The sequence below is a fragment of the Alosa pseudoharengus genome, unplaced genomic scaffold (assembly GCF_046254945.1).
Source record: "Alosa pseudoharengus isolate Yale_2024_CS ecotype anadromous, Long Island Sound unplaced genomic scaffold, YU_APseudo_1.1 YU_APseudo_1.1_scf_3, whole genome shotgun sequence".
NCBI lineage: Eukaryota > Metazoa > Chordata > Actinopteri > Clupeiformes > Clupeidae > Alosa > Alosa pseudoharengus.
In genome coordinates this window covers 23,594,165-23,655,112 of record NW_027468718.1, presented here as the reverse complement: position 1 = coordinate 23,655,112, position 60,948 = coordinate 23,594,165, and the positions used below count along the sequence as shown (strand labels likewise).

General features: G+C 43.2%; 3 protein-coding genes across 4 annotated transcripts in view; 1 reads left to right on the top strand and 2 right to left on the bottom strand.

The window, feature by feature from the left end:
• Positions 1–586: 586 nt before the first annotated feature.
• Positions 587–24,275, top strand: LOC143099885 (polyprenol dehydrogenase). Its single transcript, XM_076262795.1, has 7 exons — positions 587–773; positions 2,308–2,415; positions 3,241–3,309; positions 14,985–15,086; positions 17,592–17,799; positions 19,685–19,892; positions 24,078–24,275. Exons 1-7 carry the CDS (start codon positions 638–640, stop codon positions 24,273–24,275), a joined length of 1,029 nt encoding a protein of 342 aa, XP_076118910.1. The 5' UTR covers positions 587–637.
• Positions 24,276–43,421: 19,146 nt separating this feature from the next.
• asmt (acetylserotonin O-methyltransferase) lies at positions 43,422–55,533 on the bottom strand. The gene is made up of 8 exons (XM_076262599.1): positions 55,060–55,533; positions 54,606–54,780; positions 53,310–53,439; positions 53,112–53,180; positions 51,090–51,208; positions 47,929–48,069; positions 46,505–46,627; positions 43,422–43,717 (listed from the first exon to the last, which is right to left on the bottom strand). The coding sequence occupies exons 1-8, from the start codon at positions 55,132–55,134 to the stop codon at positions 43,506–43,508; spliced, it is 1,044 nt and encodes a 347-aa protein (XP_076118714.1). The 5' UTR covers positions 55,135–55,533; the 3' UTR covers positions 43,422–43,505.
• A 481-nt stretch (positions 55,534–56,014) lies between these two features.
• akap17a (A kinase (PRKA) anchor protein 17A) overlaps positions 56,015–60,948 on the bottom strand; it is a 5,602-nt gene continuing 668 nt past the window's right edge. Inside the window, exons 2-5 of one of the 2 annotated variants that reach the window (XM_076263625.1) lie at positions 60,089–60,853; positions 59,088–59,236; positions 58,669–58,975; positions 56,015–58,065 (exon numbers count right to left, since the gene is read on the bottom strand). In XM_076263625.1, coding sequence (XP_076119740.1) covers positions 57,166–58,065; positions 58,669–58,975; positions 59,088–59,236; positions 60,089–60,844 — 2,112 coding nt within the window. In that variant the 5' untranslated portion in view covers positions 60,845–60,853 and the 3' untranslated portion in view covers positions 56,015–57,165. The remainder of the gene's footprint in view (positions 58,066–58,668; positions 58,976–59,087; positions 59,237–60,088; positions 60,854–60,948) is intronic. The other variant, XM_076263627.1, reaches the window with a different exon arrangement.

Here is a 60,948-nt window from a genome sequence, read left to right as displayed (position 1 = left end):
GGATCAAAAGAGTATTATTTATTATTTTATTAAGGCTATATTTCCCCAACCAGCTAATATGGCAACATATAACCTTCTAATGTCTACCCCAGTCCTTTCATGACTAGGACAATGTGACCCTTCTGGCCATGCATGAATATGCTTGCCCCCTTATGTGCACAACCTGATCAGGTGTTATCTTGGAAATGCTGGTTTGCATTTACAGTATTATATGGCTAGGCCTATTTTAAGGCAATATGTATGTTTTATAAACTCAGTAACTCTTAGTTTGTCTATCCAATACATTGAAGGTCACAAGTCTTTGCCATTAATTTCTGAGGAATTATATTTTAGTCTTCAGAAATATATTTACTACTTTAACGTTTTTGGTGAGTTAGTAAGTTTGTATGGCTTATTTCTGTTTTATGAAAAATTTTGCTCCCTCGGGCTCGACGCACGCACTCACCCACATAAACATCAATCACACACACAGTGTAAACAAATCACTTTTACACGTTTTGAAAATGACGTTGCTCAAATTTAAAGATTAGGCTACAGTGAGAGTCATAGAATTGGAAGGCGAGGGCTACTCCGGAACTTTCAAAAGAGTCGGTGTTTCTTTCCAGTTGTACAATCCTGCCACACTCACCAATGGTCTATGGGTCCAATCAACTCGTCTAACGTGAACGAGATGTGGTGGTTTCTTCAGTGTATTTTGCCGGCCCTGAAACTCTACTTAATTGGCGTGAAAGCTCTTCTTTACCAGCTCTTCAATAATCCCTTGGCCTTGCCAGGTTAGAGTGTTACCTTTTCGAACTGAAACGAAACTTGCGCGCTAGCTAACAGTGCTGGTGCCGTCAGCTAGTCAACTAGCAGTGCCATCACAATGCCTCTTAAAACACTGCCTCCTTTGTAAACTCAAACAGCTGTTTTGCGAGTCCATCGGCTACTTTGTTTTGATTACTTATTTAAGAGCACACTAGTAGGCTAGAGTGAGGACGATGGGAATAATGTATGGGCTACAAAATTACAAGAAGTAGCCTAGGCTATTCATGTGTTGCCCACAACTGATATGACTGATCATGTTTTACAATGAGTAATTTAGCCAACAATGTTGGCTAAATTAAAGTAAGTTGTCACCGGCAGCATATAGGCTAATTGATCTCGACACGTGTGTGTAGCCTACTTCTCGCTCATTTTCCTTTCAGTTTAAATTGTGTTTTTTACTTGTTATTTCAAGTTTGAGGTTCTTTAAACATCGGCAAGCAAAATGTCCGTTTGATTAAAAGGACTTGGGTCTAGCCGTAATCTCAAATGTTAAATCTTTGAATTCATTGAGCATTCCTGCTGCTCTTTGGACTTAATTGTTGTAGTCCTATTTGTTTAGTTGAAATACGAGCTATGGTCAAATGACCATCCCCTTTCTCCAAACATGATCAGTTCAACAAGGCTCTAGTTACCTGTTAATGAAAGGAGAATCAGAGAGAAGCTTAGCATAATCAAATGCCCAGCACGCCCCCATCTTTACAATGTCCTAAACAAAGACCAGTCTGATCTCATTCTTCTCGTAGGCTAAACTGCACAACAAGCAGGTTTTGATATTTTACTTTCTGTATTAAAGCATATGCATTTTCTAATTGTTGTCTTCATCATCGTCAGTGGCTAGACTATTGTGCCTTAGCTTTTATAAGGGTTTACTTTTTTTTGTGTAGGTCTTATACATTTGATCTAGGTATTTACAGCATTTTAAAATTATGAGATATTTGTCAAGCTAATATGAAGACCGAAGTAGGCCTAATTCACTTATATAGGAGACTTGACTGACAACCAATATGTCAACAGTTTGAACATATCATAGCATAAACCTGTGTTTAATGGCTGTTGAGGTCTTGTTTTTTTAAGTGATCTGTTCCACATAGGCCTCTTACTGATGAATTGCCTACGGCCTCCTTTGACAAAGGTTCAGGCTGAACAAACAAGAGGAAACTGAACACTCTGCCTGTTTGGGGATCTCTAACAAGGGCAAATGGGCTCTGAATGGCTTAAAAGCCTGTCATTATTTTGATGGGCACAAATCTCAAGTCAGACTAGTGACCTGTCACGAGAAGCTGTTACTCAGTTGTGCCGTATTCATTTTCAGTCATGTTGGGCTTGTTTTGCAGTTGTCAGAATTGAAAATATTGTGCAGTGCTGTGCATTGTTTTGGCATTGTCGTTGAAAATCTGAAAGGGTAAAGGAAGCACACCACCGTGTTATGTAGTATTTCAATATACAAGTTAAACTCTTCCAGTGCATTGAATCTTTTTTTGTCCATGTTTTTGTCTTCAGTTTTGCCCGCACAAAATGGAAAGGTGGCGATAGTGACTGGGGGTGCCAGAGGGATGGGATATGAGACGGTGAGGCATTTGACGAGGCTCGGCATGCACGTTATCATAGGTAGAGTATACATATCATTAAAACACTTAACAAGGTATAATAAGACCAATTGAATCTTAATCAAGCATCCATTTCCATTACTGTGAAAGCAACAAGTTCAGTTGATGATGTTCATAGTGATTTACTCTGCCTCAAGGACTCAATTTGAGTTGCATGCAAAAATTCACTCTGGCCATCTTACATAAATTCAGCCTAGTTTAAAAATCTATAATAAAATGTACATCTTATGCTTTAAAGTGTGTAGATTCATTAGTAAAGTGTGTAGATTCATTGAATCTTTGTGAACTTGATCTATAGTGAGCTCATTTACTTCCCTATTTACTTGTTAACAGTAACTTCAGCATGACAACTACAGCAGCTGGTTAAATGTCAAGTGTCAACAGAACACATTTCCTTTACATGAGGTCAAAAGTTTCCTAAAATAATTGCATATGTCATTTTTTGACAAATTTCTTTTGTAATCATTAAATGTTTGGTTAACTTTTTGTGTTTTCTGAATAACCTGAAAAAAAGACTTATGCCATTCTTTTAGGAAAGTGACAATATGCTACATGCATTTTTAGACAATATCTTCCAATATTACCTTTTTTACTAATATTTAAATTATTTTTTGAAAGTAAGTACGATAAGGACTTTTAGTAAAGTCCCAGCAATCTCACTGAAAAGGCACACAAAGTAAATTATCTTTTCGAGATGCAGTTGGCCATGTCATGCTGTGCAAAGCTTTTTTATGTAAAAATACATTCTAGAGGAATAACATATAAAAGAATAGAGAAACTGATTTGTAAATAAATCTATCATCCCCTTTCTCCATTCCTCTTTTAGCCTCAAACCATGACAATGAGGGTTTGACTGCAGTGAAGAGGATCTGTGAAGAAAGAAATGAGGCACATGGTATGCTTTTCTCTTCTCTCTGCAAATGTTGTATAATCTCTTCTTCACAAAGCAGTCGTGGAAAGGTGGATCATTGTAGCTGTAAACTGTGATTAGCTTCCATTGATGTTGTAAGAGACAAGTCGACAGAATTACTGAGAGGAGACTCCAACCTGACTGACTGAATGAAGGACTCTTTATCAGGGAAGAGATAGTGAGAAGGCTTTTGTCTGCCATGATTCAGCAGCGCTCCTGTATGGTGTGTAGAGGGAAGGAATGAGGGCATGCATTGAATGTCATGGTAACACTGGAAGCCATCATTGTTTATGGGATGTACAGAAACATTGTTGTAATATACACAGACATGTCATGGGTGAATAGTATGGCACAGGTCAGGGCTTTGCTGGTCCTGTCCTCTGGTTAGAAATGGCCAAACATATAGACCACTGTCAAGTACAATATGTCAGCAATGTCATGAGACAAGGTCAGCAAAGATTGAGGACAATTTGACTGTCCTGTTTTTAGATAATAGGAGCTGGTGTGCATGCTTAGGTGGATAGGTTGTCTTTCATTTGGCTGTTTTTAAAGACCTTTCACAGACAGACAGTTTGCAGTTTGAAAGTTGTAGTTACATTTGATTGGGCTCAGAGGTGGCGGGTGAACAGTGAGTGCTCACCAGTCCTAATGTAATTCAGGCAGGCACTTGTGTTGGGGCTCTCCATGAATACCAATTGGCCATCATTGGAAGTAACATGCTGAGAGTGAAAATAAAAAGGAAAAGAGTTTGATCAAGGATTTTCCGTCATTATTTCACATGTGGACCCGACAGTTCACATAATCATTATGAATAAGAAAGAAATCTTTGTATTTTTTGTATTTTTGTCTTTCTGATATCTATACACCCCTTGTACATGATGTTTATGTGTGTTTATTACTTAATACGAAAATCCAATTACAGAGCATATGGTTATGATTGAGACCAACTTTAAACATTACTGGAACTGTCAGAGAGAGGGATATGGGGATTAAACACAGGTGGAAAAGAGACATGCTACTTGTGTTCTTATTTAGTTTGTTTACTTTATGCCTTGCTGTTATCGACCTCACTGCTGAAAGCTGTGCAAAGCTTGCCGTGTGGATCTCATTCTTCCTGCTTCTCCTTGTGTGACTTTTTGAGATGCCGGAGGGGACTAAAATGCGATGGTTCATTGCAGACATGGATTTTCCATAACACCCTTTTAAATGCGGCCCCCAAACAACACTGACTTTTTTGACAATTGCCTTGCCTGTTAATACATATATCTCTGCATAGCAACCATAACTCCAGAAACCAGTTAGGGTTGTCAGAAAAGACTTCAATGGCCAGCAGTCCCACAGGGAAATAAGACAAGAAAGGTGACGGGTATAGCAGAAGTGCACTGCACTGTAAGTCAAAGCAGTTTATCTCTTGCCTGCGATCTAGATGCAGCAGAATGGAAATGCAAATGGTCAAAGCCTCAGAAAGCTGCAGAGAGCTATTCAATTAAAAATAGCCTCGCACTGATGTCCATTTTTAGTGAACAGCATTTTTAGTCCTTTGCCACTCAACAAGTTGACATTCCCTTTGCTGCTAATTCATCAATTTTGAATGTGTTATTTTATGAATGTCTGCCTGGCTGGCCTAAGGGAAAGAATACATGTTCCACGTGGCTTGCCTAGGCTTTGCTTTGATAGACATGCTAGACATATTTGGTAAAAGTCTCTATCTGGAAAGATTGCAAACCTACAGCTTTTCAGTTAAATCAGTTTTGCAACCCTCTACACTACCACTTTTCTGACACTATAATGAATTCAGGAAATGCACATGTGGAAAGCAGCTTCATTTCTATTCACAGAACATTCCAGTAGAAGTTGAGCTTATTTGGTGATGACATTTTCTGTTGAAAATCTATGTGTTAGCAGTTTTCATTCAGTGAGCACTGATAGACTGTGATCTATTGCTTCCCTCTACGACTCTAAATGAAAATGAGAGTGTGGCTCATTTGTATGTTGTGCAGGGTCTTGGTGCCAAATGTCCTTGATGAATCTCCTCATGTCTTGTAAGGCTCGCTTTGTACGGGCCCCTTACAAGGCATCCTCAGAGAGAATGGCCCAGAATATCAGAGGTGGTTGGTCCATAGTAATGCACCACACTGCAGTATTGAATCTATTGTGTCAAATTGACAAAAAGTCAATAAATAACCGTGAGAAGGTCAGATGAGATAACAGTGAAGTCCATATAGTACACATATAGTGGCACAAGTGAACCCACCATTAGACTAGAGTATGAAACAACCTATCTTGAGCTACTGCCAGTTTTTACTTGCCCATGCCAAAGAGGATAAGACTGTCACTGAACCACTTTTAAGCAAAAATCTACTAGTGCTTCTCTTTGTCTTTGAGAGATTTGTGTTTTTGCATGTCACTTATCTCAAGTGCAAGTCCACACAGCGAATGCACTGTGCATTTCCATTTCTGATGCTCAGGTTGAGGCACATTCATGTTAATCAGGGTATCAGTCACTGGCCTCCCCTGTCTGCTGTCCTAAACGCCATCAGTGTCCCAGTCCACTATGTTTTATTGGCAGAGCCTTATCAGCGAATGTCCAAGTGACTGATGGAATTAGTTCAACGCGCTAGGGCACGATAAATCAGGATGCTCTCTGTTTTACATGTGCCTAAATCATTCATCTAAGAAATGTCTGTGGAAGTCTGCCCAATCCACACTATATTATAGAAGATTGCAGCCAGTAATACAGTACAATACAATACAGAGGTCTGTGTGGGAGTGCTTGTGTAGTGGTATTGTATCTTCTAGCAATAATCTCTCTCAGTCACATCAGCTGTGATTTATGTGTTAAATCTGTTTTGTAGAGTTAGTTGACCAGGCAGGGCTGCATGACTTATTGTCAAGTCTTAGGCATCTTACTCTGTGCATAGCAAAAAAAATATGGTCAAGCTTGCATGGTTAGCCCAAAGACAGCGGTCTGGGGAAACTGCTCAGGGGAAAATATTGTCACTTTAAACGCAATGCATTGTGGCACAGAGTCATTTCCAATGTATGCCAAAGACTTGTAATAAGTGTGTTTTGTCAGACTGCGTTTGTTCCAAATCCGGCCAACTGCCGTGGGGGATTCACTGGAGGCGGCGTGATTGGGTTCTGCGAAATTGCCTCCCGGTTGTGCCCACTCACTGCAGTTTGTAAATAGATTACATGTTAATGAGTTTGTATGCTTGAGATAGGGCCTGCAGGAGTTATTGAACTTCCTGAAGGACTTTTAACTTTTGTGTAAAGACATTTTGTCTGGTGCTAAGTCTGTACCACTTGAAAACATGAGTAGCCTACCCAACATATGGTCATTCATTGTACTTTTGATAATTTTTCACTATAGTTTTTGCATGGTCTTAAATCAGTGAAAGCCTAACTTAAGGGACTGTATCGATACTCAAGCTTGGTCTGACTGAATGACCTTAAAGTAGAATATAGTCTAGAACTGAGAATAGCAACAAACTGCAATCAGCACAGGCATTTCACTCTAGAGAGTGAATCTGGAGAGTGTTTTTCATCCCGAGAAGCAATCAGGATAAGCAGCAGTCATCTAGACAAAGGCAGCCATGCCACTATGTGACCCTACCACCAGTCCGGTAGGTGGTCCTGGTGATTGTCTTTGGCAGGTGAGCCTATCAAGGCTCCACTGAAAGGGCTGCTTACAAATGAAGATCTGGGCGGCTTGTGTTTGTCACCCTTTTTGTCATTCCTCCCCACCCTGCCATCAATTGTGATCCATCTCCTCTGTTGCTGCCATGAGAGATAAATCTTATCACGACTGGCTGTCTGTGGATGTACCGCCCCTCTGTCTCCTCTCCTTCACTCTCTGGCTGGAGAACATCAATCTGTCCATCGATGGAGCATGGCGAGTCTGTGACAGCTGGGCTTTACCAAAGTGAGCATCACAGGTTAAGTGAAGATGGCAGACATCATTTGAAGTTGTCTTCATTTTTGTTCTTTGCAAATGAGATGGCAGCATCAGTCAGATGTTGTCTGATCTCTAAGGGAGTCTGGGAGTACCTTGTTTAACCCGTGTCACTACAGGCATCTGTGTTTGTCGTCTATTCATTGTTGGCATGATGCAGTGGCTAAAGTCAGTCTGTTATTCAGTTGGCTTACAGTTTAGTGGGTATCCAATATCTAATATCCTACACATATATTTGCTTGTGTGACCTGGAAATCGAGGTGTAAGTGACCTTATCTCTACTAAATTAGTTAATTAAATTAAGTTGAGTGTCTTTGAAAAAAGTTATAAAAAATAAATGTATTATTATTATTATTATTATTATTATTATTATTATTATTACTAGTTGCAGAGGTTACTATAAAACATAAAAGATTAATTAATACCTCTAAATTATCATTCACCAGGTAATGTCAGTATATATCTGTTTCCTTTGGCAATACTGTAGATGGCAATGTTTACATAAATAATTAAGCTGACTAAAGGTCAGAGTGTCAAATGTCTCCCTATGTAGTTCTTCAAGAGCTGAGCTCATCCAATAAAAAGGAAGAGCAGGATGGACATTTTGATTTCTTTGAACTGTTAGTCAGCAAACATGTCTCACTAGCCACTTACTCACAGCCCACAGTGCGTTAAACGAGACAAGGTCACCCTCCCACACACTGGAGCTGAAAGCACACACTTTTATACAGTTTGTACTCCACCAAATTGAATTATGCCTCTGAACCTTTTTGGTAAAATGAATGGCGAAAGGCTCTGGGATCCTGAATGTTTCAGTATAACATAAGAGGCCCATATCGGTGACTGTTCATACTATGAAAGGGCTCTATTTTGGCGACTTCAGAAATGGATGGCCAGAGATGTAAAGTTTATAGACATTAAAGGTGTGGCCAGTCCACATTTAGTAATTTAATAGCACAATTATTTGATCAAATGGCAGGCGCTTGGCGCAACAAGGTTGTTCTTATTTTTCTTAATCAGTCATGTTTTGGGCGTAACATCCTTTTAACCAATGAGAATGACATCTGTCATTCCCTTTAACAGCAAGCAGCGCAACATCAAGCAGCGCAACATCATGCAGCGCAACGTCAAACAGCGCAACGGTATTTTGATAGTCAGCGGCGCATTTGAGGGAATCTGCTTGCACACGAGACTGTATGGAACAAGGTATTCCACTAAACCATGCTTTACTAAAACCTGTTTGTGACTAGCAGAGTATAGCCTACACACATCTGCACTCGTCTATAATTTGAACTCATAGGCAAAGTGAAACTAACTTCACCGTGGTCTCATAGTCAACGACAAAACAGCTATACACAGTTAATTACTTTCACTATTGACTGACAAGGTTACCATCGAAAACATATACTGAAAAAAAGCAACACAATAATGTTCGAATGACTGAATAAAAATCCTAAAGATATTTATCCTGCAGAGGAGTTGCTGCTTACATCTCGTCAGCTGTGCTTTATATGTGCCTTTCTCTACAGACCAGGTTTTTACGCATACGCATAAGACACATAAGACCACACCTTATGTTGCTAATTACCATAGCCCTGGCCACAAGGTTGAATAAAAAGTAAAAAACAAAATCTGCCAATGACTGGGTGTAAGTTAAGAATAAGCTATGTGCCACCTTGCGCTGGGTGCAAGATAGGGGCCAAAGCCTGCTGATGAATATTCACTTGTATCTGATTATTTCCATGTTATATAGCTCAGAATTGAACCTCTCTTATTATGCAGCACTTCTAATACAGTTCTTCACAATGCTTCCATTGAATTGGATGGGCCAAAGAGGGTTGACATTTCTTGATAATGACCACTGAAAATGAATAATAACTGCTGTCATTGACAATAGCTTTTATGCTTTTGATTCTCATCTTTCATGTCATTTTGCACTATCACACTGAACTATCCCTTCAGGACAACACTAACCCGGTGCTGCGCTTCAGGCTCCTGTTCATCCTGCTGGGATGAATTTTTCAAGAAGGACGAGCAGGCTTTACATTATCCCTCACAGAATTTGCCAAGTATTTGGGGATCAGGGTGGACAACGGCCTTGAAGAGTTTTAACAAGGACACCCACGATAGCCTTAGAATATTTACCGTTAAGCAGCTTGGGTGATCTAACTTGCATTATTGACAGTGGAAATTAAGACATAATTTCCATTAAATGCATTTATTTTTTAGTAGGCCTATTGTTTACTGTAGATTTGAGAACTAAGAGACATCTGAAAATATCTGATATATTTGTTTTGCTTTGGCAGCTGTGTAGCCCTTCATTTTATGGGTTGTGCGTACTTATCTTTGAGAGGGGCTTACACCAGTATTTGAATGTACTGTGTGTGAAGTTTCCCGATTTCATTTTTATTTGTGTTGACTTCTGTTTTTTTTTTTTTAAATCAAATTGACAATGCTCAAAAGTGTTCCCCCTGCCATAGAAATGAGTTGTGTATAACAGTTCCTAACAGTTGTAGCAGTTCCTCCACTGTAAACACAAAAGCACACATTGCAGGAGTGAACAATTGTTCTCTTCCTTACATGGGCAACTTGTGTTAGTTTTAGACTTATGTAACCTGCATTGTATTTTTATGTTGTTTAATCGATAAAATGCCAGAAAAAGATTAAAAGATGTCAATGACCAATTCTCCCAGTAGTCCAAGAATATGTCCACAAATGCCGTGTTTAGTCCACACATCAAATATATTTCATTTACTCTCATAGAAACGTAAGTAAACCAAAAAATATTTAAGTAAAATCTGAGAATTTGAAGGTTGTTTCTTTAATTACTTACACAAATTTAATGGTTAACAACTAATTCATTAATTAGTTAATTGTTGCAGCCCTAGTTGACCTTAGCCCTACACTAGGACGGAAAACTGCTGGCAAGCCTGCTGCCAGTCAAATACTGTTATGGTGAATTTTCTTAGCCGTGTAGGCTAGAACCTGCAAACTTGCTGCACATTGGGAGATGGGCATGCTAGCAAGGAGGCTAAAGCCTCCACGAGGGCTAATATTTGTTGTTATGATGTTTCTTAAGGTGGTTTACTCACTTCACAGCAACCGTTGAGTTGCACTCAAAAAACTAACTTATCACTAAATAAGTTTAGACATCTGAAGATATTTACAATTAATTTTCAGTGGTTTCAGTATAAAAAAGTAAAACAAAACTAATTTCTCATATGATGGGAATGAATATCCATAGTGGGAAGCCAGCAACTCCAGCAATGTCAGATAAAAGGGAGAGTATCTTCACTAATTGGCAAACATATCGGTGATGTCAGCCTAGTGAGACTAGGTCTTTATCATGATCCTTGTGATACAGTAGGATTCAGTTTGGCTGCCGAGGGAGTGGCAGAAACAGATACTAGTGCCCGGTCACTGGACACGATCTTTTGTGATTCTTATAGTGTGATATAAACCCTGCAATGGATTTATCATCTACACATAATGGTGTAATATTGCAATATTTTGTGTTTCAGAAACATTAGATTAAAAAAAATAATACATGAGATATACATTGCCAATTGTGCACCACTGACACATTCAGCAGGTTGTGTGCTGTGAATCCTCTGGGATGGCAGCGCTGCATATTAAGGTGAAGAGTGCTGTAGGCAGCTCTAAAGGCAGGGCAGGGCAGTGTGGGAATGAAACAAGGCCACCATTACCAACCATGAATAGTAAAGGGGTTAAGGCAGAGTTCAGCTCCCTGCAAAGGTGTGTTGAGTAGATTGAGACGTGTTGTGAAATGGAGGATCCTTGAAAGTGCTGATTAGCGTTGAGGTTGTCAACTCAGAGTCACATCCCACACTTCTAAAAATGTGATATTGAACTAAGCCTATAACCGGCCCGATTTTTGTGGCCCAGATCTGTTTTTGTACACATTTTATGTCCATTTATAGCTAAACATAATAGTGGTTGCATATGAGTATAAGTCGCAATACCCCTCAAGTATATTACTCATATTTTGGATCTCATTCACAGAGAACACTTAGCTGTCAGTCATTCTCAGATCGTCTCAGCCTCAAATTGAGGAGTGCACCTTTGTGAGTGCCCACCGATTTGAGTAGAGAGCTCATTAGTCAAATACTGTCACACAGTTTTACTTTCCTGTCATGGGAGGATGCAAAACATACAAGACACCACAGTAATGTGTTGTTCCTACAGTGATGGTTATCATTCTTGGTGTTTTTCTTGTTTAAGTAAAACTACCAACTCAGTGTTAGCTCTGAGATATTGCCGTATGAAACACAATGGAAGGGCTTGTGGAAGAGATGGTTATCCTCTTGCCTGGAGCCAATACAACATCAGAACAAACAGTCCCGGCTAGTGGGCATTTTTCTGCTTTCTGAAATTCATACTGCCACAGCCAGACTTGCTGTTTTGCATTTTAGCCAGTGTTTGGATGCCTTGAGGCTTCATTAAAGTTTCAGGGGCCAAAAATACATTAAGATGACAAAAATCTGTTTAGGCTTGTACTGCCTGTATTTAACAGAATGAACAAGAAACCAAAGACATCAAGTCTGAAGCCATCAGTGTTTTTAAATGACTGCCCCAAGGCAGAGCTGTCTGTAATAAGCCAAGACTCACTTCCTGTAATGCAAAGATGAGTCACCACTCCAGCTTTTTCCTCCTTGTTGTATGTAATGCTCAGGCATGTAAAAATGTTCAAGAGATTTACTTGGTGAAGGACAAAGGCATTCCCTCCCCAAAGTGTGTCACTGCATTCCCTCAATATCCTCTCTTTTCAACTCCAACATCTCCAGCTCTCCTAGAAATCATGCCAAAAATATGCATCATTTTGGTACCATTTTGTGGATTCGTACGCTTGCATGTTATGTTTTAAAAAACAGCTTTTTGCCTCAAACTAAGGTGACAAAGGGTCTTGAATGTGTTGCACTGAAATGTAAACACATTAAAACTGTGGTTCTGTAAGCATAAATGTTTCCCTCTGGGCGAACATGCCCTCCCTAATATCCTGATGTAGTATCCCATGTATGCATGATTTGGCCTGTCTCTCAAAGCCTGGCATGAGTGGAGGCTGTAGAGAATCACTGTGCTTACGCTTGTGCAGCTGCAGCCTAGTGGAATAGATGTGTTTTCTCACCTCTCATTACTGCTATCATCATAGGATGATGATAAGGGTCAGCACATCTGCGCCTTCCCCATGTTCTCGTCTCGCCCGCCCACCCGCCCATACAAAGGCCATGTATTTATCTATGGAGGACTGGAGAGCTTTTCTCTTCCTCTTCCTGCAGTTGGGTGTTTTTGAGACAGGGCGAGGGATTTTAACCCATTTATTATGTGAAACCCCAGTGGACGCTCTCAGGTTTTACTGTGTAAAAAGTGTAAATGAGGTTAACTCCCACCTAGAGGCAAGCTGCGCATAACATCAGCTCTGATAGTGGAATGTCCCTGGAGCCCTGAGCTATGGTGGTGCCTGGCTCTGGTATCATGCGTGCGTGTATTGTGACAGTGGTTAGAAGCCCTTTTGTCTGCCCTATTTTAGCGAGAGACTTTGTTGCAGCGCACAGCGAGAACATGGGGTGTCCTGAGGGTCTGCTTGCCATTTTAAACCGGACTTCCTGAGGTTAATGAATGCTGTGATGGAATCACACAGCCTGCAGTGATTGGTGGGCTGTAGCGCTTGCATGTATGTGTTAAAGCGTGAGCAGAGTGTTGTTGTGCTGTGTTTTCCTTGGCCATTGAACATAATGACCTGCTTAAGTGGAGACACTTGGGGATCAGGGTTTTCCTGTGGAGAGCTACTTAAGAGGAGCAGCCTCAAAAAGTTGCTAGCATATCCAGTTTTGCCATGAGAAGGTGAATTTTATGACTTTTATTATTTATTACTTATTACTTTTATTGATGTTTTCACATATTTACATGAAAGGTCTATATGTATCTTGCCATAAATACATACTAATTCCAAGGTGAAGATTAATTGAAATGTATGAAGTCTTTTGTTTTCCACAAGATTAGCTGAAAGCCTATTTCCCCCTTCATGTGTAATGTATGCATTATATAAAATGATGTGAAATCCGAAGGCATTGTGTTATCTGAGCTGATACTGTGGGCCCCGTCTGTGTACACAGAAGAAATGCTCAGCTGCAGAATAAACACTCTTACAAAGAGCCAGCCCTAGCCAAACCCACAGAAAGTACATTTTCTTATTAGGCTTTGTCTGCAGACAATGAGAAATTTGCCAGATGGATATTGATTCTGTTGTGCGCAAGGAAGGTGGCTCAAGCTTGCTTTTATTTGCTATTGAACAAGTTCCTGTGCTATTAAACGCCAACACTGTGCCATGTAAAATGTGCATTAGCCTCACGGAAATTATTATCCAAAAAAACATTCTAGACAGATTCTGCATGTATGTTTTCTCATCAGTGATTCCATACGTGATGGACAATGTTTTAGATGAAATGTCCATTTTCACAGCTGTGTTTGCTCTATGTGGGCTCCAAGTTGTAAGAGATTAATAGGCACTCATACTGTGCTTTGATGTTGTAGAGCAGAAATGGCTCTTGGAATTAATCCTTTTACAATGTGTGCAATTCTGATGTCACTGCTGCGATGATCTGCTTGTTCTCATAAGCATGTTTCTGGGTGCACACATCAGCACACTACACTACACACAGTCCTGTGCAGAACATCATGTCACTGTGCTTTTGGCTGATGGTTATATCCTAATTACAATATGACCCCTCCTTTTTTGTGCCTCCCATTTGCTGATCTGCCTCCTTCTCTTGCCTTGCCTTGGGCGACTGGTTCTTAACTCATTATGAGTCTAATTAACTGAGAGGGTCTTTAGCGGCGAACTTATTTAAATATACCATGCCCTTGACTGGCTGTCGTTAATACTGATTCTGATTCTCAGGACAGTCATAGCTTTGCAGCTAGTAGGAGATGGTACGTCATCAAAAAACCTGTCATGCTTGTTTATGAGTTTGAAAACGTTGTCAATTAGCATCAATCATGAAAGGACTGGTACCAGGAAAATGACAGGCCTGCTTCTTTTTTTAGACACTCTCCATAATCATTATTCATTTATTATTCTTGTTTATCTTTTGCCACTTGCAGTGTTTTATCATTTAAATGTTATGTTGCCTTGGCTGCTGATCAGATAAGAAATGCCTTGTAGCCAGAAGAGATATGAATATGCAATATTTTATGTTAAGCAGTGCACTTGTTTTCTCTCTGTGAACTTCAGCTTATCATCAATTGAATTTGAAGTACAAATGACTCCATTTGTGCATTCTTGTTACAGTAACATTAATACATGTGTCCAGGTATTCCCAGACCTACTCTTTGTTCTCCCTTGTGTTCAGCTCCCAGGTCCCTGAAGTGAATGTATATGACTGGGTAGGCATCTGAAGTCCAACAGGACCATTAGAGCAGCACTCTTGGCTTCCCGCTGAGGTGCTGCAGTCTTGTGACTGTAAACACCCACATGAGAATAGCAGTGCCTCGGGCCCTGTTCACAGGTGCAGGGCGTGGCTGCTCTTTTAGCCTGTGGTCCATTCTCGTCTCACTGAAGCTGGTGTTCCTCTGAATTTCAAGCATCAGCATGTTAAAACCACTGTGTCTCTTTCATATAAGCTCAGACTCTATCGTAGTGTGACAGTATGATATTAATATGTATGTGTTTTTTCTCTGTTGACAGTTGAGTTTGAGCACCTTGACCTTGCGTCCCTAAGGTCTGTCCGGCAGTTTGTCAAGAGGTTTAAGCACAGAGGACTTCCCCTGCATGTCCTTGTCAACAATGGTGCGTGACAAACGAGTAATTAACACCACTCACAATCTCATTTAACGCCATGCTGGCACATGTCGTGGACATGTCGTTTGTTTTTGTTGTGCCAATAATGGAATGGAGGGAAGTCATTTCCTCTCTCAAACAGTAGGCAGTGATATTGGTAATTACCAGTGCATACTAAATAATATGAATAATTTAAATATAATTTAATCTCCAGCAAACAATGGAATGATGCATGATATCACTCATGCCTACAATATGTTAGTTGAATAAACGTGTTTGTCCTCACAATCAAAATATACAATATTAATGGCAAATTTCACTGCCGAGCTGTGTAGGAATTTGAAATATGAATGAATACCACTGATGCCTGTAAAGTCTTTTAAAAATAAATCTTAGTGTGGCCGTAGATCCAACATAGATTTCTGTCTCATCTGCAAAGACGCCTAAACCCTTATTTAATCCCAAATCTGTTCTGCCAAATGGATTTGCTTCTCTGGAATTTCCCTCCAAATGCCAGTATGATTTCAATAATTAAAAAAATGGAAAGTGCCCACGATTGACAGTTTTTGCAGGCATCTGACTGCCAATTCCGTTTCTGTAGCAGGTATGCGAGACATTTGTCATTTGTAATGTCATTTGTTTCGTTTATTCATTTGTTTGATATAAAGGAATCCCTGTTAGGTTTTCATGAATTATTTGTTCACCTGTTCACCAGCTGAAGCTGTATGATGTAAATTGTGTAAGTGTAGCAAAAGTCAAATAATGCCTAAGAATGGTGCTCTTCTCTACTCTTTTCTAGGCTAGTTTTAATATAATTTTAATGTCTTAATATAATAGCTTCAGTCATTTTGATTGTAAACTAACTTGTAATTTGGAGAATGGTGTGCCTTCCCAGCCATAACATTTTTTTATCTACGGAGAACCAGCCTTTTTGCTCCGCTCTCCCCCAACCCAGAGAATCACAAATTGCTTTACGGCAACCCTAACCCTAGGCATTGGATACCTTTAAGTCTAAGTTATGATTCTAATTTTTGAACTGTCAGGACAGATTTGGAGGTTTTCACACTCTGTCAAACACCCACATGGATTGACGTCACATCCTCAAACTATGAAGTCAGCCAACAGTTTGCAGTCCCAACATTTGCTTGTAGATATGTTAATTCTGATATGATCCTAAGTTATTGTGACATGAGAGGGTATTTTAATGTTCCTGATTTAAAAACTGGACATGGAGTGTGTGTTCATGACACCGCCTCCAAGGTCAGAATGTTAGAGTGGATTGCAATATTGACAATTGGACCGTATGCTACAGAACTAGCCCTGAATGTTTTGTTTTATTTGACCACAGCCCCAGCCCCATTTTAACCTAGCTGTATCAACCTTGGTTAAACCCAAGAAAGACACGTGTGTTATTGTTGTGGTTTGAATGTGTTCCATTGGATTCCAGTTGGGCTAGGGGTGTATCTGATGAGCTTCAGTCCAGATTATAGTGACTGTGATGAGCTGATGTGGATCAGCTAGTAGCTCAACACAGAGATCATTACACCAAAGCTAGCACAACTACCGTAAAAACTGGTATGGGAAATTACGCTTTGCATTGATTGTTTAGTCAGATAACTATGGTGCTTTCTGCTCAGTTTTATAAAACTTCATTCACATAGCTTTCTACCACAGATCAAAATGAGGCAATTTTAAAAACCTTCTTTTCTAACAGTATTCTTTCTCATCACCTAAACCACTACCTGCTCTTCAATGGGCGCCTGCTTAATCAACACATTGATTAAAAGCAAAATAATTTCTGTCTTTTGAAGTCACTCATTCCAAGCTAGCTAAAGATCACTCCCCCAGTGATATCTTTTAATGAAGGTCCAGCTATGTGTGCAAGTCATGTAAAAGCACTCTTATTCATAGTTAGTTTGACTTTGCACTGGCCATCATCAGATTACTTTGTGGAGATGCTGCAACACAACTGATTTGTTTTCAATTACATATTTTCACCATAAAGGACAAATCCATGTGTCTTCTGTAGTGCAGCTTTAAATTTGTAATCTCCATCTGCTATGTGTTAAACAGGTTTAGAGCATTTTAGTGTTATTAAAACCAAATTCAATTCCAGGTTACTTATATGACATTAATCACCCACCAGAGCACCTCTCTTCCTCATTCATTAGGAACAGGAAGCTTGTGCATAATGTGTATTATCACAAAAATACATTGTGCTGTTATCCTGATTACCCAGGGCTCATTGGTGCAAAACAAATTGGTATTTTGAGCGAAAAAGACAAATTATAATTATAAATGCTGAGGTGAATGAACATGTCATTATTTAAATTAGTTATCCACTCAAATTTCAAGCAGGGAGAAATTGCCATTTTGCCCCATTTATCTATGTCAAGTCATGGACAGTATTAGGGGCAGAGTTTCCGTGCTCTTGGTGATTTAGTTCTAGCTATCCAGTGTGTAGAGAGGTTTGTTTGATGTGAACTAAAACTGTCTTTGTTTTTATACCAACAGCAGCTGTTATGCTGGTGCCTGAAACAAAAACAGAAGAGGGCTTTGAGCAACATTTTGGCATCAATTACTTGAGCCACTTCCTGTTGACCAGCCTCCTCCTGGACACCCTGAAGCAGTCTGGGCAGCATGACTCCTACTCTCGCATCATCACCATCTCCTCCTCCGCGCACCACATGGGCCAGCTCAGCCTGAAGGAGGCCGAGAGAAGGTACGGCGAGCGAGGGCTTTCCCACGGAACGCAGAAATGCTCCGTAGCCTTGGGGTGGGGTAGGGATGGAGCTATTATCATGACATGTTGTTTTACTGTAAGAGCAATTAGAGAAAAGCCACTGAGTAAGTGGAGCTTAAAGAGCTTTTGTGTCCACCAGAAAAACAAAAACGTAAATAGACGAGCAAATAAACCAATCAAATCCAAAGATGTTAGCACAGAGACAGGTGTAGATGAACAGTATCATTGTCAAGTGTGCCACTCTCACTACACTTCTAAATACTGTATTGACCTTTAGCGTCGTGTTGCTTATTTATTATTTGGTTCATTTCAACTTGGTGAAATTGAATGTGCTAATAAGCAGCTTCCTCACCTCCGTGTGTCCCTGCTCGTGGGGTTAATGGCCTGGTGTTAATCTGCCGCACGTTCCGGGGATCTGGCACAGGGACGCCGGTGACGGCGTTTTAAGGAGAGCACAGCTGCTTCCAGCATGAGCTCTCTGCAGGCTGACAGGCATTAGCAGACGCCCCTGCTGCTCAGACACACCAGCACTTCCCCGTTGTCCGACAGTTGACATATCCCAATGACACACAGTGCAGGCACACACACACACACACACATATATACACACACACACACACAAACACACACACACACACACATATATACACACACACACACACAGAGACATGCAGGGAACTCAAATGAACACCCGGTGACATTAACGAGAGACTAATGAGATATCTTCCAATAAAATTCGACAGACAGTGCTATCTCTCAAACACACATACATACACACCCACAAACACACACACACACCCACACACACACACACACACACAAGGCACATCGACCTTCCACAGACATAATCACATATAATTACAGTTAAGCATTTATGCACACAGTTGGTTGACGGTCGTTGTCTTGCTTTATGTGAAGAATTCTTCACAACTAACATTGATTGGGAAATGTACTAAAAGCATTACTGTAGCCCAAGCCCCAGTCCTGGAGTTGAGTCCTGTGTATTGTTGTGTTTTGTACTTCAAAGCTGTCCTCCTGAGCTGCCCCTGCCCCCGTCTGTCAGGGTACTCTGCAGCAGATAGCGCTGGGTATGGGAGCTGATAACACATTCCTGGAACCGTAAAGACATTAGGGGCCAGGTCTCTTCTACAGCCTGACAAACAGACTGCCTGAAATGAATAGTGCTTTCCATCTATAGGATGCTTCCATTGTTAAACACCAGACATTAGTGTCTTTCATACACTTCCTCCTCATCACAAATGAAATGATGTCTGCCCACTCCAGAACTGTTGAATTTACAAGGATTGCACTCTGCTAAGACAACTTGACAGTTGAACTGAAAGTATGCTGTTTCTAGATTATTCTCTAGAGAATCCTGGATGATATGCATGAGAGTCAGAGACCCTCTTCAGCAGCTTAGTGCCAGTCCCATTGTCCCAGCTTCTCAAGTGTAGGCTCCGTCTCGGCCTCCCGTACGGTACGGTACGACTGATGTTTTTTCTGAGAGGGCTATTTAGGAGAGGTGAGCAGGACGGCAGCATGTACACAAGCGGAATTACTCACGACGGTTGAGCGGTTGAGTCTGGAATGTTGTGAACGTTTCTGTGGGAGGCAGTTTCTGTGGGAGGCATCACAGGTACTCTCGGTATTATGGCGTGATGCACTTTTACCCTCCCAGCTGAAGAGTAAATATTTGTCTTGGATGTCATGCTAGGCCACAGGTGTAATTATGATCCGCGTTAGTGATAATTAGTGGAGACACATCAAAAAGGAATGAGAGCATTGAGAGTGCCCAAATGAGAATGAAGCTAACCCATGTTGACAACATTGCTAAATCCCCGTCCTTCTTCCCGTTCTGCCCTAGGCACAACTACAGTCCCCATGCTGCATATGCCCACAGCAAGCTGGCTCTTGTTCTTTTCACTTACCGCCTGCAGCAAGAGCTCACAGCAGGGGGATTTCCAGTGACAGCCAACGTCGTGGACCCTGGGATGGTGGACACAGCCTTGTACCGCCACTTATGCAGCCCTGCGCAGCTCGCCAAGAAGCTGGTGGCAAGACTGCTATTCTGGGTACGTTGTGGCACCTCCACTAGAAATGTGTTGTTTGTTTATTGTGTTTATTTTCCATGGCAGTGTGATTAGACCCTATAGCAGTCCCTCTGTCCCTGTCTCCGTGTGGGCAAATATATGTTAAATGTGATCTTTCAGAATTGATCAAGGATCAAGCTAAGCAAATCCAAAACGGATGAAATTAAAGCCAATTAAACATGTGTTAATCATATAGTATGTTCTACTTCACACCCACTCACATACCTACCAGTTCCATCTGAGAGAGTGCCTGTGTAGAACAAAAGGCTCGCACTTTCATTTAGTAAAGATGGATGGGAAACCTTTTTTGTGCAAATTGTAAATATTTACCCCCAGGCATGAAGTAATGCTTTAAAGATTTGACTCAAGGAGGCATTTCCCTTGTATGATTAATCATTCAGGGCATTTGCTTCAACAAATTATGTTTTTGCCCTGTAACCACAATTGCACTATTAATCATTAGTCAACTTGTTGGAAAAGTCATTAAAAAAATAGAAGAGGGTTACAAGGCAATAATGTTCACTTGTAGACAGGGCAGCAAAATGCATTCTTGTCAACCAGGGTGATGTTCCAAAGAGATTATGCAACGCATAAGGCTGGCATTTTAAATGGATTAATTGGCTAGTTATCATTTTTATTTTTGTGTGTTACTTCTTACCTGATTTTTAATCTGATTTGTTTTATTTTATCCCCGTACTTAATTTATTTTTCAGTTAATAAATGTATTGTCACTTTACTGAATTAAGGTCCCTCCACACTCACTCTAGCTAATAAGGACATCACATATAGTGTTACGTTTTTAGTGTTACGTTCTGTTGATCTTAGTAGGGAAGCCCGCTTACACCACTTGGGAAAAGCCACAAACTACTAATTATACTAACTCAACATTTTTAGATAATAAGTCAGAATGTTGAGATATCAAGAGGAAATGTGAAGTGAACATTTTGAGATACCACTGTATATAAACCTCCCTGAATGATGTAATAATATTATGCACATATGATACAGTACGGTACATATTTTGTACAACCTATGAAGGCAAATTATGTATACAGAAAGATTCTCTCCAGTAGTAGTCCACTGTTTATGGCTGGCCTTAGTGTTATGCACCACACATAAAGGTATCAGAGAGTTTCAGATGAGTCAGGCTGCACATCACACACCACTGCTGTCCCCAGCCACCAGTGAATGGAATGAATGAAAACCGCACCAGCCACAGAGTGCAGGTAAACACACAGGAGTGTGTGGTCTGAGCCACAGAGTGCAGGTGAACACACAGGAGTGTGTGGTCTGGTCGGGAGCAGTGCAAAACAACCAGGATGTTCTCTGGTATAGGATGAGTTGCGTTGATAACTAGGTGTGTACACTACATGGCTTTTTGGCGGCACACAATTGTTTAACAGATACAATTTAACAGACACATATTTTTAACAGATAAACACATGAGTCTGTCTAAAGCTCTATTCGGACGGGATTAGTTTTACACGGTGGAGGAGGTGGAGTACTGTAATTCTACCACTGGAAGTCTGTTATGGAGACGGGAGTGGCTACTCGATTTACGTACTGTCACACCCCCACATTTGTGTGTTTATGTGCAATCAAGCAACAAACATACTGTCTGGATGCTGATGGCAAAATGTCTAGGTGTGGTAGTGTGCAGTTTAGGATTCAGACAATTTAGTAATAATTTAATGTGTATTAGGGCTATTTTGGCGATCAGAGACGGATGGTCAGAGGCGTAAAGTTTATAGACATTAAAGGCGTGGCCAGTCTACATTCACTAATTTAATGGTGCGATTACAGTAATTTCCTGTGTATTAGCCGCATTGTGTATAAACCGCAGGACAGTGTTTTAATGCAAATTAAAAAAGCCAAACCATATTAATACCATATTAATGGTCCCCTTGTATTAACCTCATAGCTGAAGAAATTCAAGTCTATTATTTGAACTCATAGGCAAAGTGAAACTAATTTCACCTCGGTCTCATAGTGAATGACAAAACAGTTCTACACAGTTAATTACTTTCACTATTGACTGACAGCATCTTCAGCTGTGCTTTATATGTGCCTTTCGCTATAGACCAGGTTTTTCTTGGTCAGTGGCGTAATGATTTTTAGAGGGTGTAAGATAGCGATTTTTGGATCAAGCGCCAGACCACACCTTATGTTGCTAATTACCACACCCCTGGGTGCAAGGTTTAATAAAAGTAAAAAAATCCGACACTGACTGAATGTAAGTTAAGAATAAGCTTTGCGTTGCGCTTTGCACCACCTTGCGCCGGGTGCAAGATAGGGGCCTTGGTATTAAGCAACCTTCGGCCTCAATTTTAAAAAGGTGATACGCAGGTGTGCTTAAATAAACACATTAGGCCCGTACAAAGATATGTTTAGATTGGGCTTAGATTAGCTTATCAATCAGCAAAATTCAATCAGTACGTGTCACCTTGAGTGTTTCCATAGAGAAAAAAAGCACTTTTATAGAGAGAGAAAAAAACTTTTCCTCAGGATATGACAGGATATTCACACGTCTATTCACACAGGATTAGTATAACCTGAGGCTATTTCTTCAGCTCATTTTACAGAAGGTAATAGGTGCTGGAATCTTTACTGACTCAGGAGTGTGAAGTCCATAAAATTGACGGAAATGGCACATTCAAACGGGTTCAAAAATCTCTGTTAATAATTACATCACCCCACCTCCTCATGCCAAGCTAATCCCAAGCGAAAAGGACTTTAGTTGACCTTTTCAGCCTCTCTGGCAGTGCTGCTGGGTTTGATCTGACAAGTGATCAGTGGATGTGATGACCCAGAAGCCATTGATAAGTATTTGTGGGAAAAAGCCTGTGATGAAATGGAACAGCTTTAAGGGCAGTTTCACCAGGAGGTCTCAGTGACCAGCTCGGTCCTCTCGTCCGCCCGTGCTGGTAGTGCAGATGTGAGGGGGAAGCAGCTGTGACAGTGTTTGAGTGACAGCCAGGCAGTCTCTGTCGTCCTCTCAGAGCGACATGTGTTCCTCCAGGGACGGACCCCTCATCATGACACCTGCTGCTGCACACACCCGGGCCTCGCCTCCTATGTCCACGGCCAGATGTTGTCCAGATTGCCAAGGGCTAATTTTTTGTCAAGGTCAAGGTGATGATATTAAATGTGCATATACACAAATAAATGATTCTATGGTATTTGACGTGGAGATTGTCTCTTTAGCATACGATTAAAAAGCAACATTTACATTTTCCAGAGACCACCAGATTGTCAGTTTTCTGAAATGAGTAGTTATTACAGAGGCTTATCTGTAAGGCCGAGGGGCAATTCTGTAGGAGGACGTGTGTGGAATGTCAGTAGTACACTGTAGAGCTTGCTGCAGCATACCTTATGCCACTGCGGAAGTCTGCAGCGCCTAAAACATTGATGTTTGACTTTAAAGAGAAGTTCATGCGTAACGCTGCCATGGAGCTCAGTCATCTCCACCCTGATGTGCGTGTGTGTCACATGTGCCGACGGGCTCTGCCGTCAGAGGCTGTATTCATCAGGAAATATGGCCAGGCATGTGAAAACAGCCAGAGCTAACGGCCAGAGCTGCTCTGAAGTTCATGTTTTGCTATCCATTTCACCAGAGCACCAGGCCTGTATGTGAGGCTCAGGGATATTATTCCACATACCAGAACAGCTTGGAGCTCTTGAGACATTTCTTGCCAGCCAGTTTGAGTGGACCTGCGGTGTTATGGGATTAGCTTCCTGTCAGTACAAGTTCAGATAAACATTTGGCTACACTTTCATTGAAGATGTTACTGTTTATATAAAAGAGAATGGGTTCATCTTCACTGATATAAGCTTGTTTTAGTTTTCAAACACTGGTGCATAAAGGAATTCGATTGAGGTTTGTTTTTATGTAAGAAATAAACCTCCATTGCATATATTTATTCTGTAGATATTTAGGATCTATCCTGAGATGAGTTATTTCAGCACTGCTGTCACATATTTTGTTTTTCCATCAGTGTGAAATGGCTAAGGCTTTAAGCTGAATCACATTTATTCTCAGGAGATTCCAGGTGTTTTTGACAACTTGGTGTTTGCGCAGTTCAGTGGGGTGAGCTTTGCTTAGCTCGGAGCTGTTATGTGCTGGCATAAGCGCCTCTTGAAGCCATCTGTGCATCTTTGCCTCCACAGACCGCTGCCCAAGGAGCCTCCACGGCCATCTTCGCAGCCACGGCTGCTGAACTGGAGGGGGTGGGCGGGTGCTACCTGCACAACGGGCGACGAGCCCGGTCAGCGGCAGCCTCCTACGACCAAGCTCTCCAGACCCATCTGTGGACTCAGAGCTGCCGGCTGGCGGGCCTCCTGCCGGAACCGTGCCGAGCAGACTGACGCGGGGTGGGGGGTTGGGGTGTGTGGGGGGGGGGGGGGGGGGGGGGAGCGCTGCTGTCGAAGCTCCACCAAGGACAGGAGATGGTGAGTCCTGTCCAGCTTGGGTTTCCCTAGCTGGCCTGGCGCCTGAGGAGTGGACACATCAACACCAACCCTGCTCACCAGCCCCAAGCTCAACACCTCCTGGGCCACACGTGGGCTTTCAGCGTTTGTCTGGTTTTCATGGGGGGGGGGGGATTCAGATTTTGACAAATAGCTCAACATTTTTTGTGTTGACCATCTCATCCCTCTTCTTACTGATGAACAGTGAAAGGCTGTGACTTAGTGAGAGGTGTCATGCATACTGTATGAAAGTCTCCACATTTCTATTCCCAGACGAAGGGCTGAGCACGAGAATGAGGATTAATGTGAGCCCTTGCCTTTTCATTCCTGCACTGTGAGCGGGCAGATACTGCTGTAGCGGCTGTTTGATCTTCCAGGAGAAAGAAAGGAACAGAAAAATAAAAAAGCACCTTGCCTCCACAGGTATAAAGTGGTAGATTGTCCTCGGAGCCTGATTTCCTTTGTCTTTTTTTATTTTCTTCCTGTGACATTGTGATCTTAACCACTGTGATGACTTCTGATGTCGTTTTATTTTTTCTCATTGAGACCACATGACAAAGGTAAATCAGAACTGTGTATCCCACAAATAGGACAGTTTGCCTCATGTCTGTGTGCGCACAAATTCATGAACATTCTTTTCAAACTCAGACCCTAGTAATGATGGCACGTATTTGTTTGATAATGTTGCCGTTAAAAGGGATTGATGTGAAGAGTGAGAGAAATGTTCCCTAGCAGGCATAATGGAACGCCCTGCCTCACCCTTGCGTTGACTTTGACACAGGTGGTACGTTCCTAATGAAAAACATAAATTCTTAATCAGCTTGGCAAATATGTCTCTGCTAATCAGACTTGCAGACAGAAGCGCTACTTGAAATAACCTCCGATTGTCCATGTGTGTGTCAGCGTGTCCTTTGTAGGAAGCCCTCATGCACTAGATCAATAAATAATGTGGGTTTTCCTAATAACACAGACAAAGCTTTGCCATCTTCATGTTGTTGTGTTCTCCAAATCAGCGTCATGATTTAATTCTCCACTCTCCTCTTTGGACACGATCCCAATGTGGGATAAGGGTTAGATTTCCCAGTGGTGCCAATCAGGACACAACTGCCAAAGCTCCATCTGCAAAGGAAGCACAAATGGGATCATCAGTGCTCAGTAGCAAGCTTATTCAAAACAAATGTTTAATCAAATTTCCAGAATTATATCAACAATAACTACTACCTGTACTACCGTACACACACACACACACACAGACAGACAGACACACAATTTGAATAATTTATCACTGAAATCTGTTTAAATTTCACCCAAAGAGGCCCACTCAGAAGCCCCTGTACCGCAGCCCAACCAGGGTGGCGTGTAGGTAATTGGTGGTGTGTAGTGTAGTGGAGTGCCTGGGGGAAGTGGAGTAATAACAATGAGATTGCAGAGCCCTGTTCGCATCCCAGCAGCATCTTCTCATGAAATTGATGTTGCAGCTTAGCATATCATTTAGCCTGTGAACTGAATGTGAAAACCAGAATGTCCCACATGGTCATCTGTCTCTCTTGCTCTCTTTCTCTCATGCTCTCTCTCTTGCTCTCTCTCTCTCTTGCTCTCTCTTTTAAAACTCTGAGGATCTGCTCAGAATTCTGAAGATCGCTAGTCAATTGAGACAGGGGAGAAATATTGTGCAATATGTGGTTGAGTGACTCTGATTCTGCTGTTTTCTGGGTCTTGCTCTGTGTGTTGTGCAGCCTGCCAAGAGAAGAGTTCATGGAGGTAGCAGGACTAGGTGAAATGCAGGCATGTTCTTCATCAGTACTGTGTATTTGATACTTGATAGCACAGATTTCTGAACTACCAGGTTGGTTGTTATTGTCTTTCTGGTTGAATATAGCAGTAGCTAAGGTTACCACCATTTCATTATCCTTTTCTCCAACAGGCAGGAGATCAAGTTCTCGGCAAAGCATATAAGAGCAGACAAAAGTGAAACCATAGAGCGATCAGCCATCAATAAACCTGAATGACCTTTGGTATTTTGTCTGAACGACATGTAATGAAGGTTGGAAGTTTTTTTCATGTTTTATTGTCAAATTCCCACACAATGGGCAAAGGACAAACTGTGATTCTGATGTTACATATCACAGAAGCATATTTCACAGTTAATTCCATTGCACAATAATGCTAAAATTGTGAACATCTTTTTACAGTCCCCATATGTGCTGTTTGGTGTCTTCAGAGTAGAGACGTATAGCAATGTGGTAGTCTTGTGCAAGTTTTTGTAGTCTGTGTATTAATGTCCACCAGCTGAATATTCTCTAATGATTAACATTTCTGTGCAGATCAACATTAAGACCCTTCTTTACATTAGAAGTTGCAGCAGGCATACATTTCCTATTTTCAGTTCTATCTTATACATGGCCCACTTTTTGGTGGGTTTGGGCTACTGTGTTCTTCAGGTTAAGTTGAATTAGCCACCAAGAAAACTCCAAATAAATGCAGCACTTTTTTGTGCCAGAAGCCCATATTGGACCTCTAGGGGTAGCATTTATATTAAATGTTTACATCCCAATATGGTACATAACAATTGAATGGGTTTTACATGATTAGAAGTGTTTTATCACTAAATAACACATTATTTTAATGTTGTGAAAACATTGAAATTGTTTAAGTTTTTTAAAAAACATACCTTTGGGTTTATTTAATTATTTTATAGTCATATTTTCCTCCTGTATACCAAAAGCACCTTTGACATGTACCAAGAGAAATATTTAACTGTGAACTGACATTTTACTTTTCAAAAAGAACAAGTATCTGTGAAGAAGTAACTATGTAAGGAGAGTACATGAAGTTGTTGAGTGAGATATTACAGTTTGAAACAAAAATCTCCTGATGTTTTCCCTTTCAATATGTATTCACCTTTTCTGTTTTATATTATGTAATGAAGATAATGAATAAGAAATTATTTAAGTGTGCGCAAATGTATATGTGGTCATATATTTTTTTGTTTCAGTTTGCTATGTATTGTTCTCAGTGATGTAACTCAAGCTTTGAAAATGCTGTCTGCTGTCTTTAAGCAATGTCCAACCAAAGCCCATTGAGATAATTCAGAAGGATGTGAAATGACCTTCTTGCAACCTGAGAAAGTAATAAGCTCACTGTAATACATGTACTGTGTTGGAAGTTCTTTGAAAAATTCTGTTCCATTCTCATATCACTGTGAGCTAAACAATAACAGCAAACAAGCAAGAACATTAAAAATGTTTGAACTCAAAGTATTATTGACTGTTTTTTTTTTCACCTCTTGAGGACCAGCTATTTTTCTTGAATTTGAAAATTAATCTGACCTTGTCTGTGCTTGCGTTGTGCTGTGATTTTTGCTTAACACACTGCACTCACTGCAGCATTTTTGTCCAACCAATGATAAGTTTATTATTTACACAGAGCACACATGTATAACATATGTATGGTTTTCTGTTTTCAGCTACAGCCAGCTTTAGGAGTACCCATTCTTGTGCTATGGTCTTGTGAACTGTTCCGGTTAGGAGACAGTAGGGTACAGGGAGCTATTTGCTATTCAAACTCCCTGGAGTGTGTGATTGCATGGTGTGTTTGTGTGAATGAATTTTTTTTTTGTTTTTATGCCAACAAGAAGCACTGCATGACAAACCGTAGCAGCAGGAAAGTCTCTTAGGGAACATAAACATCTGTGCCATACAGACAAGAACCCCACCCCAACCTAGCCTTACTGAGGCAAGCTCACAGTCTCTTCTTAATGGCACTCATAATAGGGCATTGACACAACTAATTACACGTTCCCTGTGTAATACTAAACAATGCTCCACAATCACACAGGACAGAAAAGAAGAATTACAATGTCATTAACAGCACTTCAGTACAATGGCACAGATGGCAAGCCTTGCTTTCTGTTTCTTAAAGCAGATGCTGGTTTTGCCTAGATCAACTCCCTAATGGCAGCCAACGTGCAATTGTTTTAAACTTTCTTTTAATGCATGTCAATAACATAAAGCACCAAGGCAACAGTGTGCCACTTAGACCTCCGTTAGTAAATTAAGTCACTCAGTGAGCTTGTTTGCATCTACAGTTCCAAGAAAAGTATTTGCTAAATATAGTGGTGCATATGATTTCGAATGAACACTGATGGGTGGCTGGGGGGTTTCTGAAGCATGCCATTCATCAGTTTAACCACATCTTCTCCTGCCCCCACTGCTCTCTCCCCCTCAATCACATAGCAAATGGTATTCCTCTTACCTTAGGGCTTTGTCTTATGAACCGTGTGTCATATGTTTGCTCACTTCATTTTGCATGCATTTTGTCCTCTGGAACAGTTGCCATAGCCTCATTACAAGCAGTGTCAGGTTATTTATGGCCCTTCCACTGGGAGGTTTTTTTTATGATAGTATTTTTCAATTTGCACAACATTCTCTGAGAAAAAAAGCCCCCACTGTGAAGCGATGAGGATGGGACTCTGGCATGTGGGTTATCTGCATCTCAAGCAGTGTTGCAGTGGCTTTCGGGCTGTGTGTCTCTGTGCATTCAGACACGGCTACTCAGGCAGCAGGCTCAGTCAGACGGGTTTCAGTGGACTATCCATTGTGCAAAATGTATGTGTGGTGCACCTGAAGCCAGGATGCAGGAGGCCAGATGTTGTCAAGCGTTCCTCACTGCTAATCCATCATCCGCGCCTGCCTGTGTTTCATGCAGCGCCACCTGAATTGAAATGTGTATTCATAGTCAACAAGGTTGTTGATAGTGGCTGTCAAACACCTTTCTTTGCAATATAATATAAGGATCATGTCGTACATCACTGAAAACAACACACATTGAGAGTGTAAAATATCAAAATAGCAGTTTGCTTCCAGTGGTTTGGTCATTGTTTTATTTCCACTCTGTCTACATGTCTAGTCAACTGATCTGCATACACTTATTGTTCCTGTTATGATGGCATAAATTATTGACAGGAGAGAGACTGTAAAATCTTGAAGGGTGCTACCAAAGACCAGAACACAAAAATGTGTCAGACTCTTCAACTCCTTCAGTAAATCTCCATTCATATTTACAATAATTACCATATAAGCTTATATGATGAAATCTCTTCTCTGGGAATGTGTCATGCCCTTAGATTTCTTGCTAAGTTACACTTTCAGTCCATTATTTACTTATAAAAGGGACTACAGTATACATATATTGCCTAGTTAGGCCTCCATGATATATATTTGTTCAAAGTAAAGTGCTGCCTTATATAAAGCCAATGTTTTAAGTATCATGATGCTTTTCAAGTGATAATAGCAGCTTCAATGCTGTACAAATAATAGTTTTTGCACATCCTAGACAATTGATTTGGTCTCAATGCTTCTAATTGAAATGTAAAATACACTTTGCATGTGTTAAAGCCCTCATCACTGGGGCCGTTATAACACATGGGAAACAAGCTCATTTTCCAGAGCCATCAAATATTCTCACACTTGTACTCGCCTCGGCCCCTTAACAGCCTTTGGCACGTCCACCCTCAGGGCCGGTGCCCGGCGGCGGCGAGGAGGGGAACTGTTTGCGCTGCTCCACTCTCCCATACAGCAGTGAGTGAATCACAACTGGAGAAGATCTATATGTGTCATGTCATATAAATGCACAGACCTGCACAGGCCCCTCTGAGACTTGAGCCAGTTTATCGGCCGACAAACTCTGTAATGGAGGATGTCCTTTGTGGTTAGGAAGACGGAAGAGTAGAGAGGAGGCTTTGCTGTTGCAACTCTGCTTTATCTGTCTGCATAAAAGGGAGACTTATTAGCTGTGTGGTGAGTGTGTCAGTTTTTAAGAGACAACGCCGCATACACTCCCATGGCAAAATAGCAGCAGCTACATGCAACAGTCTATGCATCCAATTGTTAGCTCAATTAGCCACTGATATTACTTCTCTACTAAATAAATCCCTGAAAACTCCTCTACTGAGAATGAACAATGTAGAAGTGTAAAAGACCCTGTTTTTTTACAACTTTACTATGCTCTACAAGTCCTCTCACTCTACATCAGTATCATGTATTCAGTCCACATCAAACCAGTATGTCAGTCACACTTCTCACATCAGCTATGTTTAGAGCCAGTGCTGCCTTCCCCAAATTATGTGCCTAATTTGCCTTAAATTCGGAGGTGATGCGGTTAAGAGGGTGAGACAGAGAGCAGGTAGCATTTTGCATTCTGCCAGACAACATGCGCCCTGAATGACAATCAAGGCTTAAGACGCAAATGCAATCCTTCAGATGACAAAGTGCAGTGAGCAGGTTAATTGGAGCCCTAATCAGCCAAGCAAAGGCTGCGCCACCATCAATAATCATTGCAGATGCAGATTAAGGGAATCTCAGTGACGACTCTTCATATCCAGGAAAAATACATAAATCCACTGTTTTACATGAAGAGGGATAAAGCCTTGATTCTGTTTTGGGGATTAGAATTCATTATACAATTCCCAAACAATCTCTCAAGTGTGAATACATCACACATCAGCTAGTTGACTAAACCTATGTTACAGATGATGCTCTCCAAAAGCTGCCTCTGAGGTGTTCTAATGAATTCTGGGCTGCTGTGGCTACTGGATTGTTGTTGTTGTTGTTGTCTCTGGTCTGTTCATCATGTGTGAAGTCAATATGTGAACACAGTGCAGATGTGCAGACACTCATACAGGTCATGACACCTTTAGAGCTGCTTGCTTGTGTCTCATCATTGTTGCTGTTGTCATGTTGCATTCCCTCATATCTCTGGTGTCCATCTCCTCCAGCACCTGTCTCACTCACACTGTCCACCTCCTTCACACTGTCCACATCACTCACTGTCCACCTCCCTCACACTGTCCACATCACTCACTGTCCACCTCCCTCACACTGTCCACATCACTCACTGTCCACCTCACTCATACTGTCCACCTCCCTCACACTGTCCACCTCACTCATACTGTCCTCCTCACTCATACTGTCCTCCTCCCTCACACTGTCCTCCTCCCTCACACTGTCCACATCACTCACTGTCCACCTCACTCATACTGTCCACCTCCCTCACACTGTCCACCTCCCTCACACTGTCCACCTCACTCACACTGTCCACCTCACTCATACTGTCCTCACACTCACACTGTCCTCCACAGGGGTTCAGCAGAGCAACTCCCCGTGTGAGGCTGAGGTTTTGTAGTGTAGGCTGCTTCCTCCACAAGACCATTCTGCACACAGTTGGGCCACTAGACACCTGATGAGCAGCTGGATGTGTGTAACTCGGCCGCCACGCATTCTGCACCCGTCATGCCAACAGTCAGTCATTCAACCTGCTACCATAATGCACACATCATTGAAAACACCACCATGCCTTTCATTCATGCCATCTAAATCCACAAAGAACACCTGAGGTTTCACATATCAACTCGCAAAACTGGTATTTCACTGGAATTTCCAGACGTGTGCATACAAGATAGTGAGTTCATATTTCTGTATCCAGAGATGGCAAAAGTACTCACTTTCCATACTCAAGTGGAAGTACAAATACTTGTGTTAAAAAATACTCTGGTAAAAGTAGAAGTACTGGTTTAACTTCTTTACTCAAATAAAAGTAACAAAGTACAGGCTTGGAAATTTACTTAAAGTATAAAAGTAAAAGTATAGTCTTGAAAATGACAACCATTTTTTATGCAACAGCACCTGGACCACACTAATGTTCCCAATGTGCAAGAGTGCCAGTCTCTCTTTTTAAATCTTCCCATAACCTGTTTGGCCATTTATTGGCTTTCTCCGCCAACATTGCACTGCCTACTTCAGAGGGCAGTGTGTTCTTTCTGCTAGATAACAAGCATCTCTGAACTGACTACATTTCAGCCCTCTAGGTCACTTGATAAGATTTTAGAAACACAATTGAGCCCTAGCACCAGGTCTTGCGAAGTGTGAGAAATGATATAATTATAATGTAGATCAATATAAAATGAAAAATCATTATTTTAGACCATTATTTGCCAAGGTATGCTCATGCGTTTTGTAATGCCTTATGGAAACTCCTCATAGGACTTTTGGTTACCCAAAATGCATACTGACAATAAAAGTCTGCATTTCTGAGGTTTCTTGTAGACTATTTGGATTGTGTGTCAGGTTCTGATATAGAATGACTACACAAAATTGAAAAATTACACAAAAGGCTCTATTTTTGCATTTTCTTTGTTGGCTTCATGCGTGTGTATAAGATGGACTATACATATTGGATAAAACAACATGAATATTTAATTTCTTTGGATTCCTGTGAATATTTCAAGACCAGGAATGTAGTGGTAAAATAAGAGGTGGGTAAACTATGAATTCTGTGATCACAGTAAGTGGTTCATAGAGTGTTGATGAGTGTACATATTGTTATTGTGGATAATATGTGATTTTTAAATGCTAACAGTTGTAATTGGTGAATAAACTCTTTTGAAAGGTGGATAATCTCTAATAAGAGGTGGAGAAACTATTTCTGAAATTTCAGTGGTGGGCGGCCTCCACTAGCCTACAAGACCCAAGGCTGCATCTAGCCTCCTTATTGCTAAGGATCAGTGTTGGGGAGTAACGTAATACATGTACCGGCGTTACGTATTCAGAATACAAATTATGAGTAACTGTATTCCGATACAGTTACAAGTTAAATAGTTGGTATTTAGAATACAGTTACATTGTTGAAATCAATGGATTACATGACGATACTTCTCTGTTTCATAAGTTTATTCACTCTCTAAATAAATTAAGGCAACTCCATTTCCCAGAAGCTCCTGAAAGCAATCTATGATTTCCATGTTTAAATCCAAGCCCCGCCGTCTTGCACTAGCCTCAAAACGCAACCAGCGCGCATTATGGACGCGTCATCGGAGACCCTGAAATGACTGTTTGCACAGCAAATTAGGAGTAAAGTACAGTAAGTGGAGGTAACTCCTGTTCCTCACTGATCGCGGTTCCTGATGTCTGTTCAAAGGATATTTTCCCAAGTATTAATAGCTGCAGGCTACTTCGGCCAATCGGTTACACAGTTTGCTAATCAATAAACAGAGCCTATTCACGTGTTGATTTAGACCTACAATTAAACCAATCTCTAAAATAGGCACTGCATTCTAAGTTTTTTATTCTAATTTAAAATAGCTTTATGGATTATTTGTTTTTTCTAATTAGATCTACATTTACGTTTTAAAATGAATTATATGGTGCAGTCTCTGAAGAATTATTCTTGCGAGTAGGCTAGCATATTTTAACGTTCGGTTTTTGATTGTCATTACGCAATCACGTTCATTTTGAGAGCACTGATATAGCCTAGATAGTGTTTACATTTACAGGTCATTTGCGTTCCACCTGTCATATGCGCCCCTCACTTGTACTGGGTTGATGCCACCGAAAAATATCACAGGCACTAATGTATTTTCTGGCTACGCCCTTAAAGTAGCCTATTTATTTAGTTTGTTTTAATTAGCCTAGTCGCCTGCTGTACAGTAGTTTTAGTGGTCACCTTGCTATTTTAAAGTTGTATCAGGTAGCTTAGTTGACTTTACATTCTGCTATGTGGGCCTAACACTTCAGCCATTTGGAACAGAAGAACACACCAGAATAGGCCTGTTTAGTAGGCCTAAGCAGGATTTGATGGCTGCATTCCTACACTTATAAAATGCAATTCAATGCTTAAGTAATCTAAGTATTCAGAATACGTTACTCAGATTGAGTAACGTAACGGAATACGTTACAGATTACATTTTTGGGCATGTATTCTGTATTCAGTAACGGAATACGTTTTGAAAGTAACCCTCCCAACACTGCTAAGGATATAGGCTACACTGCAGCTAGAAGTTAGGGAAGCACCAAAGGCGAAGAGATGAGGAGGGCATTAGGCTATTGACAAAATTTATTTGAGACATACTACTATGTGCTAACGTTAACGTTACTGCCATCAAGCTAGCCTGACGAGCCAGAGCCACATTAAAATGTAGGGACTGGGCACTCAACGTTCGCAGTGCTCAGTCGAGGGGCGGGATAATCGGTTGTCTTTCAAATTCCCTCTGCACGCAATAGGACAGTGCTGTCTCATGCATTTCCCACCAGCAGAGCTAGTTGGCTAGTTCAAACTTTTGCCAACTTAAAACAAGCTTAACTCGTGTCACACTGTTGGCCAACAGCAACATCCATCTCAGCAACATCCATCTTCATCCATCTGTAGCAGGGAATTCAAGCCAAACCGTTGCAACTCTGCCATCAATCATTATGTTAAGCCTGCCTAACGACTCTATACACAATTTGATTGGCCTGATAGAAGTTTAATTTTTCGAGCTCACAAGCCAACGGACAGTTGCTAGACTAGCCCTGGAAGCAAATGTAATTTGCTGCCGCTAGAGTGCGTCTAGATTTCTAGGCTACCATTCCGCTATTAATGACGCGAAAAATAATAACGGTAGGCTGAAATTATTTGAAACTAAAGTAACAAGCCAGTTTTGTAAAATGTAAGGAGTAGAAAGAACCGATATTCGTGTTAAAATGTAAGGAGTAAAAGTGAAAAGTCACCTCAAAAGTAAAGTAAAAATATCTGAAAAATCTACTTGAGTACAGTAACTAATTGTACTTCGTTACTTCCCATCTCTGTCTGTATCATTTCTAATCTTTTCTACCTCACACAAATGTCCTGTGCTCAAATCAGTGCCATTTGATTTGTGCTGTGTGAAAGGTTAGAAAAGTAATGAATCGTTACAAGGTCAGAGCCAGAACTATCTGTTAAAGGGGTATAAATAACCCACACCAAAGGCACTAAATCACCTGTGACGCTGCGCATTCCATCTGTTCTTGGGAATCACATGCTCATTAATTCCCTCTTCTGCAGAGACTGGGGGGGGGGGGGGGGGTGTAATCTATACTAACTTGGGAAAATGGGGTTCCCTCTGAAATGTGCTCAATACAGTATGTGTCCCTTTTGTCTGGGAAACTCTCTCCAATAAATGCTACCATAGCTTTTTTATTAGAATCAGTGTATTAGTTTAATGCTAATTGGAAGATGTACGAGCAAACTGATTTTTCAACACTTTCAGCATGAAATAGACTTTGCATGCATACATTAGTGATGTACATAAGTATAAGTATATATACTCTTTTGATCCCGTGAGTGAAATTTGGTCTCTGCATTTATCCCAATCCGTGAATCAGTAAAACACACACAGCGTACACAGCACACACTAATTCCGGTGTTGTGCCCCTTCTGGTTTTCCCACCTACTGGTTTCCGAGCTGTTTCCGAGCCTGTCCATGTCATACCTATCAACAGCAGCTGACGGCTACCCACGTCGACAGATTCGCTACATATTCATAAACATTTTACTGGCCTTTGCATGTCGCACCTCAATAAAAACTGCACTGAACTGAACTGAATACCTGAGCACTACATTACTATAACATTTTCCAGCGAGGAAAATGCTTTTTTAAAGTAACCTAATTTCGATTCTCTGTGTCGCTGGATTCGAACCCTCATCAGCAAAAGTATTACCACGCGAGACCGCCTCGCGCTCCACTAAACTATCAACATCTACATAACATCTAGAACACAACGCTTTGCTCACTCAGTAGGCCATGATTCAACGTTTATCTGAATATTTTGAAACAACTGGTTACCTTGATTTAGGCTTCAAAAACATAACTGTATCATGCACTCTACCTTCTGTTACACCTCTGCGCTATCCATGTGCAAGGATTTGTCATAAATTCTACCAGGCAACGCACGGGTTATGAAACAATGGGTCTAAAACAACTGGTTACCCTGGACTGAAAACGCATGATCTCGCTCTCAAAGACCTAGGCTGCAATAGCATACGTTTCTTGGATGCATAGGCCTACACATTATACTGGCCTTTGCGTGTCGCACCTTAATATAATCTGTACTAAACTGAACAGCTGAGCACTATAACATTCTCCAGCGAGAAAATGATTTTTTAGAAGTCGCCTAATGACCATGATCTAGATTCGAACTCTCTTCAGGAAAACAAATTACATGCGTGACCACACCGTTCCCCACTACACTATCAATACTGTGTCAATGGTCGTTTAACTATTTTCTATCAGGTCATACATCACTGTTTGTCTGAATATTCCGAAACAACTGGTTACCTTAATTTAGGCTTAAAACATATCGTGCACTCTGCTACACCGCTGCGCCATCTGTGTGCAATGAGTTGTCAAAAATTCTACCAGGCAGCATATGGATTCTGAAACAATGGGTCTGAAACAACTGGTTACCCTGGCCTGGAAACGCATGAATTCGAGACTGAAAAACAGCTACAATAGCCAGTTCCTTTGGTTTAGGACAAGCAGATTTCTATGGCCATGGCGTCTCGTTTCCAAAGTTATAGCTCATGCTATCCTACAACGTTATGTTTACGACGGAAGATAAGTATTTGCAACCCCTACAATGCTTTTCCTTTCAGGTTTTTAATTTTAAAAGGTTAACCTCATATCCCTGTTATCACAAGCAGCTTGTTCTAAATTGGGATGAAACTGGTTACCTTGCCTCAATTAGGCTACAGATGATCCCCACAAGCTGCTTGCGCATATACCAACATTATGTGCTAGTTAATTTGCACCAAAAGCTCTCCAGCTCCAGCTGTTGAGTGTTTGACAGCGAGATCATGCGTTTTCAGTCCAGGGTAACCAGTTGTTTTAGGCCCAATTGTTTCATGATCCGTGCGCTGCCTGGCAGAATTTATGACAAATCCTTGCACATGAATGGCGCAGAGGTGAAACAGAAGGTAGAGTGCATGATACAGTTATGTTTTTGAAGCCTAAATCAAGGTAACCAGTTGTTTCAAAATACTCAGATAAACGGTGAATCATGGCCTACTGAGTGAGCAAAGCGTTATGTTCTGACAGTTATTTAGATGTAGATAGTTTAGTGGAGCGCGAGGCGGTCTCGCATGGTGATGCTTTTGCTGATGAGGGATCGAATCCAGCGTGACACAGAGAATCGAAATTAGGTTACTTTAAAAAAGCATTTTCCCCGCTGGAAAATGTTATAGTAATATAGTGCTCAGGTATTCAGTTCAGTTCAGTGCAGTTTTTATTGAGGTGCGACATGCAAAGGCCAGTAAAATGTTTATGAATATGTAGCGAATCTGTCGACGTGGGTAGCAGTCAGTTGCTGTTGATAGGTATACATGACATCTGGACAGGCTTGGAAACAGCTCGGAAACCAGTAGGTGGAAAAACCAGAAGGGGCACAACACCGGCGCAGTGAGCTGCCTGCATCAGCAGCAGCGCTCGGTGAGGGGATAGGTGCCTTGCTCAAGGGCACTTCAGCCGTGCCTACTGGTCAGGGTTCAAACCGGCAACCCTCCGGTTACAGGTGCGAAGTGCTAACCAGTTGGCCACGGCTGCCCCAACATGAGGTGATTATCAGACAATAGTCACCTCATGCTTTTGCTCAGACCTGTGCAACTTGTTGGGAACACCAGTGACATTTGTTGTCAATGGTTGATTTTTTGAAAGCATTCTTTTAGAAATGTGAAAATAACTGAATAGATAAATGGAAATCAGCAATACAGCTGCAGCAATGTCCGTCAGGAAGACTCTGTGAGACCATTCACCTGAATATGACCTCCACCAGTTTAGGTGAACTGAAGGTGAGTGTTATCAACCTCCTCAGCCACCATTACCACTAACCTGCTGTAGCCCTCGGATAAGATTTGATCCAGCTACAACTCGGCGGGCTAATCATGGCCCGTCAGTGCTGATTGAGCAGAAATCCGCAGCCTCCTGAGGGGTGGAAGCTGCAGGATATACACACACACACTCTACTGGCTAAGACGCTTACATTCTGAATTCATTACTGCAAAGGCAGCTACCCAGTTGAGTCGTGAAAGTAAAGTATGAATCTTTAAGCTCTAAGCTGCTCTCAAAGAATAAGGAACGTGCTCATGCGTGTGCAGAGTATCTGCACCATCAACCTCCTGAAGGTGCACATCATTTAATCACCTCACTGGGCTCTTCAGCCTGTGACTGACATAGGCTATGCGTGCTCACTGCACATGTAAAGCCACTTACGGATGGAGTGTGACAAACAAATCACAGTTATGCTTCACAAGATGTACTGAATAACTGAATAGGTAGTCACACAGTCCTATTCGTCTTTAGTAACATAGCATTGCTGTAAGTGGGCTTCTTTAAGAACACAGCCTGTTGTGCAGTGTCACTGTTCATTACCCGGTGCACATGTTGATGAATCTGATACAGTAGACTGTGTGCCAGGGCTGTGTGACTAGATCACAGGTCAACGGGACTAATGTGAGCCTGTGGCCAGTTTGGGTGACTCACGTAGGCTACTGTATACGTGTGCTAGCTAGGTATTCAGCTGTTGGCCTGGTGACTGGTGAGAGATGGCCTCACAAGGGAGACAACCTTTGCTGGCGATGCTGAGTGGGTTTGACTAGTTTATTTATGGGGTACGTATTATACGTGATGTATTTTGCTACTGTTTGTGCAGCAGATAAAGTAGATGTATTCTTCTCCAAGGGAAATGCCACTGTTTTTATACACACACACAAAGAGAGAGAGAAAGAGAGAGATACTGCCAGTGAGCTGTGCTTTAAATTTGAGCTGGCTGAGGGATGGAATAAATTGATTGCTTTTTAAATGCTGTTCTCCACATATTGTTTTGAATTCATCCAATGGTGAGATGGCAAATGAGAAGGTTTCATGACATTTAGTAAATTCCCCTGAGATTAAGCAGTGAAAGATCTGGCAGACATGACTTTCCTCATCTCTTTGTCTGACAGATTAGATAGCAGTAAATTAATCCATCTGAATTTCATCACACAATCTAGCATTTCATATACAGCACACGTGACCACATCCATACATCTTCAAATGTGCCCCTCTGTTAAAGAGAGATGAGCCTATTTGTGTGTCACATTTTCGCCACATCTCACGGCGTGTCGGCACCCATTGTAAAGGACATAAATCTCTGGCACATCTGACCTGGGGCCATTTGCCCAGCCTATAAGCCCAAGAGCTGCAATCTAGCAGGCTGTTCATCAATATCTCATCCAGCACTGTGTGCAGGCTCCAGCTTAATGAGTGATGATCCCTCCGTAAATCTGAGCAGCTGAGAAGATAGCTGTGCCTGGCTGCCGCTGCCTCCCATAGACAGCTCTTAAAATGTGCAAATCCAGCTCTCGTTCATCTTCCCACTGTCACAGGTAACAAAGGCTCGGGGATATTTTAGGGCAGCCAGCCTTTTCACAAATGCAAAAGAATAAGACTCATAATATAAATGTAAGCCCTCCAAATGGTAATATTACACATCACGTGTTATTTCTTCACTGTCAGAATTCATTAGATTAACCTTTTTTAGAAGTAATATTTATAAGGACTATCTAATCATGTTGTTTTGGTCTGTTTCACCCAAAGATATTTAGCATTTTAATTTCATTTATTCTTACTCAAGTGGCACTGACTGAAGGGGTGATCAAATAAAGACCAGAATATTTTGCAAGTCATGATGAGATGAGGGACTGTGGGCTGTTGCCCGCCTTTGAAAAACAATTGTGTTGTAGGAAAGACCAAATGGGGACCCATTTGAAGTAGAAGAGAATGGCTCAAACAGACTTGACTTGTACCATTTCAGTCGTTCGGTGGTATGTTACACTGGCATGAAGTCTCTGGGGCAGGAGACAGGTTTTCAAGATAGATAAGACACAAGCAACATGGAAAAATATGTCTGTCATATCAAATGGAATGCATTTACTTGACCTCAGGCAACATGCAATCTCAAGAGCTGAAACACATCAGGCAGCAGACGAGTGGCATACTGTGACTTCCTGTGGAGCTGTGTGAAAAATGAGGCTGTACAAAACATCACTGTAGGATATCATTACAGACAGAACTTTCCTCTCCCAAACATACGCATTGTGCATCATGTTTTGTTGGTCCTAATGGTATCAGTGACCTTTTCATCCCAGTGTCATAGTCGGATGGATTGCGAGGGGAAATTTTTGCATTCAGAGAATTACTGCATAACAAAGAGAAGACGGCATTTTCTGCCCCAGTGACCAAGAGGATGCGTGACCAAGAGGATGCAGGAATTGCAGCGAGTATTTGCTTCATCCATATTGTATGAGTAATAGGTGTCCTGGTTAACATTCCTTCCAGTCTCCTAGAGTATTTCCTCAATGCGTTGTATTGCCAATTATTATGGTAATGACCAGAAGCAAATAAAGGGGTCGGCTGTACATGTGTGGAATAGCTAAATTTGTAATTTTACACATTGTTAGCATTACATAAATATCCTTACCTTAGAGGACTTTGCAGAGGAACTGGAATGTTTGTGTAATAGTCATTAAGACACTGCAGTTGCAAGACATCAGAAGACAGTACATACTATAATACTACATTTGAAATCCGTTTGTTGTGGTACGGTGAAGGACACACTGACCCCTAGCTCCCTGAGGCTGACTGCATCTGATGCCTTAGTACTGAGCAAAGACTGCTGTGATGCATTCACAATTGGACCAACCCTTAGGTCCTTTACTTTTTCCATTTTCTCAATACTTACTGATATGTGCCTTCCCCAACACCATTGCTGGCGCATTATTTTAGAGTAGGCCTACTGTGACTGGCACAGGGGAGTACTTGAACATCATTGCATATAAGAGAGTGTCATGTTTTTTTTTGCTAGCCTTGTGCCTAATGCTTGGACTCACTTGTCTATAATGTGCAGCTGTATGCCTCTTTACAGAGAGAACATAAAATAGGCTTTATATCAGCTAAACTATTATCCCAGTGGAGTACCCTCTCAGTTTATTTTCTACCGTCTCGTCTACCGTATCCAAAACAAACCAGAAAAGGGCCTTAAAGTGCCAAAAACCGGAATTTTCCTTTAATCTATTAGTACATCTGTGTAATATTCTAAATATAATGTATATTGTACATCATAATGTCATTTACATGACCTTTTACTGAATGGAAACTATTGTTATGCCAATGCAAAAGTCATTGTAACCTATCATTGTGCATGAAGGCCTGCCAAAAATAGTGCATCTGATTTGAAGTGTACCAGTATCTGAGTCATCAATATTCCCCAAATCAACCTGCACTCCTCAGGATTCCCCTCCCTCCTCACCAAGCTGTGTTGGGGTTCTTTTGATGTGACAGTTTGCTGAAGGCACCCCTAAGAAAGAAATATGAGTTTGTGCATAACAAATAAGTTGCTGAAAGCAGTGTCACATGCATGGAGTTATTTCATGTGGATCTGATTTGATTCTGCAGCATGTTAAGTCTGGCATGAGTCATATTATTTTCATTAATGACCATCTCACAATTACAAATCTCTCTCTATATATAAGATATTTTAATTGCAAACATATATTTCTATAAACTAGAACATTGTTTAAATCTGATTGTGTGTATAGCTATATATAGCCCATAGATTTTACAGCTGATGTTATGAAAAACATAAAAGTCTGCACATTGTAGCTCAATTCATTGCATTTTAATGAGCTCCCCAAACAACAGTCAATGTTGTAGAAATCAATGTGTTGCTTTTTGACTGTGTAGGTTTGCTTGCCTGTAAATGTGATTGTCTAAAACTTTGAAATGAAGCATCTTGTTAGGTCGTCACATTTTGCCCGTTTCAACATTCAGTGTTGTGTGTGTTTAACATTATGCATTATGCATCTGCTAAAACAGAAGGATGCCATGTGACATGATCAAGCTGGCCTCATACCGAAAGAGAGGTGAGGTATCGGTGCAGAGAGATGTTTCTGTTGTCAAAACAGGCTTTCACTGTGCAATGTCCAATCTGAAATGTATTCAGGGAAGGGAAGTTGAGTGTACTGAACTGTGGATTGGTACTGGCCCTGAAGCAAGACCTTGAAACACTCACAGCCACACACCACACACATCAGCCTGGCACTCACACCGCAACAGGATGTCTTTTTAATCCACATTAATACAAAAATAAAGCTTGTTAGTCTTCTCTCTCTTGCTGCCGGCAAGGTTGAATGAAAAAAGAAGCATAATGAAAGCATAACTAGCCTTGAATCCTCCCTTTTATTTCACCAAAGAGGACAAGCTATCTGACATAATAGAAAATATTTATTTGCAAAAAGAAATCCAAGTCATTTTTGTGTATAGTGCTCAAATATAACAATAGATTTCATACAATGCAATAACACTACACATGACAAATTGTCAAAAGACATAGACAACCTTATGAAAACACGACAGACCTAAACTACCGTTTAATACTATGTATCTATTTGTTTTAAGCACTGTTCTTGTATTTTGTCTCTAAATACATGCTTAGAATACACCAAAAAAGGATATGGAATATTTAACAGAGACTTGGCCTCTAAGTTTCTAATGCATTTGATATTACAAAAACTAATTTACAGCAGAGTTCAACATTCAGTTGACTAGTGAGGTTTCAGCCATAAGATAACAGAAATGAACAGAGACTTAAGCAAGTACAAATTAATGGGATTCCAGATCATTAGCATAGAAATGATTCAAACATCTTGTCTGTTGCTTTATTAGGGTTCTCCCCAAAGACTTGCAGTGGCTCCAACTGGAAAGATTTGCAGTGCACCAGAGCTACTGTAACAGTGGGGCAGGGAGGATGGGAGCCAATCAGCTATCTTGTCTTATGCTGACAATGCTGCTTTGCTGTCTCTCCTTCTTTAGTCCTGCACATTCATTTTGGGAATTTTAAAACTGAATCTCCTACAAAGGAATTCCCAGATAATATAATGTCTGTTAACATCCACATTTCTACACACATTTCTTTCCTTGTTGATAATACATGATGAACAACTGTGAAACCAAATGATCTGGTCAATTATCTTTCTCAGGGTGACCTTGGAGACACTGCCTACCAAATACAGATTATGTAAAAATGATGCCTTTTATGTTTAGATGAAGATGACTAATTGTAACTTGAACTTATCAAATGGAAAGATTTGAAGATTCAATATAACTCATGAATTATGTATCACAGAGTTCGGAGAAAGGTTGCTAGTGAATGAAGTGGAAAGGGTAGAGGAAGTGTGTGGAGAACAGTGTGTGTGTGTGTGTGTGTAGGGGGGAGGTGGAGGCTGGGTGGCTGGGTGCCCACCTCCCTATTTCCTGGCTAATATGGCGTCGTAGATCTTGCCCGTGCGCTGCACCTGGACACTGGTGAAGCCGGTGGCGGTGAGGAGGCGGGCGTACTCAGAGGCGCGGCGCTCTCGGCCCTCCGTCTGCACCAGCATGTTGAGGGAGTAGAGCTGCGCCGTCAGCGGCCCACTACCGTCCTCGTGCAGCAGAGCCTCCACCAGCAGCACACCTCCACCTGAGCGCCCGCACCACACACACACACACACTCATGCGCACGCACGCATACACACACATATACACACACGCACACACACGCACACACACGCACGCACACATATACACACACACACACGCGCGCACACACACACACACTCATGCGCACGCACGCATACACACACATATACACACACGCACACACACGCACGCACACATATACACACACACACGCGTGCGCACACACACACACACACACACACTCATGCGCATGCACGCATGCACGCATACACACGCACACACACACACACGCGCGCACACACGCACACACACACACACACACGCACGCACGCACGCAAACACATACACACACACAGAAAAGCATGAGAGCAGGGCCAGCAGCTGTCAGCACAACCCATGGCTCATGTCCCAAGGGAGAGTGGAATGGCAGAAGCGCCGAGCACTTGAGGTTTTCCGTGGATTGTTACTGGATGTGATGGCTTGGTGATTGTGTGTTCACATATCATTAAAGAAAGACAAGGGGAGAAATGGAAAGGATGACAATCTGAGAAATGCCTGTCTGTGGGAAATCAGAGAAAGAGAGAGAGAGAGAGAGAGAGAGAGGGAGAAAGAGGGAGAGAGGAGAGGAAGCATCTGTGGGCCCAGCTGCAGCACCAGGACTCAATCTCAGAGATGAGTGAGTCGGACGCCTCCCAGGAGGGACCTGCCTGCCGCTCTGCACTGGGCATGCTCAGAACACCTGGCACGGCACCACCACCATCTCCATCCCCCACCAAATTCAGCAGGAGATGGGGGAAGCCTGGCTGAACTCAGATCAGCCTGTTCACCACCACGAGCAGAGCGGCTCCCCCCACTCCCCTATCAGCCCAAGGATTCTCCTGCACCAGACACAGCAACAGCACAGAGGTTGCCACAAGGGTGATTCCGCAATATTGTTTCCATTAGTGAAGGTTCCTTATCGCTGGCAGAGATAGATACTGGATATGGTTATTAGTTCTGGATCGTGAATTAGTTTGTTACAGAACCGTGAAGCATCTTTCACAGCACAAGCCATAAATCTAAAGATGAACACTCCGTATATGAAAAACACATTTATACTTTATAATGAACACTGGTATTTATGAAATATTCTTTGATATGTTTGACCAGGAACAACTGATTATTACACATTGCATGCACCAAGATTTAAATAGGTTTTCAACAAAAATGTACATATATTTACGTTACATACAAATTGAATCGATTTTTTAAAGAATGGGCCAATTTCTTCAAATCAGTGTGCCGTTATGGCTCTTCACCAATATGTACACCACCAGTCTATGGCTTGTGCTGTGTGTATGTGTCCGCAAGTTCTGTATGTGTGTGTGTGTGTGTGCGTGTACAATGCTAAGGAGATGTAGAACACCAGTACATGTACATTTGTAAGCTACCTGTATTTAACATACAGGCTATAGACATGTCAATGTTGTCAAATATGGGGGGAAATTCAGGCCATTTGGTTCTCCTATTTGAGCTCAGTGCATGAGCAGACAATACCTGCATTTCCTAATGAAAATTTTACAAATGGCAGTGTGCCTATTTTGTCATGAAGAAATTCTCTCTCTAATTGGCATGCTGTTTGTTTTGGTCAGGACAGCTCAGTGCAAGGTTAAAACAATATCATAGTTTGTACGACTGCTGTGTTTTTCAGTTATGTAATGTGCTTCTGGGCACTGCTGAGATTTCTGAAGCCGGTGCAACATTTTTTGTCTTCTATCTTTGGGAGGAACAGCTTGGAGGCTTGTTTGTGAAGGGTACTTTGTTGACATTTGCATGTCTAAGGCAGAAACCAACAGGGCATTTGTGCCAAGCTAGACAGACACCTTCAGACATCAGTCTTTAAAGCTGTGGGTCAGGGTCTCATGCTGAAGTGAAAAATCTCAGCTGCCAGTTATCAGCGCAGTGGGCAGATGTAACAAATGAATACGGGGCTATAAGTATGTCAAGGCCTCGGGAGCATTTGGGATTTCGGGGGCTTCGCTTTTTAGATCTGCACCCTTGCTTTGCAGGCTAAGAATATTATCTGTTCCCAGAAATGCTTTAAAAAGAGAGGATAAGGCTTACACAAACTGAGCTGATTTTGAAACCAGTTACACTACAATACGGACTTGACCATTCAGACTCACTGTTGAATAGGGGGATTTCTATGTGCATTCAGCATTAGTATGGGAGTACACTGTATGCAGTGTGGTGTGGGCATTCATCTTGTTAGTGTTGTGTTATGCAAATGTTGTGTTGGGGCCTTCCACCTGTAAAACAGCCAGCTAATAACAAAATGCAAATGTCAGAAGAACCTCTGTTGTTCTTATACATCCAAGTAAACAGAAATACTCTCCCCTCGCTGCATACATTCTGTAGTCTAATACAGTAGTATAATGTGGCACTTATGTTATTCATCCAAATTGTGTCAGTAGCTAAAGCACAACTAAGATATTCATAGAATTTTCTGAATCCCTGGTCATCTCAATTTATGTCGGACTATTACCAAATTATTAATTAACCATTCAAACCCAAATTTAGGTTATATTGGAGAGCTCAGTACATAATTCATGTTTCACAGTACCATAGTGTAGTTCCTTTTAAAGATATTGTAGCCAAGCGGGTTCTTTTTGATGATGAAGCTGTTGTGACAAGACTTTTATGGAGCTCAGTATCTTGTCATAGACGGGTGTTATGGTTTTGAATTGCGTTGTTGGGACATTGCCTGATGTTGTCGCGGTGCTGTGCTGTAATTGTTTTGTTGCATTACCGGGTCTGCAGGACTGGTAGACTTTGGCCAGTAGCTCCAAGCTGCGCTCATCTGTCCAGTCATGCAGTATCCTGGCCAGGATGTAGAGGTCGGCTTCAGGCAGCGCGTCCTTAAAAAAGTCCCCTGCAAAAACAACAACCACACAGACAGAGTCTGTCCCTGTCAATCAGGGACAAGTGCTTTCCCGCTCTAAGGGTGTATTTAAGTTCAATAACATTCCCATTATGTCTCCCTCCCACACGTCTCTGCTCGGGAGGTGAGCGAAGAGGCAAGTGCAGCAAGGTACAGCAGCTGTGCATTGGGCAGTATGGCCCTGACCACAGTCCAAACGCATACGTCACATTCATTGTTCTTCTTTGGCCGAGATAAGGGTGTCATGCTAACTCTATTAGCGTACTGTGAAAATAGCCCCCTCCGTCATGACACATCTTCATCACGCCGCCTGCTGCAGACGTACACTCATCTTTAGTCCTAGCCAGCTGTCACTCCTGCTAGCATCAGTGATATAATCAGAGTAACAGTAAAATTAGGACAAACAACAACAAAGCGCCCCATATGCTGCAAGCCCAGACTCACCTTCCGTGTCCAGAAAAATAGCCCGAGATTCCACAAAGACTAACTGTGGTGTCCATTATGTCTCACTAGGTGACCTCACAGCAAAGTCCACTTGTGTCCTGGAGTGCCTTGGCTGCCTCCAGCCCTTTAGTGTGTGTGTGTGTATAATGTAGCTGCATTGGCTTTGTGTGGAGCGGCTGCGTGTCCTGTTCTCATTGCTCACGCTTTCTAAAGCACCATGAGTGACAAGTGACAAGTTGAGCAGTGGCAGCATGTGATTTCCCCACATGGGAACAGAAACGGAAAAGGAAAACAGAGCAAAGCAACAGGGGGGTTGAGGCTCAGCAAACACACCGAGACCTCTCTGCTCTGTGCCTGCACAGCAAACGCACCGAGACCTCTCTGCTCTGTGCCTGCACAGCAAACACACCGAGACCTCTCTGCTCTGTGCCTGCACAGCAAACACACCGAGACCTCTCTGCTCTGTGCCTGCACAGCAAACACACCGAGACCTCTCTGCTCTGTGCCTGCACAGCAAACGCACCGAGATCTCTCTGCTCTGTGCCTGCCTGCCGCAGCTATGAGGCAAAAAGGCTCAACAATTTTGCTGCAGAAATCCATCTCTCTCTCTCTGTCTCTTTCTCTCTCTCTATCTCTCTCTCTCTCTGCTGCGCTCTCCTCTGCCTGTGTCTGTGCGTGCTACAAGTGTGCGGCTGTATAAATGTCTATAGTCTGCAGTGGCCTGACATCAGTGTGAGCTCTGTGACGAATCTGCTCTGGGCAGAAAAGCTCTTCCCCCCTCCCCAGCACACGTTATTGATTTCCTGGCCCTCCTTCGCCACGCTGCCGATGACTCAACACACGCATACCTTCATGGAATGAAATCCTCTTGTCCTCGGCTGACATAAAGTGCTCCCTTGACATCTGCACCACCTTAGGAAGGTCAAAGATGGTCACGGTGGATCCTGGGTACGCCAGAGTGCACTGTTTGGCTAATGCACCACTGCAGCCTGCAAAATGACAGAGGCAACTGTGAGGTGTAAGTCATGACCCCAAGGACAATTGCTTCCGACCCCCCAGTTTTGCTCTCCAGTTTAGCCCATGAAATACGACAGGCTGGGTCCCTGACATGATGAGTTGCCTTGTACTAAGCAGCCGTCTAGTCACCAAGGGCGCTCGTTTTGTTGCTTGTGCTGAATTGCACTGTAGAGCAAAGATTCATTTGAAGGAGAAGGAAAATCACAGACATCAGAACCAAACTTGAACTCATTTCTTCCTCTTCTATCTACTGCTACTTTGCCCTTAGTTCTAAAACTTTACTTGATCTTTTGAAATGCACTAGTTGTTCTCCATCTTCCTTGTGTTTTGCCTGGACTCCTCAAAGCAGACTTTACTCCCCTCTGGGAGACCGTAAGAGGCAGAGACAGACTTATGAAATCATCCAACAGGAGGCAGCACTTGTGCCATCAGTCCCCCAGCTGCACACCAACTGAACACTTTACCTCAGGGTGGCCCCTCGGCAGAGACTGAGGGGGGGTCCTCCTTCAGCAATCAGCAGCGACAACACCAACAGAGGCCGTCTGGCTCCCTGAGCTCACGCCCAGGCACAGAGAATGTTTTCATCAGAGCGACCATCATCATCATCATCATCATCATCATCATCGCCTTTCCCCCTCCCTCCCCGTCGTTAGCTTGTCCATGAGACCATGAGACACTCGACAGGTTGACACTGATGGAATGGCAGCTTCCAGCGTCCCCATCTCCCATCCCCTTATCCCTCCACCCCCCACCAGCTCTCCAGTCGGAGAGCTGCGGCGCTCAACCTCAGCACTGCCTCTTGGGCCAGACCCAAGCACCTTCCCAATCAATAGTGTGCACACAGACAGAAGTGATTAGAAGCGACAGCGACCTTGTTCTCTTGAATAATAAAGGAGAGCGCAGGCTCGGACAAAGAGGGGCTCTGACACATCAGCATGCATGGAGATGAGCTTGACCAGGACCACAATCCCCTCTTGATTTCTGGGCTCCACTGTGTCAGCTTATCAGCCACGCCGGACGCAGATCAAAAGAGACAGAGGAGAAACGGCGGCCGTTAGAGCCCAATGCGCGTGTGTCTCCGGTCCCTCAACTGCCCCAGCGCACGGCGGACAGGAACCGCCTTTCAGCCCTAAACAACAGCTCCTCAGGGAAATGTCCAGCTCTAGCAGTCAAAAAGGAGAGTTACAGTCACTCATATACTCCTTCATTTGAGGCAGGGCCACTATGTGAGGAGAAATATAATGCACTTTGGTCTTTTTTCCTCATTCGTCTGACGTGCGGATGGGGAAAGGCGCTGGCTCTTTTGAGGTTCTGCTGGGCTTTTTTATTTATTTTATTTCATAATTCATTGTAAGGCGAGTGTGGCCGGTCCGGTGGCTGTCTCAGTAGGGCGGCCAAGCACAGCAGGCGCTTGCAGCCTTCAAGTCAGGCTCAGATCCCAGCGCCAGCCACAGCGGCTACAAAGCTCCCCCTTGTGGCGGAGCTCGTCACGTAGCCTCTCTGCTAGAAGTCAACAGACACACTTCAATCTCTTTTTGAAATAAATACTGTATGAGATGACACCAAGGGGCCATCCAATCGCCTCCCCATTTCTCCCGCATCTTCACCTGGACTCCCCATGGACAAGTGTTAGGAGTGAAGGTAAGATTCAGATAAAGGTGACCTTTATTGTTATGGTAATGCATTCAAGGTGAGGGGGGTGATGGCGTAAAGGTTACTCTAGCGGTTTTGTGGTGTTCAACGGTAAACGCACTCAAAGTCAGGCTTTCTGTCACCGCAGGCACCCGCTGTTCATTTCCCTGATGAAGACTGATGTCCTAACCTTGCAGTAATGAGAAAACTGTGGTCGTGATCCGTGCTGCTACCCTGTTAAAAGGCAGGACTGTGTGTGTGTGTGCGTGTGTGTGCGTGTATGTGTGTGTGTGTGTGTGTGTGTGTGTGTGCGTGTGCGCTCGACTGCTCCGGGACGAGTGCTGCACTGCACCATTGCGGAGCCCCGGCGGTGGCATTTCAGTGCAGGCTGGGGAGAGCAGGAGGGACCGGCAGCAGGGGGAACAGATGGCTGCCGTCCACCGGCGTCACACCACCACACAAGCCATCCACGGCCCCGCCGACCACTGTGGCACTGCCGGCCCGTACCTGTCTGCCGGCCCGTACCTGTGTGCCTGCTCAGAGTGGGACTGACGGTGCAGAGGGCGACAGCTCAGCACACAGACACACGTTCAGGGACTCTACAGGTGGGCAGGAAGGAGACACAGTAACGAGCGGCACCTCTGAGCTGACTCGACTCACTGAACACAGACTCCGCTCTACACACACAGGTGCAGGAATGTCTCTGAGCATCACGCTTGGACTCTTTCTTTTCTATTCTCAGACAAGGTGAAAAGCCAATGCTTTAGATGTGAATATCTACTATCCTGGCTTATTTTAGTGTAAGCCAAAGTACATCTGAAATACATCCTTGTATATTTCACTTCTATTATTGTTAGGGTACAAAAGAGGGAGGCCTATTATTGTGCCAGCCAAAGAATGTGCCAGCCAAAGAATGACCAAGAAAAGCTTTGTAGTGCATATGCTCTTCAACAGGAAGGTGTATTCTACTGCATATGCCCTTCAACAGGAAGGTGTATTCTACTGCATATGCTCTTCAACAGGAAGGTGTATTCTACTGCATATGCTCTTCAACAGGAAGGTGTATTCTTAATATTGAGAACTGGAGTGGTTCAGCCAGCTTTAGTCCCCGGAGAAGTGACTCAGGTCACACTGCACTGAAAGATTAGATTCAGTGTCTGCTGCCAGAAAGGAGAACAATTGTGCTCACCTCAGAAAGCGGCCACTCCCAGACACGACTCTCAATCACATGACATGGCACTGAGACACTCTGTGTTCCAGATACCACTAACGCTCTCACTGGGATGCCATTAGACAGTGTTTTTTTACCTGGTCACAATAAATGAGAAGCAATCATAAAGGCAATATGGAGTGACTATACCTCCAAGGTCATAGATGTTCTTGAAAGGGGAGAGATCGAATGCCGTGACCACATCTCTGCCGCATATGTTCCATACAGAGTTCATCAGGTGCATGAATTTCGTCATCTCCTCATCCGACCTGACATAAAAGAGACAAAAACATCTAGTTTTCCTTTCCAAACACACACCCCACCCAGTCCATTTGACAAACGCACATAACAATGTTGTATTGTTCCTTTTTATTGGCTCCTTGTTTATAAATGTATTCTTTTCCTGTTTGTAGTTTTAATTCACGCAAACAGTCTACATGCCCTGAAACAATATGGATTCCCGAGGGGACAGCTTTGCCCCTCAGGGTGCCGTGCCTCCAGCATCCCCACTCTGCCGCTGCCAGCTCTGGGAAAAACAAATGGAGCACGTGGGCTAAACGGAAAGGCTGTGGAGCCCAGCACTGGGGAGCACGCCCGCTCTGCTCTCTGCTCTCCACTCCTCTCCTCTCCTCTCCTCTCCTCCACTTCCACAGCCTTCTGGCCCTGCTGAGCCTGATCCAATTTCTCTCTACACTCAAGGACCCAAATGTCAAGCTTTTCATATCGGCGACATCCTGGGGGTAGCCAGCCCACTACAGCCAGTCATTAGTCACAGCTTGGCAGTAACCTTGGAGGACGCTCGCTTTACAAATACTGCAACAGACAGCACTGCATTGCCCTAAAGCTGGGTAATATTTTCAGATAAGGCTGCAGCAATTCTATGTGTCTTCTGTCTCTTACCCACAACAAGTCAATCTGTTTGGAGAGACAGGTAGACTAAACAAACTCCTCATCCTTATAGTAGAGCAGGTGGTCTTTATATCTTGGCTATATTACATAAAAGTGTTGACATTCAGCAAACATGTGTGTAAATCAATACCCAATTTCCCAGTTATATATTGTTTTTGCTCTCAACTCTGACTTTAATGTGCCCTTCTGACGTTTTTAGCACCAGTGAGGAAAATAATCTGTATTTCCTCCAATTTGATCCATCTCGTCTGCTAAAAATACCTTGAAACAGCGTCTGTACAGCCATAGAGGACGGACAAGAGAATCTGAGCAAATGGCCGCTGATCTCTTTGATCTTATCTTTCAGCGGAGCCACAGGGACAGGGCGAGAGGCAGAGAGCAGGCCAGGGGTGACCTTGATGGCCCTGTGCAAAGTGCCAATCGCGTCCGTTGAAAGGAGTAACCCCCCCCCCCCGTCACTTCTCCGGCCACCCACACCAATCAGAAAGCCATTAGAGCCTGATGACCTTCTCTCTCAGGCCTCAAGTCCCTGTCTGTTATGGACCTGCAGTCCTGGAGATTCCAGACCCAGGTAATCTAGAAAGATTAAGGGTCTGGCCACGAATACTGTAATGGCCCAATTTGAGGGGCGGCACCAAGCGTGAATTTGAAAATCTCACTGCACGCAATTGGCACGACCAATGTTTGCTGACTGATTCCGGACTTCGACGCAATTGGATAACACTACGATTGTCGTCTGTTTAGCTCGCCTTTGGCCCGCCTATTTCAGATACACCGATGTGATTGGCTCCCCGTGATACAAGTGGCAAAAGTAACGTGCATCATTACTCATTGCCAGAGTGTCTCGCAGAGACAATTCAAGTTGTGCTCTTGCGAGAACTCTGGATTTTCCAGGGTACTGCCGTCCCTTTCTATAAAGAGGAAAATTATTATTTTTATTTTATATTTTTTTGTTTTGAGGGGGGGGGGGGGGGGGGGGGTCCTCTGTGGGTGTGGCGAGCATCTGTGTGATTGTGGAGCAGCTTGTGGATCAGCATGTGCTGGTGAGCTAGTGCTTGGGGATATGAGGCTGTGCTCCGCTCTCATCCGAGTGCTGCCTGGTGGTGGGAAAGTCATTCTGGGTCGATGGGACAGCCTCATGTGTAGGCTACTGAGGGAGAGGAGGTGCTGGCACAGGAATGCTAATGATGTCTCCTTCTCACACAGTTTCCAGGCACACAACTAAAAGTAGCCTCTGGAGCCGGAAAAAATGGGAGTCCTCACCTGTACAGCGCTTCAAAGAGGTCTTTAGAGCTGACACCAAATGCCTTCTCGTATTGGTTACGTCCTTCCCTGTCAAATAAGAGTGAAAAAGAACACTGGTATTAATACTGTGTTACCTGTAGATGACACCCATCTACACATCACACCTGGAATATGGAGAGTTTTGAGATAGAGTGAGACTGAGGAAGCAGAGCACACCTCACTGCGTCAGTCAGATAGTGCCAGCAGAGGTAGATGGTCTTGGAGTTGTACTGGATGGAGTGGTAGAGGGACTGCGGGCCTGTCCGCGTCAGGTATCTACTGGATAAACCAGTGTTGCTGTAAACAACTTCACAAACAAAATTATGTTCAGGAAATGCTAACCTCACAAATGTATCTCAATCTTGCATTAATCCAGCCTCATATGCCACAACACAGAACAACTGCTCACCACACAGCCAGTGTGTCAGACAACAGTAAGATTGCTTTCACAGAATTTACTACTGTATGAGCAAAACTAGTTTTGACCTCACTGAAGAACTTTGAGGAAGAATGTAAATGTGAAAGATGCTAATTGTAAATGCAAAAGATGCTAATACTCTCATGGAGACTTCACTCACTGCCATGCACAACTGACAGGCTGAGGAAGTCATCCCCAGGGCCATTGAACTGTTCAATGCTTCACTAAAGGGAAGAGGAGAGATAGACTTCTCTTCATAGTCTGTCTACCTCTCCACCCTCTCCATATTAAGTACTGACTGTCCACTACTGTTTTACTACTGTTTTACTACTGTCCACAGCCTAATGTTTTACTGCTACACTGTTTTTCATGCTATATTAGCACACATGACTAACGGCTTCTGCTACAATACTGATTACTGAATGGCTGTAACCCTATTACCTCAACCTATTCTTGCACTGATATAGTTTTTATATTACCTTGTCTACATTATACATTACTCTCTTATTTGTCCATATTTATTTATGCTGGTCTCTAGACCTTATTCTTGCACTGTTGCACTACTGTTGGACTACTTTCTGCACCTTCACCATGACACTCACTCTCTTGAGCACCTTACCATGCACACAGAATTACAGGCCCAGTCCCGGCCCTGTCACTGCAAACGTCTAATGCTTGATCATCCTTAAGCACACTGTGGATTTTTTACATTTAATTTATATAGTATAATGTATTTAGTATTTAGTTTTTTTAGTTTTCTTATCCTCTACTGTCTCTATTGTACAGTGGAGTTTTGTTATATATGTATGTATATACTTATATTACTCTTTTTGTTATATATGTATATACTTATATTACTCTTTCTGCTGTAAGTGCATGTTGTGTGTGATATCTGTATGCTACTGAGACCTTGAATTTCCCTTTGGGGATCAATAAAGTATCTATCTATCTATCTATCTATATCTGCTGTGTGTACACCTTGTGTAAAAGGTTAACATTTTGAAGGTTGAAGTTAAAATAGTAATAAAACACCATATCTGAGAGCATCTAATTACCCTGGTCATTGCACTGCTGGACAATCAAAAGCTCCAGGCCAGCACAAGCTGAGAGTAGCCGCTGTGTTCCATCCTCGCTGGTGCCCAGGGTGTGGGCCACCTCTGCTGCAGACAGGGGGCGCTCTGACGCCTCCAAGTGGTCAAACACTCCCAGCTCGCACGCAGCAAACAGAGTCTGTGCAGGGCATACACACAGCACTCATACACACATCTACACGTCCCCCATCATCTTACTGCCATTGCAAGGTTTTATAGTAATGAAAATGTATATGCAGCAACGTGATCTACACAATAAAATAATCACTGGACTGTGCTGGACCTCCACAGCCGTGATGAGTAATTCTGATTAGCAGGACAGCCACATGACAAAAGCCATACGGGACAGAAAAAGATGTTGAATATCAATTCCAACATCACTAGCAGACACATCATTCAAGGAGAAGAGGAATCTTACTTTGGATACCAAGAAGCCCTCCATGTAGTCCAGTATTTTCCTGGGATACGTCTCATCCTCCTGTGCTGTGCTCATGTCTGTAGTGCTCTCCGCCCAGGCACCTTCCACCTCGGGGTTGCTCAGTGTGTGGCTGTGAACAGGTCTCAGAGAGTGGACTTTTAATGAGTAGTCAGCAGCCAGGCCTGTAAGCAGATTAGTCAGATTACACGGTGGACGCTGGCCGTCTGGACAAGGGGAGTTTCACTCCCGTCTCAGGACTCATGAGGCCACTACGGGGGTTACACTCCAATCTCTACAACAAGGCAGTTAGTTAGTACAAGGAGTGGTGCAGATTTTTGGTCACAATGCAGCAGGGATGACAGTTATTTTCAGCATTAAGAAAATCATTATAGGATGAATCGTTCTGACAATACTGAAGTATTTATTAGTTATGTAGACCCGTGAATATGGAGGACAATAACTCCCACAGTGCAATCTAATCTAATCAGCAGGCAAAACAGAAACATCATTATAATGACAGAATTCCCACGGCTCACTATGTCACACAGTGTCATATATTAAACTATTATGTCTGGGTACAACTATGTGGAGTCTAAATGTGGGTGGCAATGATGAGAGTGTTAGTGTGTTTGAGACACAAGTCTACACAAGTCTGACAGCTTCTGAAGGTGGAGAACGCAGCAGTGGTGCAGACACAGACGGAAAGCAGCCAAAGTGCTGCGTGGGGGTTTGACAGGTGGTCGGTGCGTTTCAGAGGGAGCTGTGCTGCATCCCATCCATCCCTCTGCACAGTGCTCACTGCACCTAAATTACACTCACACGCAAATGCCACAGCCACATCTGGCTACAGATTAGAGCGTTAGAGAGATGCATTAAGTTGGATGGTGTTAGAAAATGTCATGCTTAACATCTTGAAGACTGCAGTGCTTGCAAAAAGACTCGTAACAAAATCTGGTCATTTAAAGGAGATTTATTTGGGGATTATTAAAAGGGACAAGCCAACGGTGATCAGAATGCTGGCTGTTATGGAGGCGCAGACAGCACATGCAACAGTATTGGTAAGGTAAGGAACTAACCCGGTCCAAATCAAAACTACTTCCCTTTTATTCCCACACTTCAACTCAAACCCTGTGGGTAATTATTATTGGTTTAGACACTGCCGAACTGTCTACAGTCACAGTACATCTCACTCTATTGCGTCTGAACACACTGGGCGGTCTTGAACGGAAACTCAACTTCCCCCAGTCATCATGGAGGCACGGCAATGCAGTTCAGCTAGACAATAAAAAAACAGTTTGTCTATGAAAAATAAAACAAAAAATAAATAAAACGTAAAATATCTTGAAACATAAAACATCTAGCAACTAGCGCTAGCTACATATTGAATGTGTCACTTTTTTCTTTTGTGTATTTCATTTCTATTCTCTAAAAAGTTGATCATTTCCACATCTTTGGCATTTACCAATAATCTGGACCAGGGTTGTCAAATTAATCCACAGGTCTATTTCATAAACCACACACAAATCCAGATTTTCCCTGGCAGTGTTCACTAAGGTCCAAATAGTCTGGCCTCAGGGAAAGTGATTCAGTTCTCTCTCAAACATGGACAAATGGCAAAATGGTTTAAGCACTTACTTAAAGGCTATAGGCAAATTATTTCTGTGTAACACATGAGTACAATGAATATCAGTCATTTGAAATGAACCAAAACTTGATGTCTCCTAAAAAGTCCTCAAGATGAGTATATAAACTCAAAGGGCTGTAACGCATCATTTAGCACAGGTACTACAGAACTGATCTTTCATCACTTGATGGAAAACAGTTTAGGATGAGGTATTTTCTCTAAACTATGATGACATCCAGAAACTCCAGCACAGCACTTGGGAAAGAGACAGATCTCTCATGATAAGCAGCCAAACTCTCTGCCTTAAAAACAGAATTGTTTTCTAACATAGTAGTGCACAGACAGTGGACATTTAACCAAATATGCCACCATTTCTATTACAATCAAAAGTCAAGTTTTATTTTGAGCATTATTTCGGTTCTCACAACCAAAGCTAATATACTCTTCCTATTCTGACATGCTATCAGTGACAGCACTTTTGCTTAGCGACGTCTTGAGTGGTTTCTGTCCGAACTGCGACTGTGATGTCTGTGGTCCCGCCTCTCGCGGCTGGAGGAGGAGCTTCTGCTGAGGCTCCTCCCCCGGAGGCGGCGTGTGCCGCGGCTCCTGCTCGTGCCGCCGCTGCTGCTCCTGCTGCTCCGCCCACTACTGCTCCAGCTCCGCCTGCTCCGGCGGCCGCGACTCCTGCTGTGGCTGCGCCGGTGCCGGCTCTCGCTTCTCCTCCTGCTGCGCCTCCTCCGGCCGCCGCTGCCGTCCCCGTCCCTACCTCGGCCACCGGGGCTCCGTCTGCTGCCGCCGCCGTCTCTCCTCGGGGCCCGGCTCCGCTCCAGGCTGCGCCTCCTCCTGCTCCTGCTCCTGCTGCGTCTCCTGCTGCTGTGGAGGTTGCGCGTGCGCTCGCGCTCGCCGTCTCCGCCTCGCCCTCTGCTCCGCTCTGCGCGCCGGTCCCCCTGCTCGGCCCGGTCCCCCCGCTCTCCTTTCCTCTGCCGGCTCAGTCCCTCCCCCAGCGGCCTGCCTGCCCCGTGGCGGACCCCGTTCACCTGAGCCCCCGCCTGGAAAGTCTGGCACTCCAGCTGGACTCCCAAGACTGGGTCTCTCACAAAGAGCTCCAGCCCCAGGCCCCCCTCCTCCTCCTCCTCCTCCTCCTGGTCGGGCCGCCTGGTCGTGGCCGTGCTCTTCTTCAGCAGGTTCCCCAGCAGCCGGTCGCGGAGCTCCCTCTCCTTGCGCTGCAGCTCCAGGGCGCGGGCCTTCTCGCTCTCCACGCGCCGCAGCTCGGCCTCCTGCTGCCGCCGACGCTCCTCCAGCTGCTGCAGTCGCGCCACCTCCGCCTTCTGCTGCTGCGCCTGCTCCTCACGCTCCTGCTCCAGCTGCTGCTGCCGCAAGGCCTGAGGGAGACACACGCGCACGTGCACACACAAACACAGACATGCACACAGACAGACACACACACACACACACGCACACACGCACACACACACACACACACACACACACACGTCAGCCTCACCCAACACAAGACACCTGAGCCCAGTGAAGCCAAACAGAAAGTGACTGGCTTCAACCTAGAGTTGGTGATATGAGATTTAAAGATAAGCATACATATACTACTTATGCTACTTAAGCTCCTTTAGCACTCTGTACTGCAGTGCTAGTCACATCTAGTAACTAAGAGCAATGGTGGTGAGGTTAGAGGCAGAGAGAGTAGAAGGCATCGTTCACACTAAAGGTATTAGGCTCAGGCAAACCCCTTAGACAAAACGGGACAAAAATTGGCTGCATTTTCTCAGTGTTGAAGCAAGTAACACAAGGATTGTTTGAAATAATCTGCTATAACAAGACCACAGATTTGTAAAGGGGCGGTAAATTCAGCATTAGAGCTGTCTCCACCTCTGCCTCTAGGCTTGTTGTGCCTATGTCTCTAAGCTGTCGCTAGGCTGTCGCTACGTGGGTGTGTTGTGCGAGTGGAGTGTTGTGGGCAGAGGTCCTACATGTTCAGACGCCGTGGTGCTGGTGGTCAGCTGGTGTGCGGGGCGCATAGCCAGGCATGCTCTGACCTTGACCCGACTCAGCAGCTCGGCCACCAGCCGGATGGACTCCAGGTTGCGCTGGGCGAGCAGCAGCTTGCGCTCCTCCGTGGCGATCTTCAGCTGCAGCTTGCGCTGCTCCTCCTCCTGCTGCCGCTTCATCTTCTTCTGGTTGCGCTTCTCCTCGCGCTCCCGCAGCTTCTGCTCCCGCCGGCGCAGCTTCTCCTCCTTACGCCGCTCCTTCTCCTCCTCCTCCTGCTCACGCTGCTTCCTACCGAGGAGGAAGAGAAGGAGGTGTTCACATTAGCTCCTACGGGTATCTATGAAGCCAATTCTCTGGTGAGAGCTGTGCACCTGAGAGCAGGGGCGCTAGGCTAGCTCACCTCTCCTCCTCTTTGCGTCTCTCCTCCTCCTCCTTCTCCCGGCGCTTCTGCTCCTCTCTCTGCCTCTCCAGCTCCTGCAGCTTCAGTCTCTCCTGCTGTCTCCGCTTCACTGCTGATTCACTCAGGTGCTTGGTCGTGTCAAATGCCACCTAGGCAAGAGAGGAAAGAATCCAATCTGTCAAAGGTCAACTTAACTGCAGATGGTCGTTCTAAAAAGCTCTAATGACTTCCACAGACGAGAGGTTCGTACTCATAGCCAAGAGACAACAAGAGACAATACATACAATACACACCCAGATAGACAATAAATTGACATCAAATCAAAACCAAATAAATAATCTTCTTATGTCATACTCATAATTGACCAACTCCCACATAATACTGTACATGTTAAGCCTATACTGTATGTTATGCTTCTTTTATAAAAATGGCTCTTCGATAAGTCTCCTGGTAGTACCCACAAATCTGTTATGCATCTGGTCTCACTACATTTTGGCTGTAGAGATATGACCACGTTTACTAATAAAACCCCAGAGTTTGAACCAGGCTTGATTTGATAGCTCAGCCTTGGCATTCATTTGATTAAAAGCCCCCAACACTGGCAGCATTATGCAATCCCTCTCAATGAATTGACTCCATCTCATTAGTGAAACTACCGAGACAATCCGCTTGCTCCTCACCCTTCTCTCAAATTATACGCTTCAGGAACTGCAAAAGAGATTAAAATGTAAGTCTGCTCAATGTCAAGTGCACAGACTCCATGAACTAGCCTACACCTGGTTAAGAGACTTATGGTCATGACAAGCCTACACTATGATGCCTTTAAATGGTCATTTTAAACAACGCCAATGCCTTCTCATCACTTACAACCTATAAAATCTGGTAGATGCAAACAAATCTTCTGCTGAGGCTTCCTAATGAGACATGTTCTTCCTAAACAAAGCAAATATGCCACCTAGGTTTTATTCTGCAAACTACATCAACGTTAGCAAGTGGCTGACCTTGACATTACAAGCTACAGCTTTTCCATCTTCTCCTTTGAACATCAGCTTCATCCCTCGCAGTGTGTCCATGGCCTTCACAAAACCGATATACTCCTGGAACTGGACGTAGGCCTCGAAGTTTAGGTGTCCGCCAAAAGTGAATGTGTTGAAGTTTTTGTCTGTCATCTCCTCCCTATAAGGGTCCAGCATGGGGATGTCAACATTCCGAATCTTGCCAAATCCCTCAAACACCGCCTTGAGCACGGATTCAGAGGGCTTGTCTGGCGAGGCATCCTTCTGGGCAAACCACTTGCAAGGCAGCCCTTCCAGGTGGATGGTGTCGGGCCGTTCTCCTGGCACAGTCTCATTCATGTCCTTGGCATCCCTGAAGAAAGAGTCCCAGTCATGGCGAGTGGGGAAGTCTACCTTGTTTTCTGCAGCACGGACTTTCAATATGTCTGTAAAGCCGCTCAGCTTAATACTCTTGCCATCCAGTTTGGTAAGGAGAGACTTGACCACACTCTTATTCTCCACCTCTCCCTCAAAGCGAATGAAGTCCATGGTGCTCTTGGAGATGCGCAGGGAGGAAAACTGATCGGGATGCACCATGGCTTTCAGTCGCTCCATCACCTCCCAGTTAGAGATAGACTTGCCAGGCAGCTTAAGTTGAGGGAGGCCAACATTGATTGTCATCTTCGCAATGGGCTTCAAGTAAAGGTTGTGTGCCTGGGACAATTTAACAGCCTCTGTGGTATCGTGGACAATGGTGGTCATCTTGGTCAGCTACAAGAGATAACAGCAAAGTTATTGTTTCAGTTATTCTTTTCATTAGCCTAACTTCGAAAGTTAACGTTACATGCCCCAAATTCCACGTCCCC

What these genes read in the sequence shown, in the direction of transcription:
- LOC143099885 (XM_076262795.1), top strand. Translation starts at nt 638, where the DNA reads ATGGGTCCAATCAACTCGTCTAACGTGAACGAGATGTGGTGGTTTCTT. An exon ending in GCATGTCCTTGTCAACAATG is followed by an intron (nt 15,087 to 17,591) that starts GTGCGTGACAAA and finishes TTATACCAACAG; the next exon opens with CAGCTGTTATGCTGGTGCCT. An exon ending in CTGAAGGAGGCCGAGAGAAG is followed by an intron (nt 17,800 to 19,684) that starts GTACGGCGAGCG and finishes GTTCTGCCCTAG; the next exon opens with GCACAACTACAGTCCCCATG.
- asmt (XM_076262599.1), bottom strand. Translation starts at nt 55,134, where the DNA reads ATGAGCACAGCACAGGAGGATGAGACGTATCCCAGGAAAATACTGGAC. An exon ending in TATCTGACTGACGCAGTGAG is followed by an intron (nt 53,181 to 53,309) that starts GTGTGCTCTGCT and finishes CTTATTTGACAG; the next exon opens with GGAAGGACGTAACCAATACG. An exon ending in CTACCAGTCCTGCAGACCCG is followed by an intron (nt 43,718 to 46,504) that starts GTAATGCAACAA and finishes GCGGGCGCTCAG; the next exon opens with GTGGAGGTGTGCTGCTGGTG.